General features: G+C 36.8%; 4 protein-coding genes and 2 pseudogenes across 4 annotated transcripts; all 6 read right to left on the reverse strand.

The window, feature by feature from the left end:
* Positions 1-2,440: 2,440 nt before the first annotated feature.
* On the reverse strand, positions 2,441-4,172 carry LOC128048172 (olfactory receptor 6C3-like; annotated as a pseudogene).
* Positions 4,173-18,062: 13,890 nt separating this feature from the next.
* On the reverse strand, positions 18,063-19,013 carry LOC128047750 (olfactory receptor 6C1-like). The gene has a single exon (XM_052640113.1). The coding sequence runs from the start codon at positions 19,011-19,013 to the stop codon at positions 18,063-18,065; it is 951 nt and encodes a 316-aa protein (XP_052496073.1).
* Positions 19,014-21,975: 2,962 nt separating this feature from the next.
* On the reverse strand, positions 21,976-22,914 carry LOC128048416 (olfactory receptor 6C74-like). Its single transcript, XM_052640802.1, has one exon. The coding sequence runs from the start codon at positions 22,912-22,914 to the stop codon at positions 21,976-21,978; it is 939 nt and encodes a 312-aa protein (XP_052496762.1).
* Positions 22,915-34,065: 11,151 nt separating this feature from the next.
* On the reverse strand, positions 34,066-35,004 carry LOC128047288 (olfactory receptor 6C74). The gene has a single exon (XM_052639403.1). It carries the CDS (start codon positions 35,002-35,004, stop codon positions 34,066-34,068), a length of 939 nt encoding a protein of 312 aa, XP_052495363.1.
* Positions 35,005-52,764: 17,760 nt separating this feature from the next.
* On the reverse strand, positions 52,765-53,696 carry LOC128049029 (olfactory receptor 6C74-like; annotated as a pseudogene).
* Positions 53,697-64,323: 10,627 nt separating this feature from the next.
* LOC128047413 (olfactory receptor 6C76-like) lies at positions 64,324-70,975 on the reverse strand. Its single transcript, XM_052639609.1, has 2 exons — positions 70,967-70,975; positions 64,324-65,268 (listed from the first exon to the last, which is right to left on the reverse strand). Exons 1-2 carry the CDS (start codon positions 70,973-70,975, stop codon positions 64,324-64,326), a joined length of 954 nt encoding a protein of 317 aa, XP_052495569.1.
* Between the last annotated feature and the right edge of the window lie 1,114 nt (positions 70,976-72,089).

Genomic DNA, 72,089 nt, shown 5'->3' on the forward strand with positions numbered 1-72,089 from the left:
AACCTTATGTTACCTTTGAAGAAACTGACAATAAGAGATTAATTATTATAAACAAAAGCATAGAGCTAGTTAAAGGTCAAATTGGAATTCTAAACTATTTCCTCCTGAAACTGAAGCATGTGATACATATCAGACATATATTCAATGAGCAGGACCAAACTCAGAGTAATTTTCTGAAAATTAATAAATTAGTATGACAAACAGGAAACATAAACAGACTCATTCTTCAGAATCCTTGATATATACAGGAAGGAAAGGCAACCTCAAATTATTCATCATTTATTTCACCTGATGAAATGCTAAGCTAAGAATTAATAAATCAGTGCTAAGGAAAGGAAAGTTTACATTGGCTTTTACTCTACAATCTTACCTCTATTTCTACAAATGCCTCACATTAAGTGGCAGAAACTATTAAAAAATATTGACAACTACTTCAAGTTTAGGTTAAGATATTTAGCATTTGTAAAAATACTCTATCTCAATACACTTGCAATTATCTTCTTTCTATAGTTATTTTTCTTTGATGCATTTTGCTTTGTAGCCATGGGAGCAAAAATGGTGAAGGGTAGCAAGATATCATTACTGTGGTTCTTCATGGACATGATTTTTATATGGATTTTTAACCTAGATAAGCCATAAGCAATTTTATCACAACATATGCCCATGGCTCATGGGAAGCGCTGCAGTGAATCAAATGTACCAACAGAGCCAAGAGGAAAATACTCTAAGGATTATACATATGTTATTAATATTTGTACCAATATTGAATTAGAAAACTTGGTGGGCAATGTCCAAAGAGATAGAAAAGCATGAGAAGCAGGGTAAAAACATATGGAATATGTTTTTGGAAGAGGTTTTCTGAATTCGGTACATCAGAATTTCCCTAAAGTATAGATATTTCTTGGTCTTGTTGACTGCAATATTGGGATGAATGAATCTTATGTGCAAACACTACATTTCCTTTCTTGTGTAACAAAATGTCCCCATTAAGTGGCTCACTAAGCTATTAAGTATAAAATAAATTATTCAAAAGATTAAATAGAGAACAATGAAAAGAAGAATGAGATACAATATCACGCCCAGTAAATTCCCATAGAAGGCATGAGAAGAGTTAGATTAAATAAATTTTAAAGTCTTCAATATGTTCCAAGAATTTTCACAGGTCATTTTCCCTTAATAATGGTGCTAATTCTTGAGAAGTATCTACTATCCAGAGGCCTCTTTTCATTTGATTGGTGGGCTGGGTTCCAGTAATTAATGAAAGCATGGAGTGGAGTGAAGTGAAGTGTAGTCGCTCAGTCATGTCCGACTCTTTGGGACCCGATGGACTGTAGCATAAAACCTAGGGAATCTGCAAAAATTTACAATTCAGATCCTTTAATCTAATTTTAGAAATGACAAAAAAAGATCTCACATCTGTTGACTTAATCACTGTTATTTTCAATAAACATTGAGAACCTGCTGTCTTCGATACTATAGGACACTGTAGATACAATAGAATTAAAATAGATATGAACCCACCTTTACTCAGCTTGCTGAGGACTCTCCAAACACAAATCTGAGGACAGACATACTCAGAAAAGATTGGAGAGGCCCTCAGAGTCTCTAGGTGGATTGAGTAGTGATCATTTCCCCTGAACAAATCCAGCTTTAAAAGACTGGGAGAGGTGGCTGTTTTATCAAATGTGTACATAACAACATCAATTTACAAGGGACATAAAGAAGAGAAAATGATGCAAATAAAATGAATCTCAAAAAATAGACCCTAAATAAATGTAGGTTTATGAACACTTGACAAAGAATTCAAAGTGTCGTAGACATGAGTATTAAATTCAGGAAAGTGGCAGTGTTTTAGTTATATTACATTTATTTTTAATTATTTGATCATAAATATAATTTACTATGTATTTTAATGGAATTCACATATAAGTTCTATAAAAATACATAATATCATGATCAATATTTACCTTCTATATATATATATTGAATTTCATGAAATAAAAACCTCTACTTTAAAAGTGCAATGCACGACTACATATTATCTCTTTGGACTGAATTTCATGTACTATTACACAGAATATATAGCTTCTTTACACCATAGGAAACTATCAGTGTTCACCTTGAAAATACATAGGAAATTATACACTCATTTTGAAATGCTACATTTGAAGTACAGTCTGGTACTTCATAGGATCCTTTCAGGGACTGATCAACAGAATTAAAATGATCTTTTCACAATGTGCTTTGTCTTAAAGAAATACATTTCAATCTACAAAAATTCTGTAGGAGGAATAACTTTATATATTTTGAAATGTTGATAAGCAATGCACTGGAAAAACTTAGCTTGGAAGTGAAAGTAACAGATTGGGAAATATAACTGTCATACGGCAGGTTAAGAGGCTATAAAGAGCAAAGGTGAATGAATAGATGGTTAGAAATTTCAGGATTTAACCTGATTGTTCTTTAAATGTCCTTTATTTTTGACCAAAAAAAAAAAAAATTTATTGGCAGAAAAGACTGCTTTATAGACCAAGTCTTTGAGGGCTTGTTTCACTTGCTTGTTTCTCAGGGTGTAGATGAAGGGGTACAGCAAGGAGGGCCACAGAGGTATTGAGAATAGCTACTCCTTTTGAAGAGGAGCTAAAAAGCCTCTTGATGAAAGTGAAAGAGGAGAGACAAAACGTTGGCTTAAAGCTCAACATTCAGAAAACGAAGATCATGGCATCCGGTCCCATCACTTCATGGGAAATAGATGGGGAAACAGTGGAAACAGTGTCAGAGTTTATTTTGGGGGGCTCCAAAATCACTGCAGATGTTGACTGCAGCCATGAAATTAAAAGACGCTTACTCCTTGGAAGAAAAGCTATGACCAACCTAGACAGCATATTCAAAAGCAGAGACATTAGTTTGCCGACTAAGGTCCGTCTAGTCAAGGCTATGGCTTTTCCTGTGGTCATGTATGGATGTGAGAGTTGCACTGTGAAGAAGGCTGAGCGCTGAAGAATTGATGCTTTTGAACTGTGGTTGGAGAAGACTCTTGAGAGTCCCTTGGACTGCAAGGAGATCCAACCAGTCCATTCTGAAGGAGATCAGCCCTGGGATTTCTTTGGAAGGAATGATGCTGAAGCTGAAACTCCAGTACTTTGGCCACCTCATGCGAAGAGTTGACTCATTGGAAAAGACTCTGATGCTGGGAGGGATTGGGGGCAGGAGGAGAAGGGGATGACAGAGGATGAGATGGCCAGATGGCATCACGGACTCGATGGACATGAGTCTGAGTGAACTCCGGGAGATGGTGATGAACAGGGAGGCCTGGCATGATGCGATTCATGGGGTCGCAAAGAGTCAGACACGACTGAGAGAGTGAACTGAACTGAACTCCTTTTGTCAACGATCTGTTTTCTTTGGGGAGGGATTAGCATACATGAATATGCAGCTTCCATCAGAGATGGAGATGACACTCATGTAAGAAGAACAACTAGAGAAGTCCTTTTTTCTCTGACTGGCATGGAATTCTCAAAATATCCTGCTAATGTATGTATAGGACAAAATCACTAATGCCAAGGTGAATAGCAAACTAACCAAAGCAAAGTAAAAATCCATCACATCTAGAAGCCATGTATCTGAACAAGACAATTGTAAAAGGGGGAAATAGTCACATGCAAAGTGATCAATAACATTGCAAGCACACTAATCCAGCTGGAGGAGATGCATAAGGGGCAAGAAAATGGTCAGAAACCCGCCCAGCCATGCACAGAGCACAAGCAGGCTCCAGAGTTTCCTGCTCATGATGGTTGTATAATGCAAGGGCTTGCAGATGGCAACATATGACAATGGCAGTTAGAATGTAAAATTCAGTCACCCCCCATGAAAACAGAGAAAAATAGTTGGGCTGCACAATTGTAAGAAATAATCTTGTCCCTGGTGATAATTGCTGCCAGAAATCTAGGGATACACACAGCAGTAAAAGAGATTTCTGAGAAAGAGAAATTTCAGAGGAAGAAATACATGGGCATCTGGAAACAGGAGTCCACCCAGGTTAGGGTGGTGTAGTCAGGTTTCCAGTGACACTTAATACATATGTGATAAATAAAGAGGAAAATCACAATCTGAAGGTCAGGATCATCACAAAGGCCTAGGAGGACAAACACTGTGATCACTCTATGGTTCATTTTTTTTTTTTTTCTCTCTCTCTCTCTCTCCTTTTTTTTCTTCTTTCTTCTTTTAAATATACTTAAGTGGAAAGTACATTAAAGGGAATAGATGAAAGGTATAATTTTTGTGACCAATATCATCATTATTAATGCAGCTCTAAAACTTTATAATTCATGTCAATGGTATTTTATTTTGATTATCTTATTTGCACTATTACTTAAGACATATTTGTGAATCCTGCTTTAAATACTAATTCTCTGATTCTAAATCTAGCAGATGATAGGAAATCTTCATACAATAAGTTGCATTCAGTTCAGTCAGTTCAGTCATTCAGTTGTGTCCGACTCTTTGTGACCCCATGAATTGCAGCACGCCAGGCTTCCCTGTCCATCACCAAATCCCGGAGTTCACTCAGACTCACGTCCATGGAGTCAGTGATGCCATCCAGCCATCTCATCCTCGGTCGTCCCCTTCTCCTCCTGCCTCCAATCTCTCCCAGCATCAGAGTCTTTTCCAATGAGTCAACTCTTCGCATGAGGTGGCCAAAGTACTGGAGTTTCAGCTTCAGCATCATTCCTTCCAAAGAAATCCCAGGGCTGATCTCCTTCAGAATGGACTGGTTGGATCTCCTTGCAGTCCAAGGGACTCTCAAGAGTCTTTTCCAACACCACAGTTCAAAAGCATCAATTCTTCAGCGCTCAGTCTTCTTCACAGTCCAACTCTCACATCCATACATGACCACAGGAAAAACCACAGCCTTAACTAGACGGACCTTTGTTCCAAAGTAATGTCTCTGCCTTATAGAGAGACAATAAGTGAAATGAATCAATGCTTTTTTCCTTTTCCAATTAAATCATTGTAGTTTTGTTGGAATAATCCTATAAAATATATGTTCTTCTTTTTTTCTGTCATGTATTTATTAGAAGATCAGTTCAGTTCAGTTCAGTTCAGTCGCTCAGTCGTGTCCGACTCTTTGCGACTCCATGAATTGCAGCACGCCAGGCCTCCCTGTACATCACCAACTTCTGGAGTTCACTCAGACTCCTGTCCATCCACCTAAAACAGAAGTGGATGATCTCACTTCCTTCACAAGATCAAAATGAAACATAAAAATCTAAAGTAACAACCCAATACTTTTATGATATAAGAAATTAATGATTTACTTAGCAAATAAAATAAATGTTTAATGATGAAATAATTTAATTATCAATCTTATTAGCATTTATGAATGTAAGTATCAAGATAATATGAGAACAATGTATATATTTTGCATATGTATTTAGAATAAATAACCTAATTGCTTTAATAGGGGACATATTCACTTATTCAATGATTTGTCTTATAATTCCATTGAAATCATTAATATTTGGCATCTACTATGATTTGCTAGGAATGTACATACAGAAACAGTTTTAAGTTTTAGCTTAAAATGATATGCAGTATTCATATACTTTTCATTTTGCACTGAAGCACAAATTGAAAAGTAAACCCTTGCCTCATATCTTAGCAGCTGTGTTACCCATATTGTAGCCCAGTACATTTTCTGCTTGAATATCATTGTCTCTTAACTATTAAGCTTTATGAAAAATGTTTTATTCCCTTGTAGTTCTGCTCTACATTTTTCATGTGCATGAGATGACTGATTTAAAGGGATATTCCAGATATGTATAGCAAAACCTCTCCTATGCATTCATAAACTCTTCAGCTAATTCCCAGCTCTGCTGTATATATCTTTCTGTGTATTTGGTTTGCTAAAAATTGTGAAAACTCCCTTCTCCTTATTTCATATATTCATATTTCTGCTATGAATAATAGAATGCAAAATCATTGCTTCTCTGCTAGACACTATCAAATATCACACTAATCAAATTGATTTCTCTGTTTTATGATGATTCATGAGAATAAAAATGTTCAGAAACCTTAAGAAGATGTAGAAATATACTATCCTCTTCAGTAACATCAGTCTAGAAGATTAAGGGAGAAATATTTATGGAAAGAATTGCAAGGGATATGGCAACATTTAGTTTTACAAGTATAGATTCTGGTGTCTCTGGGACTAGGATCTGGGGTCCCTCTGGTTGCACTAAAAGCCAAATACTCAAATCTAGTTGTTTTCACCTATGAAGAAAGACATGTGTTGCTCTCCTATGAACAAAGCAAAGTCCAGGCTACATCAGTGTTATGCTGTGGATGATGGGGGATTTCTGGAAGGCACCCTTGGTGTTCTCAGTAACCTCCTGACTCCTCTATAGCAATCTCCCTTGAGAATGGTTATGTTCATCCCACAGAAGTGGAGAAGGAAATGGCAACCCACTCCAGGACTCTTGCCTGGAGAATCCCAGGGAGAGCAGAGCCTGGTGAGCTGCCATCTATGGGCCACACACAGTCGGACATGACTCAAGTGACACAGCAGCAGCAGCAGCATCCCACAAAATACCTCAGCGATGACATCTACAAAACGATCAGTTTCACTAATCACAATTATTTATTTCATGAGCCACATTCAAGGTCGGGAGGGTCGGCAGTGAGGAGATACCCCTCATCCAAGGCAAGGAGCAGTGGCTGTGCTTTACTGGAGCAGCCATGAAGAGATACCCCACGTCCAAGGTAAGAGAAACCCAAGTAAGACGGTAGGTGTTGCAAGAGGGCAGACACACTGAAACCATACTCACAGAAAACTAGTCAATCTATCACACTAGGACCACAGCCTTGTCTAACTCAATGAAACTAAGCCATGCCACGTGGGGCCACCCACGATGGGTGGGCATGGTGGAGAGGTCTGACACAATGTGGTCCACTGGAGAAGGGAATGGCAAACCACTTCAGTATTCTTGCCTTGAGAACCCCGTGAAAAGTATGAAAGGGCAAAATGATAGGATACTGAAAGAGGAACTCCTCAGGTTAGCAGGTGTGGCTCAGATGGTAAAGCGTCTGTCTACAATGTGGGAGACCCGGGTTCAATCCCTGGGTTGGGAAGATCCCCTGGAGAAGGAAATGGCAATCCACTCCAGTACTATTGCCTGGAAAATCCCATGGACAGAGGAGCCTGGTAGGCTACAGTCCATGGGGTCGCAAAGAGTTGGACACGACTGAGCGACTTCACTCACTCACTCACTCAATATGCTACTGGGGATCAGTGGAGAAATAACTCCAGAAAAATGAAGGGATGGAGCCAAAGCAAAAACAATACCCAGCTGTGGATATGACTGGTGATAGAAGCAAGGTCCGATGCTGTAAAGAACAATATTGCATAGGAATCTGGAATGTCGGGTCCATGAATCAAGGCAAATTGGAAGTGGTCAAACAAGAGATGGCAAGAGTGAATGTCGACATTCTAGGAGTCAGCAAGCTAAAATGGACTGGAAAGGGTGAATTTAACTCAGATGACCATTATATCTACTACTGCAGGCGGGAATCCCTCAGAAGAAATGGAGTAGCCATCATGGTCAACAAAAGAGTCCAAAATGCAGTACTTGGATGCAATCTCAAAAACGAGAGAATGATCTTTGTTCGTTTCCAAGGCAAATCATTCAATATCACAGTAATCCAAGTCTATGCCCCAACCAATAATGCTGAAGAAGCTGAAGTTGAATGGTTCTGTGAAGATCTACAAGACCTTTTAGAACTGACACACATAAAAGATGCCCTTTTCATTATAGGGGACTGGAATGCAAAAGTAGGAAGTCAAGAAACACCTGGAGTAACAGGCAAATTTGGCCTTGGAATATGGAGTGAAGCAGGGCAAAGACTAATAAACTTTTGCCAAGAAAATGCACTGGTCATAGCAAACACCCTCTTCCAACAACACAAGAGAAGACTCTACACATGTACATCACCAGATGATCAACACCAAAATCAGATTGATTGTATTCTTTGCAGCCAAAGATGGAGAAGCTCTATACAGTCAACAAAAACAAGACCAGGAGCTGACTGTGGCTCAGATCATGAACTCCTTATTGCCAAATTCAGACTTAAAGAGAAAAAAGTAGGGAAACCACTAGACCATTCAGGTATGACCTGAATCAAATCCCTTATGATTATACAGTGGAAGTGAGAAATAGATTTACAGGACTAAATCTGTTAGATAGAGTGCCCGATGAACTATGGACAGAGGTTCGTGACATTGTAGATGAGACAGGGATCAAGACCATCCCCATGGAAAAGAAAAGCAAAAAAGCACAATGGCCAACTGAGGAGACCTTACAAATAGCTGTGAAAAGAAGAGAAGTGAAAAGTAAAGGAGAAAACAAAAGATATAAGCATCTGAAAGAAGAGTTCCAAAGAAGAGCAAGAATTCATAAGAAAATCTTCCTCAGCGATCAATGCAAAGAAATAGAGGAAAAGAACAGAATGGGAAAGACTAGAGATCTCTTCAAGAAAATTAGAGACACCAAGGGAACATTTCATGCAAAGATGGGCTCGATAAAGGACACAAATGTAATGGACCTAACAGAAACAGAAGATATTAAGAAGAGGTGGCAAGAATACACAGAAGAGCTGTACAAAAAAGATCTTCATGACCCAGATAATCACGATGGTGTGATCACTCACCTAGAGCCAGACACCCTGGTATGTGAAGTCAAGCGGGCCTTAGAAAGCATTACTATGAACAAAGCTAATGGAGGTGATGGAATTTCAGTTGAGCTATTTCAAATCCTGAAAGATGATGCTGTGAAAGTGCTGCACTCAATATGCCAGCAAATTTGGAAAACTCAGCAGTGGCCACAGCACTGGAAAAGGTCCATTTTCATTTCAATCCCAAAGAAAGGCAATGCCAAAGAATGCTCAAACTACCGCACAATTGCACTGGTCTCACATGCTAGTAAAGTAATGCTCAAAATTCTCCAAGCCAGGCTTCAGCAATACGTGAACTGTGAACTTCCTGATGTTCAAGCTGGTTTTAGAAAAGGCAGAGGAACCAGAGATCAAATTGCCAACATCCGCTGGATCATGGAAAAAGCAAGAGAGTTCCAGAAAAACATCTATTTCTGCTTTATTGACTATGCCAATGCCTTTGACTGTGTGGATCACAGTAAACTGTGGAAAATTCTGAAAGAGATGGGAATACCAGACCTCCTGACTTGCCTCTTGAGAAACCTATATGTAGGTCAGGAAGCAACAGTTAGAACTGGACGTGGAACAACAGACTGGTTCCAAATAGGAAAAGGAGTATGTAAAGGCTGTATATTGTCACCCTGCTTATTTAACTTATATGCAGAGTACATCATGAGAAACACTGGCCTGGAAAAAGCACAAGCTGGGATCAAGATTGCCAGGAGAAATATCAATAACCTCAGTTATGCAGATCACACCACCCTTATGGCAGAAAGTGAAGAGAAACTAAAAAGCCTCTTGATGAAAGTGAAACAGGAGAGAGAAAAAGTTGACTTAAAGCTCAACATTCAGAAAACGAAGATCATGGCATCCGGTCCCATCACTTCATGAGAAATAGATGGGGAAACAGTGGAAACAGTGTCAGACTATGTTTTTGGGCTACAAAATCACTGCAGATGGTGACTGCAGCCATGAAATTAAAAGGCGCTTACTCCTTGGAAGAAAACTTATGACCAACCTAGACAGCATATTCAAAAGCAGAGATATTACTTTGCCAACAAAGGTCCGTCTAGTCAAGGCTATGGTTTTTCCAGTGGTCATGTATGGATGTGAGAGTTGGACTGTGAAGAAAGCTGAACGCCAAAGAATTGATGCTTTTGAACTGTGGTGTTGGAGAAGATTCTTGAGAGTCCCTTGGACTGCAAAGAGATCCAACCGGTCCATTCTGAAGGAGATCAACCCTGGGATTTCTTTGGAATAATGATACTAAAGCTGAAACTCCAGTACTTTGGCCACCTCATGCAAAGAGTTGACTCATTGGAACAGACTCTGACGCTGGGAGGGATTGGGGGCAGGAGGGTTAGGGGACGACAGAGGATGAGATGGCTGGATGGCATCACTGACTCCATGGACGTGAGTCTGAGTGAACTCCGGGAGTTGGTGATGGACAGGGAGGCCTGGCGTGCTGCAATTCATGGGGTCGCAAAGCGTCGGACACGACTGAGCGATTGATCTGAACTGAACTGAATAAAATAGATGTAAAATCTTACAAAGTAACAGTCTTAATCTACTTCATTTTTAATCTTGATATATGAAAATTTTCTACATATACAATTTTCTTGCTTTTCCTTTGACTTTATTATTTTTGGAACTTAACAAAACAAGCTTTTTTCACATTTCTAGGTTGTATGATAACTATTATAATGCACATAATGCCCTCACAGTTTTTAAAAATTGCTGTTACGTGGGATTAACTGAGTCCTCACTATCGATAGCAATATTTAATTGCAGTGTCAATTTCGTCCATCTTATTGTTCATCCTGGCCTTTGCATGTCTTTATCATATCTTTTACATACTAGTGAGAAACATCACAAAATACAATCTTTTGTTTCTTTCAGGGTCTAGTCATTGAATTATTGTTCCTTATTTCCTTTGTTTTTGTTTTTATCTTTCCCCAAGACTTTGATAGTGAAAATTATATGTAATCAGCTAATAATCTGCCATACATTGTTATATAATTATTAATATATGAATAACACATCATATAATAGATACTTTATATTAAATACATTTATATATTTCAATGAAATAACTTTATTTAACGTAAAGAATACAATAATGAATTCATATAATAAAATAATAATAGAGTCACTAATGCAGAACTAGAGCACTGCTGGGGGAAGTCTGCATGAGAGTTATTTACTGGAAGAGAGGTATTAGGAAAGAGTACAAAGAAAAATAGAAGAAAATGGTAGCATAACTCGTATCTGTGACAGGACATGTACTGTTTTTATTTAACTCAGTAAAGGAGCATTTTGGCAGATGTCTTTCTATATCACAAGGATTGATACCTTTGTCCACTTCATATTTTTTTCAACTCTATTGAGACACATTTGACGTAAAACATTGTGTAAGTTTAAAGTGTACATGTTAATTTTATACACGTATATATTGTAAAATGATTACCACAGTGGCTTAGTAAACGTATCTATCACTCACATAGTTCCTATTTACTTTTTTTGTGCATTTAAGATTACTCTCAGCAAGTTTCAGTTACGTAACACAGTATTCTGATATCAGCTTTGTGGTGATAGCGATCTGATGAATGCGTTTACCCTAAGAGCTCAATTAACAAGCAACAGGGAACTCTATATTATTCATGAAGGACATATGCACAGTAGTGCTTCACTAGATTAAACCCTCATCCTCATGATAGAGGCTTAATCCAGGTTTAGATCTGGGGATTTTTTTTTCTTTTGCAATGATACTCCAGAAATATGCTGAATTGATTTTTTTTTCATCTTTAGTATCCATTGTTGATCAATGGCTGGAGCCACTATTTTTTGTGGTACAAAATGGCTCTATTATTTTTAATCTGCTTTCCAATAAGATTTTTGTGCCATAATATCGCTAACACTTTGTATATTTTTCCTACTTCTCGGCAGTCAGGGATGATAGTTTGAAGTTATCTGTTTTTATTGATTAATGTTAACACTATAAAATTAAGCAAGCACAAGGTTTTTGTTTGTTGTGTTTTTTTTTTTAAATCAGTTTCTTATATTGGCTATTATAGCTCACAACCTCATGCAAGTACACAACTTTTCAGAGCATCAATTTACATACTTGTAAAAATAAGAAAATAGTGTCTCATCTGCCAATTAGTTTTGAAGTTTATGTAATTATTTTTTAAATTTGTGAAAACAAATATTTAGACAGTTACCATTATTCTTATACTACCTAGAGTTTTATAGGAATACTATAAATAATATATATTTCTTGTAGAGAGCATTTATTCTTTTAGTTCATATGCTCAACTAGCTAGGTCAGTTTATCCCTGGAATGAAGAATTGTTCAATATATGAAAATCAATCAATGTGAGACACTACTTTAATAGAACAAAGGGTAAAAATCACATGAGTATCTCAATATATGTAGAAAAAGGGTTTGGCAAAATTCAAAAATCTTTCAAGATAAAAGCTCTCAACAAACTAGTAATAGAAGTTACCTTGACACAACAAAGAGCATACATGAAAAACCCACAGGGAATATTATTTGTTGTTGTTATTCAGTTGCTAATTTGTGTCCAACTCTATGTAACCCATGGAATGTAGCATTCCAGGATCCTGTCCCTCACCATCTTCCAGAGTTCACTCTAATTTATGTCCATTGAGCTGGTGATGCTATCTGACTATCTCATTCCTTTGCTGCCTCCTTCTCCTTTTGCCTTCAAGCTTTCCCAGCATCAGGGTCTTTTCCAATGAGTCGTCTCTTAGCATTAGGTGGCCAAAGTATTGGAGCTTCAGCTTCAGCGTCAGTACTTCGAGTGAATATTGAGGGCTGATTTTCTTTAGGATTGACTGATTTTATCTCCCTATAGTACAAGGGACTCTTAAGAGTCTTCTCCAGCATCACAATTCAAAGGCACCAATTTTATGGTGCTCAGTCTTTATGTTCCGACTCTCACATCCATACATGACTACTGGGAAGACCATAGCTTTGACTATACAGACCTTAGTCAGCAAAGTGATGTCTCTGCTTTTTAATACACTGAGTTTGTCATAGCTTTTCTTCCAAGGAACAAGTATCTTTTATTTTCATGGCTGCAGTCACCATCAGCTCAGTTCATTTCAGTTCAGTCGCACAGTCGTGTCCGACTCTTTGCGACCCCATGAATCACAGCACTGCCAGTCCTACCTGTCCATCACCAACTCCCAGAGTTCACTTAGACTCACGTCCATTGAGTCAGTGATGCCATCCAGCCATCTCATCCTCTGTCGTCCATACACAGCCAAAAATAATTTGGAGCCCAAGAAAATAAAATCTGTCACTGTTTCTACTTTCTTCCCCCATCTATTTGCCATGAAGTGATGGTAGTGGATGCCATGCTGTTACCTTTTGGAATGAGTTTTATTCCAGCTTTTTCACTCTCTTTTTTCACCTTCATCAAAAATACGAAACATTACACTCAAATTAAAAACTGAAAAATTTTTTTTTGTAAAATTAGAAACAAGCAAGGAGGCCCTTATATTCAATATAGCACAGAAAGTACTAGTCAGAATAATTGGACAAAATTGATCAATCAATAAACCAGTCATCTCTATTTGCAGGTGACATGATTTATAATAGAAAACTCTACACACTTTGTAAAAAACTTTTAAAGTTGCAGAACATAGAATCAACATTAAGAATGTAAGTTGCATTTTTATACTATTAATAAGCTTTCTGAAAAAGAAATTAAGTAAAAAATGAAAGTTGCAACAGTACCAAAAGGAATAAGAAACTTTCGAATAAACTTAACTAAAAAGGTAGAAGATACATGCACTGAAAAATGCAAATCTTTGAAGAAACTAAAGACATAAACACACGGGAAAACTTTCAGTACTCATGGATGAGGAAACTTATGTATATGTCCAGCTCCCCAACAAAATCAACAGATTCAGTGCAGTCCTGTCAAATACCAATGGCATTATTTTTTACTGAAACAGAACAAAAATTCTAAAATTTATAAGGAATCACAAAATACCATGAATAGCCAAATAAATCTTGAGAATAAAAACTAAAGCAGGCTTCCAGATTTCAGAATATATTGAAAGCTATGATTATTAATTGATAGAGTACTAGCATAACAATAGCCATCTTAATCAATTACACAGCATGGGGAGCCCAGAAAACACTCAGGTACATACAGTGAAATGATCTTTGAAAAGGGCACCAGAAACCCATAAAGGGGGAAAACACATCTTTTCAAAGAGTAGTTATGGAAAAACTGGGCATCTACATGCAAAAGAAGGAAATTCTACCCTTACCTTACACTGTACACAAAATCAACTCAAAACAGATTACAGCTTAAACATAAGACATAAAGTTTTAAAACTCTTTAGAAGAAATCGTAGAGGATAAGCTGAATGATATTGGACTGGGCAATGACTTAATGGATATGACCCCAAGAGCATAAGCAATAAAAGTAGATAGAACAGTGGGATTACATCAAAATAAAAAGCACTTTCATCACCAAAGAAAGAGTCGAAAAACAGCAGAGTGAAGAGACAACCTATAGAATAGAAGACAATATTACAAACACTGTATCCGATAAAGGATTAATGTCTAAAATATGTACAAAAGTCTTACAACTCAGTAGAACAAAACCAGGACAAACCTCCAAATCTAATAACTTAATTAATAAAAGGACTGAAGACTCAAGTATACATTTTCCCAAAGAAGACATACAAGTATAAGGAGATAAATGGCCAACAGATGTATGCTAGATGCTTAATGCCACTAATGTTCAGAGAAAGGAAGATCAAAAGGACAATATTAAGTCACCTCACACCTGTCAGGATGGCTGTTATCAAGATGATAAAAGACAACTGTTGATGACGATGTGGAGAATTTAGAATCCTGATACATTGTCGGTAGGAATGCACATTGTGCAGCCACTATGAGAAACAGTACAGATTTCCTTCAAAAATTAAAAATAGAACTACCCTGTTATCTAGCAACCCCATTTCCAGATATGTATCTAAAATAATTGAAATCAGGGTATGTAAGTGATACCATTGTCATGTTCACTGCAGCAGTATTCACAACTGTTAAGATATGGAAAGGAACCTAAATGTCTAGGGAAGGATGAATGGATACAGAAAATACAGTAAATGCATTTAATGGGATAGTACTGGACTATTCTTCAGCCTTTAAAAAGGAAAAATATCTCAATACATAGAACAGCATGGATGAAGCGTGAGGGCCTTATGCTAAGTATCATAAGCCAGTCATAAAATGTTAAAAACTGCGCAAATTCACTTAGGTGATAAACCGAAAATTCTCAAACTCCTAGATTCAGATAGTGGAATGGTGGTTACCGGGGGGAGAGGGAGAGGGGAAATGTGGATATTGCTAATCAATTGACATAAAGTTTGTTATAGTCAACAACACTGTAGTGTGTCTTTAAATTTTTAAGTGGATAAATCTCATATTAAGAGTTCTTATCACCTCAAAAGTATAATCTGTATATATCTGTAGTTTTTAGATGTGCAGGATAATATTAATAAACATTATTATAATTTATTGATAGCTAATTATGTTATATGCTTTACAAATTCATTTTCATTTCTATAGTAAGTTATATATACCTGGCTTACCTGAACTTACACCTGACTTACTAATGGGAAAATATTTGCTTAGAGGTTATAGAAACCTTAAGGTTTTCAGATATTCACCTTATTTAATATGCAAATTGTATTTGAGATAAGATAGAAATGGAGAACCCACACTTAACTTCCCTTTAACATTTAAATCCCCTTCTATTTTCCATCACTCCCATCCTCACCCCTCCCTTTGTTTAAAGAAAAGAAAACGTGGTATATCTCTCAAGTGTGTGTATCTCTTAATGATTATTAAGAATGTTGCACCACTAATTAGGTTTGTACTTTCTATTACTAAAATGTTTTATATTAATGAGGGTTATTTTGGTATCTGTAATCACTACACCTACACACATACACCCACCTTTCCAAATACTTTAGGCACCTATTAAGGCCATAATACAGAGAAGGCGATGGCACCCCACTCCAGTACTCTTGCCTGGAAAATCCCATGGATGGAGGAGCCTGGTGGGCTGCAGTCCATGGGGTCGCGAAGAGTCAGACAAGACTGAGCGACTTCACTTTCACTTTTCACTTTCATGCATTGGAGAAGGAAATGGCAACCCATTCCAGTGTTCTTGCCTGGAAAATCCCAGGGACAGAGGAGCCTGGTGGGCTGCAATCTATGGGGTTGCACACAGTCGGACATTACTGAAGTGACTTAGCAGCAGTGGCAGCAGCAAGGCCTTAATAAGTGGAAGAGTATTTTAGCACATGAAATCCTAATTTTCTATACAGAGGGGAGATTCTGCTTTGTTATCAAGATTTTAGCTTCTACAAAAAAAGTGATTTTGTTATAAAATAGTTTAAGGTACAAATAAATAAATATTTTAGGGATTAAATAATTTAGATATATGCCCTGTTTCAAACTAGTCCTGAACTTGGGAAGGAGCTGTGTATATATTTCAGCTAGATAAGAAAATAGAGTTTACTTTATGCGGAATAGGAGAAAGTGAACTTAATCCTACATATCTAAAATGGTTATTTCTTCACCATATTCTACTACATATATGTGTGTCTACTGACTTCTCTTAAGTTACTATGGGATTTGGAAATAAATAGTGATCCATCTAGCACTATATTTACAAAAGTACATATTGCTAAAAGGCTATGTTTTTAATTAATGAAAATATTATTCAGTTCAGTTCAGTTCAATTGCTAAGCTGCGTCCAACTCTTTGAGACCCCATGGACTGCAGCATGCCAGGCCTTGTCTATCACCAACTCCCGGAGATTACTCAAACTCATGTCCATTGAGTTGGTGATGCCATCCAACCATTTCATCCTCTGTCATCCCCTTCTCCTCTTCCTTCAATCTTTCCCAGCATCAGGGTCTTTTCAAATGAGTCAGCTCTTCGCATCAGGTGGCCAAAGTATTAGGTTTCAGCTTCAGCATCAGTCCTTCCAATGAACATTCAGGACTGATTTCCTTTAGGATGGACTGGCTGGGTCTCCTTGTAGTTCAAGGGATGCTCAAGAGTCTTCTCCAACACAACAGTTCAAAAGCATCAATTCTTCGGGGCTTAAAAAACCATAACTTTGACTAGACGGACCTTTGTTGGCAAAGTAATGTCTCTGCTTTTTAATATGCCATCTAGGTTGGTGATAACTTTTCTTCCAAGGAGCAAGTGTCTTTTAATTTCATGGCTGCAGTCACCATCTGCAGTGATTTTGGAGCCCCCAAAAATAAAGTCAGGCACTGTTTCCACTGTTTCTCCATCTATTTGCCAAGAAGTGATGGGCCTGGATGCCATGATCTTCGTTTTCTGAATGTTGAGCTTTAAGCCAAATTTTTCACTCTCCTCTTTCACTTTCATCAAGAGGCTCTTTAGTTCTTCTTCACTTTCTGCCATAAGGGTGGTGAAGAAATTATTAGGACATACCTTATAAAGTGTGCCATAAATAATCTTTCTGTTTTTAAATGAAAATACTCACATTTTTCAATAAACTATATAGCATTTAAAAACAGTTCCCCAGATAAATAGTGAAGAGACTTCCCTGAGGCTCTAGTGGCTAAGAATCCATCTGCCAATCAGGAGACACAAGTACAATCCCTGGGACAGTAAGATCCTATATACCATGGAGCAGCTAGGTCCCTCTGCCACAACTACTGAGCCAGTACTCTAGAGCCTACCAGCTACAACTACTGATGCCATGCACCACAATTATGGAAGTCTGCATGCCTAGAGCCCTTGCTCCACAACAAGAGAAGCCACTGCAATAAGAAACCCATGCACTGCAACAAAGAGTAGCTCCATCTTGCCTCAACAGAAGGCAAGCCCATGAGAGAAAGCCCACGAGAAGCAATGAAGATTCAGTAAAAAAATAAATAATAAACATAAATTTTTTAAAAACTATAAAATGGTAAAAAGAGTTTCTGTCAAATATACTGTAAATGAAATTCATAAGATTATATTTCCTGTGTTGAGTAAACTAAATATCACATCCAAACTCAAAACAGGAATTTATATTAAACAATTTTTAACTTAAGAAGTTGCAACTAACAAAATGTTCAGAAGAATGGGAGTCAGAAAGACATAAGAAAAGTTGTTCAAATTGAATGAGAAATGTATAAACAAATATGATTTTCAACTCCTAGGAATAAAAAGAATAAACAAGGTTGACAGGGAAGTCATTGTGATTTGAATAAAATTCTTGATTATATATTTTTTAAAGTTGCCCTGCAAAATGTCTCTAATTTATTATAGCACATCATTTCATTTGCTTCTGAAAAATAGTCTTTCTTGCCATGTCCATGAAGGCTTGTTTGACTTGCTCATTCTGTAGGCTGCAAATGAAGGGGTTCAGTGTGGGGGCTACTGAGGTGTTTAGCACAGCCACCCCCTTGCTCAAAGACACCCTCTCCTGTGCTGAGGGTTTAATGTACATAAAAATGCAGCTGCCATAAGAGATGGAGAGGACAATCATGTGGGAAGAACATGTGGAAAAGGTCTCTGTCCTCTGACTAGTAGAAGGAATTCTTAAAATTGTTCTGATGATGTATATATAGGACAGAATTATTAATGCCAAACTGAACATTAGAGTAAGCACAGCACAGGAAAACCCCATCATTTCGAGAAAGTTTGTGTCTGAACAAGACAGTTGAAGCAAAGGAAAATAATCACAGGTAAAATGGTCAATAATATTAGACCTACAGTAATCAAGGTTTAAGAGCAACATGAGTGCAGGGTATATGATTAAGAATGAAACTAGCCAGGAAGAGAAGACAAGCAGTGTGCAGACTCTGTGATTCATGATGGTCATGTAATGCAGGGGTTTGCAGATGGCAATGTAACAGTCATAGGACATGGCAGCCAGAAGATAAAACTCAGTGACTCCCAAGAGAATGAAAAATAAATAAATAAATAACTGAGCAATGCAATCATTAAAAGAATTGGTTTTATCTCCTGTAATAATGGTGGCCAGGAACTTGGGTATACTGACAGTTGTGAATGATATTTCTAAGATGGAGAAATTTCTGAGGAAGAAATACACGGGGGTTTGGAGGTGGGCATCCAGCAGGGTCAGGGTGATAATGGTCAGGTTCCCAGTGATGCTGAGCATGTAGGTGATGAGCAGAAAGACAAAGATCACAACCTGAAATTGTGGGTCATCTGACAGTCCCAGGAGGATAAACTCTATTGTTTCTGTATGGTTTCTCATTCTTCAGTTGCTTGTGGGTTTTTTGTTTTTTTTTTTTTCCTCCTTCCAGGAGACCTACAAGAGAAAGCACAAGAAATACACTAGAAGAGAGGATTACCAAATATGATGATCAGGGGTGTAGAGCACCTTTTCATGTGCCTGTTGGCCATCTGTATGTCTTTGGGAGAAAAATAATGTCTATTCAGCCCTTCTGCCCAATTTTCAATTGAGTTGTTTGCTAAGGAATGGCAACCCAGTCCAGTATTCTTAACTGAAGAATCTCATGGACAGAGGAGCCTGGTGGGCTACAGTCCATAGGGTCACAAAGAGTTGGACAAGACTGAAATGTCTTAGCCATCATGCACTGTTTCTGGGCTTTCTATTCTGTTCCATTGATCTCTGTGTCTTTTTTTTTTTTTTTTGCAAGACCATACTGATTTGATGACTGTAACTTTATAGTATGGTCTGAAGTAAGGGAGTGTGAGATCTCCAGCATTGTTCTTTTTTCTGAAAATTTCATTGACTATTTGAGATCTATTGTGATTCTATAAAATTTTAGGATTATTTATTCTAGTTTTGTGAAAAATGTCATAGGGATCTTAACAGGGATTTCATTAAATCTGTAGATAACTTTGGATAGTGTGGATATATTAACAACATAATTAATTCTTTTAATCCATAAACACAGGATATCTTTCCATATATCTGCATCACACTCAATGCCTTTCATCAATGTTTTATACTTTCAGAATAGAAATAGTTCACATCTCTGGTTAAATTTCTTCTTAAGCAATTTATTCTTCTTGGTGAAATTATTAATTATTATTATGAATAGGATTGTCTTCTTAATTGTTCTTTCTAGTGGCTTCACTGAGCTATCCTTTGCTCTTATGCATAATGATAATGATTTTTATATCACACTATTGTTTCCAAAATTATATGATTTACATAAAATACCTACCAGTTTCTGTCATTTACTGAGTAGTCAATAAACTGAGTTCTTATCTCTAATAATATATTTGTTGTTCAGCCTACTTCAGTAGAGCTGAAAAGGTGAAAGCATTTAAGGATAAAATATTTTAGCATTTCACATGGAAGCCTTCTTAAGAAGTAAGTTGTACTTCTATTTAAAAGTTGTGTTAGATTTCCCATCCTAACACAACTTCTAAATAGAAGTACCTCCAATTGAAATAAATAAATTTATATTAAAAAAATAAAATTGCACTTATTATTGTGGAAAAATAAATTGGATTGTGAATGGGAAAAAAGTTGTGTTAGAGATCTAATTTAATCAAAAACAAACAAAAAAGTAGTAGAAAGTTCTCTGAGGATTCAGGATTCAGAGGTGATGGTACTGGCATGAATAGAAATAATCAAATTGATATTTCATGGACAAACTGAAATAATGAAGATGACAGATGATGTAACTTTAATCTACCTTGGTACAGAAAGAAATAGGAATTGGGACATTTTAGTTTAAAACCGCTGCATCCTTATCAAGAGTTTCAGTACATGCTGTATGTTAAATACAGAGTAGATGATATATCTTTAAAATATATAAAACATTTCAGAATAGCTCAATGATAAAGTAGTGGTTTAACTTGAATTTATGTTTTTAAAGGACATTCCTCTAATTAGCACATAACAGAATCAAAATTAGTAAGGAATTTAGAGAGACTTTGGCAACCCACTCCAGTACTCTTGCCTGGAAAATCCCATGGATGGAGGAGCCTGGTGGGCCGCAGTCCATGCGGTCGCTAAGAGTTGGACAGGACTGAAGCGACTTAGCAGCAAGTCTTATTTTAATTAGATTGTCTCAAAATGTGTATATGTATGTACTTAAATTATCACCAAAAATGGAATAATTTGTTTAAATATACATTTTCCCTAAAATTATGCTTAAGATCCAAATAGCCTTTAAAATATAGTTCACTTTATGGTTTTTAAATAAGTATATAAAATTGTCTGGTCAATTACATATTATATGTAGTTTTCTTCCTGCCTATCATTTATTTTGCTGATAAGATAGCATTCAAATATACTTTCTTTTTTTGTTTTTTTTTAATATAAATTGATTTATTTTAATTGGAGGTTAAATACTTTACAATATTGTATTGGTTTTGCCATATATCAACATGAATCTGCCACAGGTATACATGTGTTCCCCATCCTGAACCCTCCTCCCTCGTCCCTCCCCGTACCATCCCTCTGAGTCGTCCCAGTGCACCAGCCCCAAGCATCCAGTATCATGCATTGAACCTAGACTGGCAATTCGTTTCATATATGATATTATACATGTTTCAATGCCATTCTCCCAAATCATCCCACCCTCGCCTTCTCCCACACAGTCCAAAAGACTGTTCTATACATCTGTGTCTCTTTTGCTGTCTCGCATACAGGGTTATTGTTACCATCTTTCTAAATTCCATATATATACTTTCTTATAAAGAACTAATTTCTAAAGAATGTATTAAAATGATAATCATATTTAATAAACACTTAAAATATGAATATGAACATTATATTAATTTGTTTTAATTTTCTATTATTTTAAATAGAATGTGCATTAATAAATTAGTAGTATGAAAAATATACATGAATATTAGATTTAAGTAGGTATTAAATGATAACAACTGAAAGATAGTAATAACATGGCATTGCAAGCTGCTTCAAATATAGTTCAAATGTAAGGTTACTTTTAGGCTTGACTAACTAGAACTGAGAGATAAAGAAACAAATTAAAAATGTGTCTCAATTTCTTTTACATGTACAAAGAAGGTGAGATTCAAAATTAATATAGAAGAATATAAATAAAATTAAAATTCTAGCACAAAATTTGTGTAAAAATAAAGCTTTAAATAAAGATTAATGTTGTAGAAATTAGAGTAAAAACACAGGAAATATGTATTAGAACTACATTGGATACGCTGTTGTTGATTGATGCCTTTTTGTTTATCTTCTTTATGTATAGTGCAAATCATATTCATTTCTTTGAGAAAGAAACAACTCTGTGTATCATATTCATGAAGGCTTTCTTCACTTGTTGGTTACTTAAGGTATAAATGAAAGGATTCAAAAGTGGAGCAACAGAGGTGTTGAGCACTGAAATTACTTTGGAAAAAGATATTCTTTGTTTGACTGAAGGTTTAACATACATAAAGATGGAGCTGCTGTAAGAAAGGGATATCACAACCATGTGAGAGGAACACGTTGAAAAAGCCTTTCTCCTATGACTAGCTGAGGGAATTCTTAGAATGGTTAAGGCAATACAGGTATATGATATTATCACCATTACCAATGTGATCACCAGTGTCACCACAGCTGAGATGAATCCCATCATCTCGATTAACTTTGTATCTAAGCAGGAGATTTGTAGGAGGGGAGTGGTGTCGCAATAGAAATGATCAACAACGTTGGAGGCACAGAAGTCAAGGTTTAGGCCATAGAGGAGTGGTGGGAAGATGACAAAGAATCGAGCAAACCAACAACTGAGGACAAGTTTCATGCAGATTTTATTGTTCATGATGGTTGTGTAAGGCAAGGGCTTACAGATGGCAACACAGTGGTCATAGGACATTGCTGCCAGTAAGTAAAATTCAGACGCTCCAAGAAGAAAGGCAAAAAACACTTGAGTCACACAACTGTTATAGGAAATGGTTTTGTCTCCTGTTGCCATCATAACCAGCAATTTAGGGATGCATGTAGTAGTATACGAAATTTCTAAAAAGGAAAAATTTCGAAGGAAAAAGTGCATGGGGGTCTTCAGGTGAGTATCTAGCAGGGTGAGTGTGATGATAATCAGATTGCCAGTGATGCTTAGCAAGTAGGTGAGTAGTAGGAAGATAAATAAAACAATTTTCATTTGTGGGTCACTTGTTAAACCTGCTAGAATAAACACTACCACCCTTGTATGATTTCCCATTCCAGTTTTCTGACAACTGCTCTGTCTGAATAAAAGAAAAAGAAAAAAAAATGAACCTAAGGTGGACATAACAGGAATAATCATTATTTAAGGTAAACTTAGGTAACAGCAACCAACTCCAGCACTCTTGGTGGAGAATCCTATGGACAGAGGAGCCTGGTAGGCTGCAGTCCATGGGGTCACTAACAGTGGGACACGACTGAGCAACTTCACTTTCACTTTTCACTTTCATTCATTGGAGAAGGAAATGGCAACCCACTCCAGTGTTCTTGCCTGGAGAATCCCAGGGATGGGGGAGCCTGGTGTGCTGCCATCTATGGGGTCACACAGAGTTGGACATCACTGAAGCAACTTAGCAGCACCAGCAGCAAAACAATTTTTCATGTACAGCAAAACAAAGTTCATTCATGTTTTAAAAGTGTTTTATTTTTTCAGAGATAGTAATAGATGCATGCACAAAATATCTGGATAGATTAATTAAAAGTTCAGCTTGCAGTTCTTTTAGAGAATTATCTATATAACAGTAGTAATTGTTGATAGTTTTTATGTAAGTTGATCAGGGATATAAAGAACTTTTAAAGTATAATAAATGCTTTTTCTCTCATTATATCATCCAAGAGTTTGGGTATATACCATTTCCTGTTCAATTAAGTTCTCAGACTAGAATCAAAATTATATATATCATTGAAGCCCAGGTTTCATACACACACACACTATTCATCCTCAATAAACAGAGCTAGGAGAAGGCAATGGCACCACACTCCAGTACTCTTGCCTGGTAAATCTCATGGACGGAGGAGCCTGGAGGGTTACAGTCCAGGGGATCTCGAAGAGTTGGACGCAACTGAGTGACTTCACTTTCACTTTTCATTTTCATGCATTGAAGAAGGAAATGGCAACCCACTCCAGTGTTGTTGCCTGGAGAATACCAGGGACGGAGGAGCCTGGTAGGTTGCTGTCTATGGGGTTGCACAGAGTCAGACACGACTGAAGCGACTTAGCAGCAGCAGCAGTACATCTTTTCCATTTTACTCAATTAACCAAACTCAAATGCCTGATTTTAGACTCATTTATCTTCATAGCTAACCTGATCCTATTTCATATAAATGGGGCATTGGAAATAGTCTTATTTTCTGTTCTTGGGTTTCCCTGGTGGCCCAGTGGTTGAGAGTTCGCCATGCAGTGAAGGGGACACCACTTTGAATTCGGGTTCAAGAGAATCTCATATGCTGCACAGTAAGTAGGCCCCTGCATGACAACTACTGAGCCTGCACTCTAGAGCCTGTGCTCTGCAACAAGAGAAGCCACTCCAATGAAAAGCCCGTACACTACAACTATACAGAGTAGACCATACTGCCAGGAACTAGAGAAAGCCCACACAGCAACGAAGACCCAGAGTAGCCAAAAATGTGTATGTGTTAGTCGCTCAGTTGTGTCCAACTCTTTGGGACGCCATGGACTGGCTGCCAGGCTCCTCTGACCACGGGATTCTCCAGGCAAGAATACTGGAGTGGGTCGCCATTCCTTTCTCCAGGGGATCTTCCCGACCCAGCGATTCAACCCAGGTCTCCTGCATTACCATATAAGCCACCGGGGAAGCCCAACCAAAAATAACTAGCTCAAAAAATAGAAATTTTCTTAAGTCTCATTTTTTGTCCTTTATAGTATTTTCATCTCCTCAGTCTCTGATGTAACCTATCATTCCCATTTTGCATGCTAAAACAAAATCTGCAAGTACAGTCTGTACAGTCAATGTGTGTATCGAGAAATTGCAGTTTTCCTCTGCTGGTTATGATTCTGAGAATGGATGTGGTAGAATAAAGTGAAAATAAGGATAAGGGATATGGAGGCAAAGAGATAGATATAAATATGGCATCATGAAATTGTATGAAGTGGAGGAAGTTAAGAGAAATATAAACATAATGGTAAAGCTCTATGTAAATCAAGAGAGGTAAGAAAAGTTTTTCAGGGATAGGGTAGTGAGTTTGAAGGAAAAATTAAAGTAAGGTTAAAATATGTAAATATTAAAGGAGGAAATTTTTATGAATGAAATTTCTCTCCATCTGCTTATATTTCTTATACTTACCTTTTTGTTCTCTATCTAAAATACAGACTGAAAACATGAACAATTTTGAGAGTAGCATAGTCTAAAAAAAGACGATTAACTGGCAAATTTCAATACATAATGAATCACATAATAGGGTGACACAAATATTGAGAGACACATATGTCCCTATTGTAAGGATATTAAGTGTCTGGGTAATGTGCAATTAAAGAAATATTGTCTATTTACGACTATTCCCTTCACTGGCATATATTGTGAGACATATTGTTCAGGTTTGTACAGCCAGTAAAAGTGGACATGAAGATTAACTGAAAATGTGTTCTCTCTAAAGCTGTCCTCTTAGTTGTAAAACATTTTTATGAATAATTAGAAGCCAGAATATAGTGTATTTGCTCAAATTCATGTATCAAAACCATACATATTAATCTATATATAAATTTATGAATGAAAAGAGATGACATTTTTCTTGGACATTATTTGAACATTCAGAAAATTATGCAGCAATCTGTTATAATTTTTTTCTCATTTACACAATTTATCATAATGGCAACGATTGTAGAATGCATATATCTAAATAATCTTATAAGAATTTTATCATGTTACATCATTCCTTTGTCCAGCTTCACCAATCATATCACAGCAACAATTCCCCAATAGAGACTATAAAAAATTTACATTACAAACCGTTAGAAAGAAGGTCTATGAACACAGTTAGGGTTAGCTGTATTAGATATTGTGAATACCAGCTAAATTACAAAAAAAAAAAAAAGAATTTCAAGACTAAATTTTTGTTATGTTGCATTACACTTCTTCTTTCACTGTTTTTTTCCTAAATCAAAATTTAAAAGGTAAAATAGAACTAATGTGTATATACCTATACACACATATGTATATAAAAGAAAATATTATCTTTACATTTTAAGACATACCAATTCTTTTCATATGTTGAGTCTTAAATCATTCTGCCAAAAACATTTAAAAATCCAACATCTTCTTTACAGAAGATATATATACATATTCATTCATGTGAAATATCTTTGCCTCAATATTTAGTTTTCATCATCATGCTGAACAGCATACTGCTATTTCATTCCCCTCTAAATGCATTTCACTCCACTTCACAATCTGTGATTATAGTTTGTTACATATATTGCAAAGTTTGAAACAAATTGATTAGAACTTTTAACACAGTTTTTAGGCTACTACTTTAAAGTCCCCATTATATACTGAATACTTTTCTATGTACTACCCAGAGTGCCATACAAATTAATAAACTCTTGACCACATGTAGTGTTTATGCCTTCTGTGCCCCGAAGGAAAATATCTAAAGATGATGGAGAATTCTCAGGAGGATGAGTTTCATGGACACTATTTCCCAACGGACAACAAATTTGTGTATTAGAAAGTGTTCTCTCTAGGCACTAAATAATTTAATATATATATAGATATAACTGTTTTTAATGTATTTCCAAAGAATTAAGTATAATTTGTTTAATATATTATTGCCCTTCCACACATTCATGTTTTGAAATCCCAGATACAAAGATAAAGATTTGAAAGGAGAAAGAAAAAAGATTATTTTATTTTAATTAGTAATAAATACTAAGAACATTAGATGGAGAACATAGCTTGTTATAGAAAACATTGTATCTTAGGCTAAATGCATAATTATTAACAATTCAGGCATGCCCAATGAAAAGTTGTTCTTTTTCGTTTTCTAAATAGTGTCTGTGGTATTGTCTAGTAGAACGCAAATTAATAGTTTACAATAACTGAGCATTCTCTATTTCTTCACTATAAATAGAATGTTCATCTATGTGTACATGTAGCTAGCCTTTCTTGCAACTTGTTGTGGTCATTTGGCTAAATTCTGTTCAAAAGATGTAAACGGAGATACTTTGTGCAACTTTCAGGCATATCCTTTGATAGAAGGGGTTTGTTTTCCTCTTTCTCTCCCCCCACCCCCACTGTTATAATGCAGTTGGGATGGAAGTATTCTGAGCCATGAGTATTCGAAATCTCAGTAGGAATGGTGAATCAACAAGACAGAACACATTCAGGTTCCTGAGCCGATCATAGGCTACGTCAGCATAGAAACACAAAGACTTAATGAAGAGTTTTCAGCATACCAGCCTGAATATTTAAATGAGATAAAAATAAACAATTTTTAAATTACTGTGATATTTATCTTTCTCATACTCTACCAAATCTAGAATATCATACAAACCTAAGAATGGTATGAAGTTTTATTCCACTTAAGAGGCAAAAAGGTTAGCCCATCACCACTTCACAAATATTGACAAAACAACACAGCCTACTGTCACAGAGACAGAAATTTTATTATTCACTACATAGGTGAAAGCATGAGCTTCCTGTTCTCACATTTCCCCTTTTCCTCTAAATTCCATGAGAACCCCTAGTGGATGTTGTTTACAATATGCTCCCTTATCAATAATAACCTTAGAGGAACCCCAAAGTTAGTTAATTCTCAACTTTTTAAAGGGAAAACTGCCTAAATTTGTCCAATTAGAAGAGAATGTCTTTAATTTTCTGAAGGAAATGAAAAACCTGCAAAAGCTGTAAAACATTCTTGAGAAGGCAGTCCAGGACAAGACTTCCCACAAGAGGTATAGACATATATACAAGTAAACCCACCTCTTATTTATAAAGCATTTTGACTTCTGTTGAAATTTCTCATAAGCACATCATTCTGTTGAGCTCTCTAATTAAACTGGAGGACTTTTCTCTCACTCCTAAGGTGCAAGTCACAAATATTTCAGAAGAGTCAGCACTGACCCAGAGGGATGGTACAGGGGAGGAGGGAGGGGGGTTCAGGATGGGGAACATGTGTATACCTATGGCGGACTCATGTTGATATATGGCAAAACCAATACAATATTGTAAAGTAATTAACATTCAATTAAAATAAATAAATTTATATTTAAAAAAAAGAAAGTTAAAAAAAAAAGAGTCAGCCCAATGCTCAGTCTTCACACAAGAGATACAAACCCAAGTGTGCATGAGGTTTCTTAGAAAATGTTTACAATTTTGCTGCAAGAGGCACCCAGATTAAAATCTTATTTTACCAGCATAGCCTTCCACCTGGCTGGTAAGGCTTCAGGGTTCCCATCCTGTTACTTGGTTTTGGATGGAATGTTTTAATTCAGTCTGTTCTATTTGATTTAATCCAATTTAATCCTAAATCAATCCAATCTGTTCATGCCACCACACATGTGATGTTTTTCACCCTTACTCACTGGCTGAGAGTAGGGGTGGGAAAAGCATCAGGGAATATTTTGCCTTACGATGGGGGGGTTGCTGCTAGTGACCTCCCCTATTGTGTCTTTTATCTTGATAACCTTTCTGAGTGAGGATTGAAGAACCAACTGTCATGTCAACTTAAGTTGCTTGCAACAGTTCAAGAGATCTGCAGTGGAGTGTTTTTCTTCTGGAGGGAGGCTCCAGGGATAGTTCTTACTGACAAAGATCATAAATGTTTGTCCCAACTCATGCTTGCTAAGGTCGAAGGTATTCAAAAGCAGAGACATTACTTTGCCAACAAAGGTCCATCTAGTCAAGGCTATGGTTTTTCCAGTAGTCATGTATGGATGTGAGAGTTGGACTGTGAAGAAAGCTGAACGCCGAAGAATTGATGCTTTTGAACTGTGGTATTGGAAAAGACTCTTGAGAATCCCTTGGATGGCAAGGAGATCCAGCAAGTCCATTCTAAAGGAGATCAACCCTGGGATTTCTTTGGAAGGACTGATGCTAAAGCTGAAACTCCAATACTTTGGCCACCTCATGCGAAGAGTTGGCTCATTGGAACTGACTCTGATGCTGGGAGGGATTGGGGGTAGGAGGAGAAGGGGACAACAGAGGATGAAATGGCTGGATGGCATCCCAATTCGATGGATGTGAGTTTGGGTGAACTCCGGGAGTTGGTGATGGACAGGGAAGCCTAGCGTGCTGCGATTCATGGGGTCGCAAAGAATCAGACACAACTGTGCAACTGAACTGAACTTAACTGAAGGTATTTTCTCACTAAATGCTAGTTTATTCTGTCCCTGCAATTCCAGAAAAATTGGTGCTCCTTTTCAGTTAGTATAATTTCATCAGTGTTTCCAACATCACCTACTCACACTCAGTCTCTTTTTAGAAGGGTCAAGTGACTGAATGACAAGTTCCTTTTAATGAAACTTAACCAGAATTGGAAAAGCTCAGTTTTCATTCCAATCCCAAAGAAAGGCAATGCCAAAGAATGCTTAAACTACCACAAAATTGCACTGATCTCACACATTAGTAAATTAATGCTCAAAATTTTCCAAGCTAGGCTTCAGCAATACATGAACTGTGAAATTCCAGATGTTTAAGCTGAATTTAGAAAAGGTAGAGGAACTAGAGATCAAATTGCACACATCCACTGGATCATCAAAAAAGAAAGAGTGTTCCAGAAAAGCATCTACTCCTGCTTTATTGACTATGCCAAAGCCTTTGATTGTATGGATCACAACAAACTGCGGAAAATTCTGAGAGAGATGGGAATACCAGACCACCTGACCTGCCTCTTGAGAAATCTGATGGAGGTCAGGAAGCACAGGCAGAACTGGACATGGAACAACAGACCGGTTCCAAATAGGGAAAGAAGTATGTCAAGGCTATATATTGTCACCCTGCTTATTCAACTTATATGCAGAGTACATCATGAGAAACACTGGGCTGGATGAAGCACAAGCTGGATTCAAGACTGTGGGAGAAATATCAGTAGCCTCAGATATGCAGATGATACCACCCTAATGGCAGAAAGTGAAGAACTAAAGAGCCTCTTGATGAAAGTGAAACAGGAGAGTGAAAAAACTGGCTTAAAACTCAACATTCAAAAAACTAAGATCATGGCATCTGGTCCCATCACTTCATGGCAAATAGATGGGGAAACAGTGAGAAACAGTGACTGACTTTATTTTGGGGGGCTCCAGAATCACTGCAGATGGTGATTGCAGCCATGAAATTAAAAGACGCTTACTCCTTGGAAGAAAAGTTATGACCAACCTAGATAGCATATTCAAGAGCAGAGACATTACTTTGCCAACTAAGCTCCGTCTAGTCAAGGCTATGGTTTTTCCAGTGGTCATGTATGGATGTGAGAGTTGGACTGTGGAGACAGCTGAGCACTGAAGAATTGATGCTTTTGAACTGTGGTGTTGGAGAAGACTCTTGAGAGTCCCTTGGACTGCAATGAGATCCAACTAGTCCATCCTAAAGGAAATCAGTCCTGAATATTCATTGGAAGGACCGATACTGAAACTGAAACTCCAATACTTTGGCCGTCTGATCTGAAGAACTGACTCATTTGAAAAGATCCTGACGCTGGGAAAGACTGAAGGCAGGAGAAGAAGGGGACAACAGAGGGTGAGATGATTGGATGGCATTACTGACCAAATGGACGTGAGTGTGGGTGAACTCCAGGAGTTGGTGATGGACAGGGAGGCCTGACGTGCTGTAGTCCATGGGGTTGCAAACAGTCAGACATGACTGAGCAACTGAATTGAACTGAACTGGACCAGAATTAAGTGCAAATCCGTAAGGTCCTCCCTTGTGAAGATGTTGCCACCTGGAAGGTGTGCCAACCAGATTCATTAGGGGATGTAGTTATGGGAAAGTAAAATGTCATTCCCAAGAATAATCTAGATGGAATCTTGGGTTCTCCAAGTAGATGTGTATATCTCTCTATCCCCAAACCCCTTATTCTGATCACTACCAGGAAGAAATGCAAGGAGATAACTCCTTTCTGGGAAGAGTTGGATTCAGTGACAACATCCTTAAACTAGGTCCCAGGGATCAGGAAGAGATGAGAGAAATGAAATCTGACTTGCTCATCAGTTTGCCCAATAAATGTGGTCAAACTGCAGTTTCTCCAAAGAGCTGAACACTTGCCAGAGATTAGTATCTAGAACCAAAATAGTGTAGATGCAACCAACTGATCCCTAACTTGAAATATTGGCAAAATATGTGGAAATGCTGAATAGATATTTTTTTAAAAAGGCATGCAGATGGACAACTGACACATGAAAAGATAACTCAAAATTGTTATCACTGGAGAATACTGCAATGAGATATCAATTCACACATTTTAGAGTGACTATTATAAAAAAGACAACAAATAACAAGTGATGTGGAGAAAGAACAATTATGACTTATTAGTGGGAATGTAAATGATGTAGCCACTATGGGAAATACTATAAAGTTCACAAAGAAATTAAAAATGGAACTACTATATGATCTAGAAATTCCGCTTCTTGGCATTTATCTGAAGAAAATTAACTCATTCAAAAAGATATAAGGGCCCCCATGTTTACTACAGCATACTTTACCACCACCAAGTTATGACCATCATGGATGAATGGATATTCAAAACTTAATGAAGAGATAGTCATTTCTCCATTGTACCTTCTTCCTTCCTTTGTGCATGCATGCCTGCAGTCTAAGTCACTTCAGTCACACCCAACTCTTTGTGACTTCACGGACTGTAGTCCACCAGGCTCCTCTGCCCATGGAATTCTCCAGGCAAGAATACTGGAGTGGGTTGTCATGCCCTCCTCCAAGGGAACTTCCCAACCCCAGGATAGAACCCGCATCTTTTATGTCTCCTGCACTGGCAAGCAAGTCTTTTACCACCAGTGTTATCTGAGAAGCCCTCTTCCTTCCTTTGTTGTAAACTAATTGCCCATAGATGAGTTAGTGTATTTCTGGGCTCTTTATTCTGTTCCATTGATCTATGTGTCTGTTTTTGTGTCCATAGCACATTGTTTTCATTACTGTGGCTTTGAAGTATAGTCTGAAATATGGGAGAGTTATACTTCCAGCTTTGATCTCTTTCTCAGGATCATTTTGCAATTATGGGTCTGTTTTGGGTCCATATAAACATTAAGAGTATTTATCCTAGTTCTGTGAAAAATATGGATATTTTGATTTTGTCATTCAATTGCTCAGTCATGTTCAACTCTTCATGACCCCATGGATTGCAACATGCCAGGTTTCCTTGTCCTTCACTATCTCCTGGAGTTTGCTCAAACTCATGTCCATCGAGTTGATGATGCCATCCAACAAACTCATCCTCTGCCACCCCTTTCTTCCCGTGCCCTCAATCTTTCCCAGCATCAGGGTCTTTTCCAATGCTTGGCATCAAGTGGCCAAAGTATTGGAACTTTAGCTTCAGCATCAGTCCTTCCAAAGAATATTCAGGGTTGACTTCCTTTAAGATTGACTGGTTTGATCTTGCTGTCAAAGGGACTCTCAAGAGTCTTCTCCACTACATAGTTTGAAAACATCAGTTCTTTAGTGCTCAGTATTCTTGATGGTTCAACTCTCACATTCATACATGCTACTGGTAAAACCATAGCTTTGACCTATATGGACTTTTGTCAGCAAAGTGATGTCTCTGCTTTTTAATACACTGTCTGGGTTTTCATAGCTTTTCTTCCAAGGAACAAGCGTCTTTTAATTTCATGGCTGCAGTCATCATTCTCAATGATTTTGGAGCCCAAGAAAATAAAGTCTCTCACTGTTTCCATTGTTTCCCCCATCTATTTGCCATGAAGTGATTGGACCCAATGACATGATATTAGTGTTTTGAATGGTGAGTTTTAAGCCAGCTTTTTCACTCTCTTCTTTCACCTTCATCAAGAGGCTCTTTAGTTCTTCTTCACTTTCTGCCATAAGAATGATGTTATCTGCATATCTGAGGTTATTGATATTTCTCCTGGCAATCTTGATTCCAGCTTGTGCTTCATTCAGCCCATCATTCGCATGATGAACTCTGCATATTAGTTAAATAAGCAGGGTGACAATATACAGCCTTGATGTACTTCTTTCTTAATTTTGAACCAGTTGTTTGCTCCATGCCCAGTTCTAACTATTGCTTCTTGACCTGCATACAGGTTTCTCAGGAGGCAGGTAAGGTGGTCTGCTATTCCCATCTCTTTTCAGAATTTTCCACAGTTTGTTGTGATCCACACAGTCAAAGGCTTTAGCATATTCAATGAAGCAGATGTCTTTCTGAAATTCCATTGCCTTTTCTATGATCCAACGGCTGTTGGCAATTTGATCCCTGGTTCCTCTGCCTTTTCTAAATCCAGCCTGTACATATGGAACTTCTCAGTTTACATACTGTTGAAACCTAGCTTGAAGGGTTTTGAGCATTACATGCTAGGATGTGAAATGAGTGCGGTTGTATAGTAGTTTAAACACTCTTTGGCATTGCCCTTGTTTGGGACTGGAATGAAAACTGATCTATTTTAATAGGGAATCATTGAATCTGGGTACTATGGTCACTTTCACAGTATTAATTATTCTAATCCAGCAAGTTATTTAAGCTTTAAATAGGCTAAAGATTGTTACTCATAAGTGAGTATGATAATACCTGTCTTATGCTGTTTTCAAGATGCAGGCTAGTACATTTCATAAACCTGACCATTGTAAGCAATTAGTTAATGTTAGCAATAATTTATCTGGTTATTGCAAGGCAGTAATGCCTTAACATCTCTAGATTTTCTTCAATCTGTTTCTAAAAATATACCAGAAGTCCAAGCCTGGTTGAAAATTTGAAACTATCAATGTGTGTAGTTCAAGAAATGCATTAAATTGGTTTGTTCCAAATTTCTATTCAGAATTCAAACTTGGAATCCACTACAGAAAAGCTGATTAGGTGATCAAATCTAGGTGGGGTACTAAACTCTGCATAGAATATACACCAAACTGAATCTCTAAATTTCTGAATGGTGGAAAGGAACAAGGAGAATTGAAGTCCCACTTTGTCTTCCTCTGAGGCAATTTTTAAAGGAAATCAACAGAGTCACCAAATCAAAAGGCAAATGAATATGATCACATATAAGAGATGTATATGTGATCTTAGCATGAGGAGAAAATAGAAGTGAAAGTTAGACTGGGATTTTTAGGCAAGTCACAATGAACATTGTAAGTCATGTAAGATAGTAGTATTATGTAGAACACAAACATAGAAGAGATGTACAACACACTTCACGCTTCTTGATTTATTTTACTTAAAAACTCAAGAATGTCACTAATGTTGTTCACTTCATTGAGAAAGCCTCAATATTTTTGATCATGAGCTTAAAAGCATATTTCACTTGTCTGTTTCTCAGTGTATAAATAAAAGGATTCAACATGGGGGCAACAGAAGTACTGAGCAGAGCTATCCCTTTATTTAAAGACACTCTTTGCTTGGCAGAGGGTTTCACATACATGAAGATGCAACTTCCATAAGAAATGGACACAACCACCATGTGAGAAGAACATGTAGAAAAGGCTTTCCTCCTCTTTTGAGAAGAAGGTATCTTCAGAATAGTCCTAATGATGTTTGTGTAGGAGAGAATCACTAACACCAGAGTAACCAGGAGAGTTAGAATGGCTGAGAGAAGCATCATTATTTCTACTTTATCTGTGTCTGTGCAAGAGAGTTGTAATATAGGAGACACATCACAGAAGAAATGATCTACAGTGTTGGCTGCACAGAAATCAAGCTGGAGACCCACGAGGAGTGGTGGAAAAATTATTATGAAACCAGCCAACCATGATGCAAAGACCAGTAAGTTGCACACTCTGTCACTCATGATGGTCATGTAATGCAGGGGTTTGCAGATGGCCACGTAGCGGTCATAGGACATGGCAGCCAGAAGAAAAAATTCGGTTGCACCCAAGAGAATAGTAAAAAAAAGCTGTGCTGCACAATTGTTGTAAGAAATGGTCTTATCCCCTGTTGCCATACTGACAAGAAATTTGGGGATGCAGACAGTTGTGAATGAGATTTCTAAAAATGAGAAATTTCGAAGAAAGAAATACATGGGTGTCTTGAGGTGTGAATATAGCAGGGTAAGGGTGATGATGATTAGATTTCCAGTGACGCTCAATAAGTAAGTGAAAAAAAGGAGAAGAAAAATAACCACCTGTAATTGTGGATCATTGCTTAGTCCAAGAAGAATAAAGGTTGTTACTGTTGTGTGGTTTCTCATCGCTGACTTCTATTTAAAAAAAGAAGAAAGAAGAATCAAAAAGGAATAACAGCCTATAAAAATGTACTCATATAATTTTTACTCAAAATTTCACTGAGTGCAATTTGTGAGGTTTTTTGGTTTGTTTTCTCAAGTGTCATAAATTCATGTGTTCCCAAAGGAAAACATAGTACATTGATAATCATATAAAAATAGAAACAAAGAGAAAAAAATAGTATCTTAACTTATATTTTCTGTATTTTCAAAGTTTCCAATCTATTTAGTATACATTAAATTATTTACATAACTTTCTTCTTTCTTTATTAAAAGAATAATTTATGGTTATACGGATGAAAATACAAAGTGATGGAACCATCTTTTTGGGTCACAGATTCTAAAGCTACACAGAGCCTCCAAAGATCTTCAGAAAGCCATTTACTTAAGAAAGGTTAAATGTCATTATCTTCATTTTACAGAAAGATGATTAATTCTACTCTGCCAAACATCTCTTTTTGTGTTTATTACAGTTTAAGGTAAACTTTATAATTCTGGAAGTCAGATTTCACCTGAAGTGAAATGTTCACCTTTAAAAATTAACATAACTTGACCTAAATATCCTAGCTTATATAAAGTGGGAATTACTCTTACCAAACCTCTATAAGCTTCAATATTTAAATTCTCACAACCACTTTTAGTTCTGCTTTTCCCACTCTACCTGAAGATTTTAATTTAGTTTTATCTTACTCACTCTGGTTGTGCTCTTTTTTCCGACATTCACTCAAGCAGATACAAAGTATATCATCCTGCATGGAGTGTGTTATATAGCACACTTTACTAAATATCTGCGATAATGAGCAAGGTTCTAGTGCCGGGGGCCAGCGTGAGGAATTCCGCCCATGGCAAAGGTCATGAGGAAGGAGGCTTGGCATACGCAAAGGCGTGATCAAGCCTCAGGAAACCCCCTGTTCCCGAGCATCTAACCCCAAACCCAGAGTCTGTTTTACGCTCTCACCTACAGCTCTGACTTTACGGGGGGCTCTCCCCCATAACTGTTTCTCTTGGAGAAGGAGTAAACGTGCAGCTCCAAGGCAATAAAAATTCTTGGGCGTGACAAGAGTGTTTCAGCTTACGGACTCCTCTGAAGGTTATCTAGCCCACCTGTATAGGTTCGTCCGGCCACATGTGATTGTTTACAGCCTCCCAACCTGAGAGGCATGAGATGTTTTAGACTTACTAAAGACAAATTCTTTGGGGGAGTTAGAAATTATTAGTATAGTGTGTTGGTTAGGAATTATATTGGTGAAGGGTTTTTTCATTTGTTGTGTCAATAATTGCTGCTAATTCCCTGCTCTGGGTGGGACAAGGATGTCTCAGGTCAAACCTCTCTGCTGACAGACTAGCTTGTGTGACAGGATTATCCATACTCCTGCCACATGATTGTTTACTACCTCTCAACCATAAACAGCACAGAGAGTTTTGGAGTATTTTGAGAGTCTTAATTAGCATAGGGCTTTTTCTTCTTGTTGAGTCAATGACTGCCGCCAGGCCTCCATATCCTTAGGCACTTGGGAATATATTAATCAATATATTTGGACTATAGAAAAGGAAATATGGTAGTTTTTGATGTTAGCAATACTAGACTTTTTGAGTTAATGGATTTTCTCTTTTGTAATAGATCACTGTACTTTATTATAAATCACTGTGTCCTTGCTATGCAAAAATGTAACTTTATCATATCTTAAGACTAAATAGATCTTTAGGGGAGCATTGGTGAAAAGATTTTCATTTGTTGGGCTGATGTTTGCTGCTAAATCTCCATGTTCCCTACCCTTATAATGAATATAACTAGCATATAGGAAGAAATAAGTATTAACCTTTAAGCATATAGGAGAAATAAGTATTAACCTTTAAGACTAATCATGTTAACCTTGGGTTAAATAAATTCCTTTCTTGATTGTAACTCACTACACCCTCACCCTATAGGAGTGTAACTTTATTTGGAGGGTGGTGCCTGGTTTAAGAAAAAACACCCTTGGAGGAAATAAGTTATTTGGTTATCAGAAAGAAAGGATCATAAAATGTCAGCAGGTCTCACTCATGGCCAGAAGATGATGTAATATTCCTAAGACTTTTTTTTATACATTTATGTGAAGCACCTGATTTTGACAAAGGTCAGGACTGCTGACTCCCACATGACTCTGTATTCATCCCTATGTGTAACGAAAGGTATATAAGCAAACCCAAAAATAAAGAAATCGGATCAGTTTCCGGAAAGACTGATTCCCCCATGTCACTTCTTTCTTGCTCCTGTTTTTCTGGCTGAATTCCCATCTGGAGCATGGATGCTATTCCACGTAATCCTAGTTATTCAGCCTCCTTTTCTCCACTAATCTTCCTACTACACTATCCATTTCTAATCTCTCTATATCTGTGATTAAATATGTATTTTTCCAAAGACGCCGACTCCGTCCCCACCTTCGAATCACCCTGGATCCACCGGGGCTGGACCCCGGCATTCTAGAATAAGGAAAATAAATAAAGTTAAATTAAAAAAAACAATAAAAGATTATCTAGACATGCCTGGTGCATCACTGCTCCATGTGTCTCCCCCTGTCACCCTGGGAGCCACTTCTTATTTATTCACCTCTAACCTCATTTCTTTCTGGTGCAATACATGACAATTTGAAATTCTGTTAACCATTTTGTTTTTTTATTTTTTCATCTTCTTCAAAATCATCCTTACATCTTACATTCATCACCACAAAATTGTATCATCAATTGTTTCTAGAGAATGAAAGTATTTTCCTTAAGAATAATATGATATCATATCTGAAACTATTTTATCCCTATTATATTTCTATATTCCAATTCTGGACTTAATATGCAAACATCTCAAATAATTATAAATGAATACAATGCAACTAAAATTTTTGTCTTCCTTCTTTTACCTACTTTGTTTTGTATCCTCTTCAATGGATCCTTTTTTCTAAATGTGTTTATATTCTGAGTAAAATTTATACTCAGTGAGATTTTAGAAATATAAAGTTAGTCTATTTTAAAGGTGAAATGTATAGGCAAATATCAATAAATTGTGATGAGCTATATAAACTGCCAGAGTATTTTGTCAGAGGTAGATTCACAAATGTTTAGTCTATTTTATAGGGGCTTCCCTGGTGGCTCAAATGGTATAGAATCTTGCTGCAATGCAGGAGACCCAGCTTCCAAGTCTGGGTCAGGAAGATCTTCTGGAGAAGGAAGTGGCAACCCACTCCAGTATCCTTCCTGGGGAATCTCATATACAGAATCTCCTCCATATACAGAGAAGCCTGGCAGGCTACAGTCCATGGGGTTACAGAGTCGACACAGCTAAGCAACTAAGCACACACACTAACCTAACCTTAAATTACAACATTCTAAACAAGTATTCTAAACTGCTTGACAACTTTATTTTCCTCCTAATTCCTCAAATAAATTCTTGCTGGGTAAAAGTAAAATAGTCATTGTTTTTAACTACTATTACAGTCCCAGGGAGACTTCCCTGGTAGCTCAGCTGGTAAAGAATCTGCCTGCAATGCAGGAGACCTGGGTTCAATCCCTGGGTTGGGAAGATCCCCTGGAGGAGGGCATGGCAACCCACTCCAGTATTCTTGCCTGGAGAATCCCCACAGACAGAGAAGCCTGGTGGGCTACCGACCAAGGGGTTGCAAAGAGTTGGACACTACTGAGCGACTAAGCACAGCACACAGTCCCAAGGGCTTCTGTAACTGCTTTGACAATTTACAGGTACAAGATAAGAGATCCTCTTATAATATTAAAATTAGACAGTTCTTGAAAGGCTTAAATTCTATTAAATTCAAAATGACTGCTTGATAAATACAAAAATAATTTCCCAAGTTCAGTCCAGTGTCATAATCCACATTATTTACACTGACTCTGTGTACTAAAGGAATACACATTTACAGTTATCTGAGGTAAACAACATTCATTTAATAAAGAGCATTTCTGAGATTCTGTTTAATGCTGAGAATATCTATTGAAAGCCAGATTCTAGGAAATGAAAGGTTCAAAGATTTCTTATTACAATAGAACAATTGATTCCTTCAGTGTAGCTTTTAAAACAGTCAATTTAATGTTTCCTTTGTGAAAGAAAAATATTTCTAACTGCATGCCATCCTATTTCAACTGATAAACAGGGATTGAATATTTCTTCCAGTTTCAGGCAATAAAGTTATTATAATTAAAATAAAAACAGACTTTTTCCCCAAACCTTACTGTCTTTAGTAGCAATTTCATTCTTGACTTTCTTCTTTTGACATGAGTTCCAGGATAGAGGCAATTTCTAATGCTGCCTATCCATGTTTTCATATTTTGCTTTAACTTGCACTTTTATTTTGCATTCTTATCCAAACAACGTTAGCTTCAGTAATACACACTCAGATGTGTAAATTCAAGGATGCTGTCACAGTAAGAAATTGTTTCATTTCTTCTCATTTTTTAAAGATAGGAAATATTCTCCAATTTATGTTTTCTTTAACTTGGAGCATATTTTTCAAGATTAGAGCAAAACAAATAGCTTTTTCTTGTTTTAAGCAGTTAAGAAAAAATGAATAAAAGGAGAAGATTTCAGGCTCCTTTTTATTTTGAAATGGTTCTGTCTTACATGGAAAGCCCAGTTGTTTATTTTGTAGGTTTAAGATTATAGGTATCATCTTTTTTTAAGCAGTATGTCATGTGTCTCAAGAGGGTTAACTGATTTAAAATATTTTTTTAAAGGAAAGTTTTCCCTGGAGAACACTGCACAAGATGTTAAGACTATATGAAAAATGACTGAATGGAGAAATTATAATCCATAAGCTCCATATAGAACAAGAGAAAAACACTTTTTTTTTTTTTTTCTTTGTAAGGCAGCTCTAAGCTGTAAGAGGGCTTCCCTGGTGGCTCAGATGGTAAAGAATCTACTTGCAATGTGGAAGACAAGCGTTCAGTCCCTGGATTGGGAAGATCTCCTGGAGAAGGGAATGGCAATCCACTCCAGTATTGTTGCCTGGAGAATCCCATGGACAGAAGAGCCTGGTGGGCTACAGCCCATGGGATTACAGAGTTTGACACGACTGAGGGACTACACTTTCACTTTTCATTTTCATAAGATGCAAACCATAGGAATTTTTTTTAAAATACTGTTACCCTACATGTCCATGACAAATATACATTTAAAAAAAAGAAGAAGAAGAAAAGAAAAATGAAAGGCACCTATCTATTTTCAGTCCAGCAGGAAACATTTTGTAATTAGAAGACTGTCTGCTACAGCTGCCAACATTCTAATCCAATAAACCATTACCTTCCACCTAGTCTTAATAATAGCCTGTAGGAGATGTCTAAATAATCTTTGCTTCCTTCCCTCATTCAATCCATTTTCTACAGAAAAGATAAAAATATGTTCTCTAAAATTTAATTCATATTATCCCACATCTTTGCTAAAATTATGTCCTGAAACCTAATTGAATGGCAAGGTACCAGGGACCAGCAAAGAATCCTTGGTATAACTCCTCACTTCCTTCCTGTCCTACCTTCGTGTTCTTCCACTCTTTTCTTTTTATATTTCATTCTCGAGCTCTTTGTCACCTCTCTCCCTATCTCTGCTCTCACTCCATCACCAAACTCCAGACTTCAGATTATTTTGGGTTGGCCAAAAGTTCATTCAAATTTTTCCTTAACATTTTCATGGAAAAGCCTGAATTAACGTTCTGGCCAACCCAATATATCTCCATAAAAAAGTCAATTTGCGAGGTGACCGTTTGTGAGGAGACATTTCTTTTCTCATGGATTTTATGTATAGACTTCTATTGTTTATAATTCTATCAATATTTATTTCTACATGTTATTTCTTCACTTTTTAAATCTGGTTCTCCTACAAAATTCCAGTTGCATCATAGTAGAACCTTGTCTATTATATTTGTCATCCATATAATTTTAGGATCTGGAATAACCTTGGTACTAAGTAGTAACTGAATAAATATATGTGATGAATTAAAAATGGAATTACCTTGATAGAAGAGCTGATGAAGTTTATTCTAAAATTTTGATGAAGATAGAACAGAACGGGAAATAAGGCAAATTCACTAAATATGACCAAGCATAGCAACAGGAAGTCTGGGCAGTAAGAATGGGGAGAATTTAGAGAAAATGGACAAGGAATTCTACTCAATACGCTGTAATGACCTATGCATCAAAAAAAAAAAAAAAAAGTTCAAATGCTACAACCAAGTGTTTGCACGCTGCAACAAAAATCAAAGATCCCACGTGCCATAACTAAGATTTGGTACAGCCAAATAAATAAATACAAATTTTAAAATATTTAAAAAGTGATTTAATTATTGTTATTTTTTCTTTTTTAATATAAATTTATTTCTTTTAATTGGAGGTTAATTGCTTTACAATATTGTATTGATTTTGCCATTTTTTCAACCTGAAGTACTACTTTAATAAAATTGCTTTTTAAAAAAATTAAAGATATACATTTGCAAAGTTCAAAAAGTGAAAAATTCTGGAACTCTGCCAATGAAAATTAGTAGCCTCCTGCTTCATCCCTCACCTATCATTTAGTCTTATTCTCTGGAGACTTCCAGTGTTAGTTTTTATCCCCTTTGATATTTATTACTATTTCTTAAATGACATTTTTCAGTTTAGGCTATTGGATTTCTAGTACGAAAAATTAGTTATTTATTTTCTTGTATTCTTTACTCCTCCCCTGGGTTGGGAACATGCCCTGGAGAAGGAAATGGAAACTCACTCCAGTATTCTTGTTGGCTTCCCCAGTGGCTCAGTAGTATATAATCTAGTTGCAATGCAGCAGACAGAGGAGACTTCCAAGTATTCTTGCCTGGGTAATCCCATGGACAGAGGAGCCTGGCGGGCTACAGCCCATGGGATTGCAAAGAGTCTGAGAAAACTTAGAGACCAAATCACCACCACAAAAATAATTTCTATTAATATTTCTCATTTTTATTATATTTTTCATATTTTTATAATGATCATCAGTTTTATCTTAATTTACACTATTTTGACAATGAAATTATTTTTCAAGCTGAGCAACATCTTTGTCTACATGGTTTTTGTCTATTTAACAATATTTTGTATCCACAGGGATCAATTTCCATTAAAATAATTGCATAAGTATTTACATATTTTTCAGTATTCCCAACTCAGGCTAGAATCCAGAAGTGCAGCTATATCCTCAAAAATAACAAACACATTAGGCAAGCTTGCATCTTCATTTTCTCTTTCCTCAGCATCATCTGTTCTGGAACACTTTTTGCTCCCAGCCATGTCAGTATGGATTTTTTCTAGGTTCGAAGTACAACTCTTGTATTGAAATGCCTGTTTCCCATATACATGAAGAGTACTTTTACCTTTCTCCTCCTTTCAAGTGTAGTTACATGTTTGGGGGATGTTTGAACTTCCTAATATTGGAGTGCCATTCTTTAAGGCAGCAATAGCAAAATTATGAGAGCAAAATTTATAAATATGGAATTAGAAACATACATGAATATTATTTAGAATAAGGAAAATCACAGCAAGCCACACATTAATTAAGCTATTAAAATCATAAAATGCAGAAGTGAGAATAAGGTCTGTTCTACTTTAGTTGAACTTAGTAAACAAGGTCCCACACAGTGAACACAGGGTTGCCACCATCAGAACCAATACAAACCCATCGAGGGGGCTGGACAAGGGAAAATAAAAATGCTGCAAACCTCTCCTTTGGTTTTCAGTTTATTTTTCTTTATTCAGCACTTGCTTGGTTGTTGTAAACATTTGCTTGTGTCTAGAGTTCCAGAATAATCGATTCTGAAATTTTGGCTCGATATGTCTGTATTTCTGTGATGTTACATCCAGTAGAAAAATCTGAATGAAATGTTTGGCCAAGCTAATACTACAGTAAAAACTGGATACACAAATACCATCAAAGTATTTATGATCTGTGCTCAAACTATCAAAAGATTAATTTAGTAATCCAGTTCCCAGGAGCCAAGTACAAGCTGATAGCACATTTTGCTGTGCATAATGATCAGGCAATGAAATAGTCTGAACCACAACAGAGTAGTCATAGGACATAGGAATATAAAATTTGGAAGATCCCCAAAAGTGGGAAAAATTTAGGGGAAATTGTTTAGTCTTTCATCATAGTAGTTATAAAAATTTTAGGAATATATATTTCAAAAAGAGAAATTTTGGATGAAAAATTACATTAAAAATTTTGGGATGACCCAGAGGGATGGTACGGGGAGAGAGGTGGGAGGGGGGTTCAAGATGGGGAACATGTGCACACCCATGGCGGATTCATGTTGATGTATGGCAAAACCAATACAATATTGTAAAGTAATTAGCCTACAATTAAAATAAATAAATTTAAATTTAAAAATAAATAAATAAAATAAAATAGGTTATTTTTGAAAAAAAAAATTTAGGTAGGGGTTCAACATTGTAAAGAGGATAAATTCTTGATTTATCTCAAGAATTTACTCTCAACCACCTATTTGTGAAACAGAAACAGGAAAATAACAATTTTCAGTAAAGTTTAAGCTATCAGTCCAAGTCAAATGAACTCTATTTCCATGACTGATTCTTATTTCCCTTTTGTGAATCTTAACAAAACTACACAATAAAGATGATTAAAGTGGCAATAAAAGTGTTTTTGTTTTTTTTTTTAGTTTCACAACCAAAGAAAGGCCTATTTGCAGAATCTTAACCATGAGGAAGTATTTTTCCCTGCGTAAAATGTCACATAATAGCTGAAGTCATATAACAGACAGACCTAGAGATCGCTATATTCTAACAGATATTCCCCTCTTTAAGAACTTGTATAGCTCTAGTTACCAATACATAAATTACCTTATTGTTTACAATTTGATTCCTTACTTTATAAATATTCTAAAGAGTTATTTTAAAGAACATGTTAGTCACTTGTAGTGATATCTAAGAAAAAATTACTGAAGTTCATTTGAAATATTAAAGTCAACTATAATCTATGGTCCAAAGGGCTCCTCTCAATAATAGACTTTAAGTCCATGTTATTTCTACACATGGACTACATGTTATTTCTACAGATATTTCTACACAATTTTACTTATACTTTTCATGGGCTTCCCTGGTGTCTCAGTTGGTAAAGAATTCGCCTGCAATGCGGGAAACTTGGGTTCAATCCCTGAGTTGGGAAGATCTGGAGAAGGGAACGGCTACTCATTCCAGTATTCCGGCCTGGAGAATTCCATGGACTGCATAGTCCATGGGGTAGCAAAGAGCTGGACACGACTAAGCAACTTTCATTTCACTTCATACTTTCCACATTTCATTTTTCCATCCAGTATCTGAATTTAACTTACAACTTATAACCACCAAACAGTGTTCATGTATTTAACACAGAAAATCTCATTTATTATTTTTAAATAAGTATCTTATTTTTCGCTAATTGTATTAACCTGCAATATATTTATTATACTGTTTTATCTTTAGTCCAAGTAATGAGTTTATGCTTTCAAAATCTGTATCATATAAAAGGACAGAACTTTAAGAAAGCTGAGTGAAACAGAAACCAAAAATGCTTTCCTTTATCATCTTCCTTATGATACATGGGAAAATATGTGTACTATTTATAATTTGTAATTCCTTCAACTCATTGATTGTTGTACAAACCATAGGAAGTAGGCTTGTATATCCAAGTGACTTTCAAAAGCTGAGTTAGGTATTTTTTGTCATTAATATGTTGGTCATTTTCCCAAAAGACAGCAGTCTTCTGTAACTTCTTATGACCCTTATTGTATTATTTTTGGAAATACCTACATTTCCTTTAACTCTTTAGTTCTACTGTTTTTGTACACTTGAGCATTTTGCCATTTATAAACTGGTTAGATTTATTCACACAGACATTTCTAAAATGTTTTAACTGAGAAATGCTGAAAGTTAAAATGGTTGAAAATTGTTGAGTTATCAATTTTACTAGACATAATGAAAAGTGAAAGTGAAGTCATTCAGTCGTGTCCGACTCTTTGCGACACCATGGACTGTAGCCTACTAGGCTTTGAGGAGCCTCTCAGTCCATGGAATTTTCCAGGCAAGAGTACTGGAGTGGGTTGCCATTTCCTTCTCCAGGGGATCTTCCTAACCCAGGGATTGAACCCAGGTCTCCCACACTGCAGGCAGATGCTTTACTGTCTGAGCCACCAGAGAAGCCCAAACAATCAGTGGCACAGGGCCCCACCACAGGGCTGGCGCACCGACCCTCTCACCTCCCACAGAGGGGGGGTTCTGCCCATGTGCTCTGGCAGTCGCGGCGACGGCTACTGCTCACTCAAGAGAGGCAGCAACTAGACATAATGCTTTCATATTATTTTTAACAGTTTGATTTTCTATTACAGATGCTCTTATACAGTATTTCTATGATGCACTTGTTTAGTCTCTAAGTCGTGTCCAACTCTGTGTGATCCCATGTAGTGGTAGCCCGTCAAGCTCCTCCATCCATGGGATTTACCAGGCAAGAATGCTGGAGTGGATTGCCATTTCCTTCTCCAGGGAATCTTCCCAACACAGGGTTCAAACCCACATCTGCTTAGCAAGTGGATTCTTTTACCACTGGGCCAGCTGGGAAGCTGGTACATTTAACTGTTTTCTCTAAGGTCTGAATTTAAGCATCTGTGGAAAATAATTTTAGTAATATTTTCCCACTTTTCTTGGTCCACCTCCATGTATTATATTTCTCCCCTTACTAATCACTGGGCTTGCGGTGGCTCAGTCAGTCCAGTATTCTGGCCTGGAGAATTCCATGGAGTATGGTCCACAGGGTCGCAAAGAGTCAGATATTACTGAGCAACTTTCACTAATCACTACTTCTAATCATTACTACTAGTAATCACTTACTAATCACTACATAATTCAGTACTCTGCAAAAGGAGTACCGAAAACTAAAATCTTTCTAAATTTGTTTCCATGATTCTATTTTTTCCATCATCAACACCTTTTATTTTATTTATTTTTTAAACTAATGTATTTATTGAAATTGGAGGCTAATTACTTTATAATATTTTGGTGGTTTTTGACATACATTGACATGTATGATTCTATTTTTTAGATCTGTCCTCTTCAAAATGATCTTATCTTATACTTACCAAACTATCTTTTTGCTCTTATGTGAAATTCTATTATACTATATTTTTGTTTCTAGAATTATATATAAAACCACTACCAGTGCCTTTAATGAGTTCTCAACAAAACAGAGATCTTATTTTAATATCATGTTTGCTGTCCAGCAGTAAAGCTGATGCATTTCAAGGTAAAGCATTTCAGTACTTCAGGCAGAAGCTCAGCTGACTCTTTATTAAAGAAACTGTGTTACTTGCTCAAGAACAGATTTTTTTTTTTTTAAGCACTATTAAACTATCTGGAGATTCAAATTCAGACGCCAATGGTTGTGGGTCTATTAGCTATAAGGAAATGCAATATGATACAGACTAAACAAAATGGCAGAGAAGACAAATAACATAACTTTAACGTTCCTGGGAGTGGGCAGAATAGGAATGGGGAAGTTGTATTTTAGAAGTGCTAGACCCTGAATTGTAGAGCATCTGTGCAATATGACAGACATTTAAAAATATATAAGTGAAACATTTCAAAATAGCTCCATGATAAGTTACTGGTTTAACTTGGATAGTGTTTTTTAAGCAAATTCTTCCTGACTCACACATAACAGAATCAAAACTAAAAAGAACACTGAGAGAGCTATAGGTTTTACTTGTATAAGAGTGTCCCAATATGTTACATGTTTTTTTCACATTCTGTGCTCTTAAAATTTCTAAAAGTTAAATAGTGTTCCAAGATCATTAGATATATATTCTCAAAATGAAATATTGATGAAGTAAAGTGATAACCAATTTTTAAAATGTTATTCCTGAAATCATATTCCTGACACATATCTTTTAAGACATAGTTCATTAACTAGTTGTACCAAAACCTGTAAAATTGTCCTGTCACTTATATACTATATGTATTTTTCTCCTTGGCTATATACTTTTCTGGTCTGTAATAAGACAGCATTTTTTCAAACATATTTTATTCAAATCAAAAATTTTTATTCAAATTCAAAATCAAAATACTAAAAGGAAATGAAAAAAATATTATAGTCAAATGCACAAACATTTCTAGAAAAAAATCAGGAAAATGATGTTTACCTGGGAAAACCTTTTTTACTCTATTTAATATTTTCAAATTTTGGTCATGACACACAAATTGATTTGAGTTCCCCAAATTCCAATCACTTTATGACTAAGAATTCAAAAATCCTTAAAAAAAACCAATAGTTTATTCTGTCATCTTGGCTTCCCTGATAGAAGATATAGCTATGTATACATTGACACTTATGATAATCTGAAAATATTACTGACTAGCATTGTTTTCTTTATTTAACAGTTATTTACAAGCAGCTTTCAATAATTTTCAGAAGTATCCCAAGTTACTGAAAGGTGTCTTTTTATATATGGAAACACCAAATATGTTTTATTGTTATGTTTTATTAATATTTTATTATTTAATATTTATATTTATTTATTATTATACTAAGTGCAGGCGGCTGTGACCAGCGCACTAAGTGTGGGCGGCTGTGACCAGCACACTAAGCGCGCCGAGAGGAGCTACCCCACGTCCGAGGTCAGGGGCAGAAGCCAGGAGGACCCCATGCACGAAGGACAGCGGCCAAGAGTACCCCGCATCCGAGGTTAGGGGCAGTGGCCGAGAGTGCCAGGCTGCAAAGGTGCAGGAATGGACGAGAGGAGCCACCCCGCATTCAAGGTCAGCGGCGGCGGCTGGTAGGAGCCACCCCACATCCAAGGAGCCATGGCTGCACAGGCTCAGGAGGGCCTAGAGGAGCTATCCCACATTGAAGGTCAGAAAGGGTGGTGGTGAGGAGATACTCTTCATCCAAAGTAAGGAGCAGAGGCTCTGCTTTGCTGGAGCAGCCATGAGGAGATACCCCACACCCAAGGTAGGGAAACCCAAGTAAATGGTAGGGGTTGCAAGAGCATCAGAGGGCAGACACACTGAAACGATACTCACAGAAAACTAGTCAATCTAATCATACTAGGACCACAGCTTTGTCTAACTCAATGAATCAAAGCCATGCCTGTGGGCCAACCCAAGATGGGTGGGTCACGGTGGAAAGGTCTGACAGAGTGTGGTCCACTGGAGAAGGGAATGGCAAACCACTTCAGTATTCTTGCCTTGAGAATCCCGTGAACAGTATGAAAAGGCAAAATGATGGGCTACTGAAAGAGGAACTCCCCAGGTCAGTAGGTGCCCAACACGCTACTGGAGATCAGTGGAGAAATAACTCCAGAAAAAATGAAGGGATGGAGCCAAAGCAAAAACAATACCCAGCTGTGGATATGAATGGTGGTAGAAGCAAGGTCCGATGCTGCAAGAGCAATATTGCATAGGAACCTGGAATGTCAGGTCCATGAATCAAGGCAAATTGGAAGTGGTCAAACAAGATATAGCAAGAGTGAACATCGACATTCTAGGAATCAGAGAACTAAAATGGACTGGAATGGGTGAATGGAACTCAGATGACCATTATATCTACTACTGCAGGCAGGAATCCCTCAGAAGAAATGGAGTAGCCATCATGGTCAACAAAAGAGTCCGAAATGCAGTACTTGGATGCAATCTCAAAAACGAGAGAATGATCTCTGTTCATTTCCAAGGCAAACCATTCAATATCACGGTAATCCAAGTCTATGCTCCAACCAGTAACACTGAAGAAGCTGAAGTTGAACAGTTCTATGAAGACCTAAAGACCTTTTAGAACTAACACCCAAAAAAGATGTCCTTTTCATTATAGGGGATTGGAATGCAAAAGTAGGAAGTCAAGAAACACCTGGAGTAACAGGCAAATTTGGCCTTGGAATGCAGGATGAAGCAGGGCAAAGACTAATAGACTTTTGCCAAGAAAATGCACTGGTCATAGCAAACACCCTCTTCCAACAACACAAGAGAAGACTCTGCACATGGACATCACCAGATGGTCAACACCGAAATCAGACTGATTATATTCTTTGCAGTCAAAGATGAAGAAGCTCTATACAGTCAACAAAAACAAGACCAGGAGCTGACTGTGGCTCAGATCCTGAACTCCTTATTACCAAATTCAGACTGAAATTGAAGAAAGTAGGGAAAACCACTAGACCATTCAGGTATGACCTAAATCAAATCCCTTATGAGTATACAGTGGAAATGAGAAATAGATTTAAGGGCCTAGTTCTGATAGATAGAGTGCCTGATGAACTAGGGAATGAGGTTTGTGACATTGTACAGGAGACAGGGATCAAGAACATCCCATGAAAAAGAAATGCAAAAAAGCAAATTGGCTGTCTGGGGAGGCCTTACAAATAGCTGTTAAAAGAAGAGAGGCAAAAAACAAAGGAGAAAAGGGAAGATATAAGCACCTGAATGCAGAGTTCCAAAGAATAGCAAGAAGAGATAAGAAAGCCTTCTTCAGCGATCAATGCAAAAAAATAGAGGAAAACAACAGAATGGGAAAGAAGAGATCTCTTCAAGGAAATTAGAGATATCAAGGGAATATTTCACGCAAAGATGGGCTCAATAAACAACAGAAATGGTATGGACCTAACAGAAGCAGAAGATATTAAGAAGAGGTGGCAAGAATACATAGAAGAACTGTACAAAAAACATCTTCACGACCCAGATAATCACGATGGTATGATCATTCATCTAGTGCCAGACATCCTGGAATGTGAAGTCAAGTGGGCCTTAGAAAGCATCACTACAACAAAGCTAGTGGTGGTGATGGAATTCTAGTTGAGTGATTTCAAATCCTGAAAGATGATGCTGTGAAAGTGCTGCACTCAATATCCCAGCAAATTTGGAAAACTCAGCAGTGGCCACAGCACTGGAAAAGTCAGTCTTCATTCCAATCCCAATGAAAGGCAATGCCAAACAATGCTCAAACTACCGCACAATTGCACTCATCTCACATACTAGTAAAGTAATGCTCAAAATTCTCTAAGCCAGGCTTCAGCAATATGTGAACTGTGAACTTCCAGATGTTCAAGCTGGTTTTAGAAAAGGCAGAAACCAGAGATCAAATTGCCAACATCCGCTGGATCATGGAAAAAGCAAGAGAGTTCCAGAAAAACATCCATTTCTGCTTTATTGACTATGCCAAAGCCCTTTGACTGTGTGGATCACAATAAACTGTGGAAAATTCTGAAAGAGATGGGAATACCAGACCACCTGACCTGCCTCTTGAGAAATCTGTATGCAGGTCAGGAAGCAACAGTTAGAACTGGACGTGGAACAACAGACTGGTTCCAAATAGGAAAAGGAGTAAAACAAGACTGTACATTGTCACCCTGCTTATTTAAGTTGAATGCAGAGTACATCATGAGAAACGCTCGACTGGAAGAAACACAAGCTGGAATCAAGATTGCCGGGAGAAATATCTATAACCTCAGATATGCAGATGACACCACCCTTATGGCAGAAAGTGAAGAGGAACTAAAAAGCCTCTTGATGAAAGTGAAAGAGGAGAGTGAAAAAGTTGGCTTAAAGCTCAACATTCAGAAAACTAAGATCATGGCATCTGGTCCCATCACTTCATGGGAAATAGATGGAAAAACAGTGGAAACAGTGTCAGACTGTATTTTGGGGTGATCCAAAATCACTGCAGATGGTCATTGCAGCCATGAAATTAAAAGACGCTTACTCCTTGGAAGAAAAGTTATGACCAACCTAGATAGCGTATTCAAAAGCAGAGACAATTCTTTGCTGACTAAGGTCCATCTAGTCAAGGCTATGGTTTTTCCTGTGGTCATGTATGGATGTGAGAGTTGGACTGTGAAGAAGGCTGAGAGCCGAAGAATTCATGCTTTTAAACTGTGATGTTGGAGAAGACTCTTGAGAGTCCCTTGGACTGCAAGGAGATCCAACCAGTCCATTCTGAAGGAGATCAACCCTGGGATTTCTTTGAAAGGAATGATGCTAAAGCTGAAACTCCAGTACTTTGGCCACCTCATAGGAAGAGTTGACTCATTGGAAAAGACTCTGATGTTGGAGGGATTGGGGGCAGGAGGAGAAGGGGACGACAGAGGATGAGATGGCTGTATGGCATCATTGACTCGATGGATGTGAGTCTGAGTGAACTCTGGGAGTTGGTGATGGACAGGGAAGCCTGGCGTGCTGCGATTCATGGGGTCACAAAGAGTCGGACACGACTGAGTGACTAAACTGAACTGAACTGAAACCATAATATTAATATGGAGAAATATCAGTAACCTCAGATATGCAGATGACACCACACTTATGGCAGAAAATGAAGAGGAACTAAAAAGCCTCTTGATGAAAGCGAAAGAAGAGAGTGAAGAAGTTGGCTAATGCTCAACACTCAGAAAACGAAGATCATGGCAACTGGTTCTATCATTTCATGGGAAATAGATGGACAAACAGTGGAAACAGTGTCAGACTTTATTTGGGGGGGGCTCCAAAATCACTGCAGATGGTGATTGCAGCCATGAAATTAAAAGATGCTTACTCCTTGGCAGGAAAGTTATGTCCAACATAGAAAGCATATTGAAAAGCAGAGACATTACCTTGCCAACAAAGGTCCGTCTAGTCAAGGCTATGGTTTTCCAGTGGTCGTGTAGGGATGTGAGAGTTACACTGTGAAGAAAGCTGAGAACTGAAGAATTGATGCTTTTGAACTATGGTGTTGGAGAAGACTCTTGAGAGTCCCTTGGACTGCAAGGAAATCCAACCAGTCCATTCTAAAGAGATCAGCCTTGGGATTTCTTTGGAAGGAATGATGCTAAAGCTGAAACTCCAGTACTTTGGCCACCTCATGAGAAGTGTTGACTCATTGGAAAAGACCCTGATGCTGGGAGGGGTTGGAGGCAGGAGGAGAAGGGGACGACAGAGGATGAGATGGATGGATGGCATCACCGACTCAGTGGAGGTAAGTTTGAGTGAACTCTGGGAGTTGGTGATGGACAGGGAGGCCTGGCATTCTGTGATTCATGGAGCTGCAAAGAGTCGAACACAACAGAGAGACTGAGCTGAACTGAACTGAATATGTTTTATTTATTATGTTTTATTATTAACTTTTAAAATATGCTAGTAAAATAATACATTTTCATCTCCAATTTAAATACTTGTAAATGCTACCAATTCTCAAATACAGTCTAAGCAACTAGGTTTTATGAAAATTATTTTAAAATAACAATCACTAAAAAAAAATCTCTAGTTTGACCATCAACACTAAGGGTTAATCTCTGCAGCAATTTTCCCTCATTAAATTAAATGGACTATGTACAAATATATTGGTAGTATTACAAATGGACATAAATAAATATTAGCTTAATTAAATTATAACTAAGTACAAGTAAAGGATTGCAATAACATTTACATTGCATGCTACATTAAATATAATTTAAATAAAAAGTGTTGTATTCTTGACTAAATAGACAAATAGATGGTTTGAAAACTTAGGTATACTTCTTTCAGTTTATAAAAGAGTAGAAAGTGATTTTTTTTAAAATATCTATTGAAGAACATAAGGAAAAAGATGTGTTGTAACAAAGATTTTTGCAAAAATAAAGCTTCAAAGATACAAAGATGAATGGAAATAAAAGAAAAAATATGTATCAGAAGCTATAATTGGATACAGTGTTACTACTATAGGTCACACTGTTTATTTCATTTATTTAAAATTAAATATAATATTCATTTGTACGAGAAAGAAACAACCCTGTGTATCATAGTCATGAAGGCCGTTTTCACTTGGTTCTGTAAGCTGTAGATGAAAGGGTTCAAAAGTGGGGCAATGGGTATTGAGCACTGCAATTCCCTTGGAAAAAGATATTCTTTCTTGGACTGAAGGTTTTACATATATGAAGATGCAGCTGCCGTAGGAAAGAGATATCACAATCATGTGAGAAGAACATGTTGTAAAAGCTTTTTCCCTCTGGTTCGATGAAGGAATTTTTAGAATTGCTATTACAATATAGGTATATGATATTATCACCATTACTAATGTGACCACAAGAGGCATTGCAGCAGAAATGAATCCCACTGTCTCAATTATATGTGTATAAGAGCAGGAGATCTGCATGAGGGCAGTTGTGTCACAGTAGAAATGATCAACAACATTGGAGGCACAAAAATAGTTTTAGATCTAAGAGGAAAGGTACAAAGGTGGTAAAGCAGTCAGCAATCCAAAAACAAAAGGCAAGCTGAATGCAGATTTTACTGTTTATGATGGTTGTATGATGCAGGGGCTTACAGATGGCAACATAGTGGTCATAGCACATAGCTGCTAGCAAGTAAAACTCAGAAACTCCAAGAAGGAAGACAAAAAAATACTTGAGAAACACATCTACTATAGGACATGTTTTTGTCCCCAGTTGCCATCATAACTAGCAAATTAGGGATGCATGCAATAGTATTGAAAATTTCTAAGAAGGAAAAATTCTAAAGGAAAAAAATACATGGGTATCTTGAGGTGAGGATCCACTAGAATGAGCATGATGATGATCACGTCGCCAGTGATGCTCAGCAAGTAGGTGATAAGTAGAAAGGTAAATAATATGACTTTCAATCATGGGTCATCAGTCAAACCTGCTAGAATAAACAGTCACTCTTGTATAATTTTCCATTAATATCCTCTACTTTTCCAGTTCTATGTAGGAAAAAAAGAAAATGGTTTTAGTGAAAAAATAATATTGGTAACTAATGTTCAAAGAAAATTTAGCAAAATTATGTTTCAGATAGATTAACACAATTCACATTTGTGTTTTAAAAATGGTTATGCCAGGAGGAACAGTAGTTTGCATTTCCAGCATATATAACAGATGATTCAATCTTAATTCACAATTCTAAAATAGCCTAGATGATGGAAATAAATGTTGATTGATAATATGTGAATAAGTTGAAGGGAATTTAAAGCATACAAAAATGCTTTTTCCTCTGTTGATTTTATTGTAAGGGTTGGGATGAATGCCAGTACCTGTTTAATTGAATGCTTTGCATTATTAAAGCAAAATGATACCTGTCATTACATGTATATCAGCCCTTCTTATGCATTTAACAGACACACACACATGCACGCATTCACACACACATGGTCCTGGCCACCATCAATGAACAGGGCTAACATATCTATACCAGTTTAATTAATTAATCAAGTCAAATGCCTGATACTCATTTCCTTTACTTGCATGGCTAATGGAATCCAATTTCTGATAAGTCAATATGATAAATTGGGAATGTACTTATTTGCTGTGCTTACTGTCATGTACTTTCTCTCAATTTCTGTTACCATTCTCAAAATTCCCCTTTTGGAATCCTGAAACAAAATTAGCAGAAATAGTATGAAATTTTCAGTATATGTTATAAGAAACTAATGTTTTCTTCTATATTACAAATCTGAGAGTAGACATGTAAGAAAAAGTAAAAATAAGAATGCAGGATATAGGATCAGATAGAAATATGCAAATATGTGTTCAGGAAACTGTAAAAGGCTTAAGAAGTAGAAAAAAAGAGAAAGAAAAAGCAAAGCATTATGCAAATATAGAACATTAAGAAGGGTTTTTAGAGATAGGAGAGTTAATCTAAGGAAAAATTTGAAAGAAGACTGAAAATATGCAAGTTATTTTCAAATTAAAATACATAAATTAGTAAGTGAAGATTAGTAACTTAGTAAAAATTAGGAAATAAAAATTATAAGGAGAAAATTTTGACCATTTGAAATTTTTCTCCATCTGCTCTTATTATCTACAATTATCACTTTATTCTTTTGTTATAGAGTAAAAATATGAACAAATTTGAGTTCAGCATAGCCTGAGAGATGAGTCACCAGTTGGTACATTTCAAACACATACTGAATCTTAGACTTACTGACAAAGTTTAGGAGGCATATGTTTCCTTATCATAAGGATATTCAAACATAAGAGTAACATGTAATTCCAGAAATATTAACTATAGAGATCTATTCTCATCACTGGACATACATGAAGTGGGACAGTCCTACTGTTCAGGTTTGCACAGATAAAAATTTGAAGGTCAGGATCAAGTTGAAAGAGTTATATTTTTCAAAACTGTCCTCTTAAAAGTACATTTTGTACAAATAATGTTATAGCAGATATACTGCATTTCTTTTTTTTTAATTTTTATTTTTACTTTATTTTGCTTTACAATACTGTATTGGTTTTGCCATATATTGACAATAAAAAAGATTAGTGACATCTCTAAGGAACTGTTACTTCCTTGGTATCTTCAACAGGAAGCATATAAAATGATTAAGGTTTTGTGAGAGATACTAGATAAAACAATGCTTACTGCACTGAAAATATCAAGATTATTATTTCCAACTGCTAAAATATACATTATTATTATTAAAGAAGTGTACATATATTTATATATATTATATACATGTATACATATATACAAAAAAGGATAAGTAAAGTCATTCCATAACATCTGGAGAAATTTAAGCAGAATTCTAAGGAAAAAAAAGGGGGATCTGCTGTCATAATCATCTTAAAATGTAGACATATTCAAAAAGAAGTGACTATTAATCTTCCTGGACAATGTTTCAGTTCAGTCTCTCAGTCATGTCTGACTCTTTGCTACCCCATGAATTGCAGCACGCCAGGCCTCCCCATCCATCACCAACTCCCTGAGTTCACCCAAACTCATGTCCATCCGAGTTGGTGATGCCATCCAGCCATCTCATCCTCTGTCGTCCCCTTCTCCTCCTGCCCCCAATCCCTCCCAGCATCAGAGTTTTTTCCAATGAGTCAACTCTTCACATGAGGTGGCCAAAGTGCTGGAGTTTCAGCTTTAGTATCATTCCTTTCAAAGAAATCCCAGGGTTGATCTCCTTTAGAATGGACTGGTTGGATCTCCATGCAGTCCAAGGGACTCTCAAGTCTTCTCCAACACCATATTTCAAAAGCATCCATTCTTCGGCGCTTAGCTTTCTTCACAGTCCAACTCTCACATCCATACATGACCACTGGAGAAACCATAGCCTTGACTAGATGGACCATTGTTGGCAAAGTAATGTCTCTGCTTTTGAATATGCTATCTAGGTTGGTCATAACTTTTCTTCCAAGAAGTAAGCGTAATACAATATTGTTAAGTGAATAATAACAATAATAATAATAAATTTAAAAATTTTCCTGGCTGCAATCACCATCTGTAGTGATTTTGGAGTGCCAAAACATAAAGTCTGACACTGTTTCCACTGTTCCCCATCTATTTCCCATGAAGTGATGGGACCAGATGCCATGATCTTCGTTTTCTGAATGTTGAGCTTTAAGCCAACTTTTTGACTCTCCTTTCTCACTTTCATCAAGAGGCTTTTTAGCTCCTCTTCACTTTCTGTCATAAGAGTGGTGTCATCTGCATATCTGAAGTTATTGATATTTCTCCTGGCAATCTTGATTCCAGCTTGTGCTTCTTCCAGTCCAGCGTTTCTCATGATGTACTCTGCATATAAGTTAAATAAGCAGGGTGACAATATACAGCCTTGACGTACTCCTTTTCCTATTTGAAACCAGTCTGTTGTTCCACGTCCAGTTCTAACTGTTGCTTCCTGACCTGCATATAGGTTTCTCAAGAGACAGGTCAGGTGGTCTGGTATTCCCATCTCTGTAAGAATTGTCCACAGTTTGTGGAAAATAAAGTACCAGTGTTAATTTTCCAGACATATCTGCCATTTCATGTCATATATGACCTCAGTTTCTTTTCTCCAAATAGTTTTGTGATATTTTTTTATTGATCTCAGATTGATCTTTAATAACAAAGCAGTCTCTACCTTTCTTATGTGGAATGAATATTTATCTATGTATATAGTTGGCCTCCTTGCAACTTATTGTGGCCATGTAACTAAATTCTGTCCAAAGGATATATTAAAAGAAGATACCTTATTCAATTCCATGGATTATCTTCTGATATAAGTGGTTATTCCTCCTCTTCCTCTTTACCTCCTCTCACTACTGAAATACTGATGTGATGGTGAGTCATTTGCAGTCGTTATCATTAGAAACTACACAAGGAATGGTGAATACACAAGATAGAACACATGCAGGATGCTGATACAATTGTAGGTCATACCAGCATTAAAACATGATTTTATGGAACAGTTTCACATACCAAGCCAGATTAAAATAATTCTTTGTTCAAAGAGCTCTGATATTTGCTGACTGCTGTCCAACACCAAATAAGTTACAAATTTCTTAGTTATTTAAAGAAATATTAACTATTTACAGATTGTGTGCTAAATATCGTTAGATCATCTTGGGTCTCTCTATTGGTGTCATTTCCATTGTTTTCGGTCATTTGACCTCCCTCTGGTACACCTGTAAATTTTTAAATCTATACTCAAAACTATTTGCAAATGTTAAAGGCTCTGGATGACAAGTTATGTCTACAAATAGAATTTAATATATCACAGCACACAGGTAAAGTCTGATGACCTTGATCAAAACAAATCAGTTCAGTTCGGTTCAGTCGCTCAGTCGTGTCTGACTCTTTGCGACCCCATGAATCGCAGAACGCCAGGCCTCCCTGTCCATCACCAACTCCCGGAGCTCACTCAGACTCACGTCCATCGAGTCCATGATGCCATCCAGCCATCTCATTCTCTGTCGTTCCCTTCTCCTCCTGCTCCCAATCACTCTCAGCATCAGAGTCTTTTCCAATGAGTCAACTCTTCAAATGAGGTGGCCACAATACTGGAGCTTCAGCTTTAGCATCTTTCCTTCCAAAGAAATCCCAGGGCTGATCTTCAGAATGGACTGGTTGGATCTCCTTGCAGTCTAAGGGACTCTCAAGAGTCTTCTCCAACACCACAGTTCAAAAGCATCAATTCTTCGGCGCTCAGCCTTCTTCACAGTCCAACTCTCACATCCCTACATGACCACAGGAAAAACCATAGCCTTGACTAGACGGACCTTAGTCGGGAAAGTAATGTCTCTGCTTTTGAACATACAATCTAGGCTGGTCATAACTTTTCTTCCAAGGAATAAGCGACTTTTAATTTCATGGCTGCAATCACCATCTGCAGTGATTTTGGAGCCCCCGAAAGTCTGACACTGTTTCCAGTGCTTCTCCACCTATTTCCCATGAAGTGATGGGACCGGATGCCATGATCTTTGTTATCTGAATGTTGAGCTTTAGGCCAACTTTTTCAATCTCCACTTTTTTTTCAATCTCCATTTTCACTTTCATCAAGAGGCTTTTGAGTTCCTCTCCACTTTCTGCCATAAGGGTGGTGTCATCTGCATAGCTGAGGTTATTGACATATCTCCTGGCAATCTTGATTCCAGCTGTGTTTCTTCCAGTCCAGCGTTTCTCATGATGTACTCTGCATAGAAGTTAAATAAGCAGGGTGACAATATACAGCCTTGACGTACTCCTTTTCCTATTTGGAACCAGTCTGTTGTTCCATGTCCAGTTCTCACTGTTGCTTCCTGACCTGCATACAGATTTCTCAAGAAGCAGGTCAGTGGTCTGGTATTCCCATCTCTTTCAGAATTTTCTACAGTTTATTGTGATCCACACAGTCAAAGGCTTTGGCATAGTCAATAAAGCAGAAATAGATGTTTTTCTGGAACTCTCTTCCTTTTTCAATGATCCAGCGGATGTTGGCAATTTGATCTCTGGTTCCTCTGCCTTTTCTAAAACCAGCTTGAACATCTGGAAGTTCACAATTCACGTATTGCTGAAGCCTGGCTTGGAGAATTTTGAGCATTACTTTACTAGCATGTGAGATGAGTGCAATTGTGCGGTAGTTTGAGCATTCTTTGGCATTGACTTTCTTTGGGATTGAAATGAAAATGGACCTTTTCCAGTGCTGTGGCCACTGCTGAGTTTTCCAAATTTGCTGGGATATTGAGTGCAGCACTTTCACAGCATCATCTTTCAGGATTTGAAACAGCTCAACTGGAATTCCATCACCTTCACTAGCTTTGTTCATAACAATGCTTTCCAAGGCCCACTTGACTTCACTTTTCAGGATGTCTGGCTCTAGGTGAGTGATCACACCATCATGATTATCTGTGTCATGAACATCTTTTTTGTACAGTTCTTCTGTGTATTCTTGCCACCTCTCCTTAATATCTTCTGCTTCTGATAGGTCCATACCATTTCTGTCCTTTATCGAGCCCATCTTTGCATGAAATGTTCCCTTGGTATCTCTCATTTTCTTGAAGAGATCTCTGATCTTTCCCATTCTGTTGTTTTCCTCTATTTCTTTGCATTGATCGCTGAAGAAGGCTTTCTTATCTCTTCTTGCTAGTCTCTCGAACTCTGCATTCAGATGCTTATATCTTTCCTTTTCTCCTTTGCTTTTCACCTCTTTTCCTTTCACAGCTATTTGTAAGGCTTCCCCAGACAGCCATTTTGCTTTTCTGCATTTCTTTTCCAATTGGGGTAAGATTATCCAAATCTGTTTTTCATCATTTTTGAGAAATAATGAATTCATTATATTTATTCTTAGGGTATAAAATTTCAGCACTCTGAACTAAAAGCCTACATTTTTACCCATGCTCTTGAATCTTCATAAACTATAACTGTCAACATTTTGCCTTCAGTGACTAGTAGACGGAAAGAATTTCTTTTCAGAGGTTTAATCTGTTAGCTGTTGTTTTATGCAGGCAGGCTCAGGTTTCCATTGTGTTGGTCGCTCAGTCATGTCTGACTTGTGACCCCATGGACTGTACAGCCCACCAGGCTCTTCTGTCCTTAGGATTTTCCAGCCAAGGATTCTGGAGTGGGTTGCCATTTCCTTCTCCAGGGGACCCAGGGGTCGAACTCGGGTCTCATGCATTGCAGGCGGATGCTTTACCATCTGAGCTACTAGGGAAGCCCCCAGGTTTCCATCACTTAAGGATTAAGACTGATCAAATATGTTCAGGGAAAAACACTGAAAAAGTTCAGGCTCGTTAGTCATCAGTTGCTTTTTCACAAATTCCTGATACTACTGTAAAAATTAAAACATATATCAAAGAAATAAGCATTGGCACACTGTTATTAGTTAAAATCCTGAATGCATTTGTATTTCATTATTTTTCCTATGACAAGAGAAGTTTGAAAAGCTGCCATGGGTTGAGAAGTACATAGTGATACAGAGATAACATTTATTAGACAGAACAACTATATACATCCCTTTTGATCATGAGTGTAGAAAATCCAGCCTGAAATTTCAAGGGAATCTAGCTTTTGCTAAGGGTGGTTACAGGAAATCAAGACAAGTGATTGGTATTTCTCTTCCCCAATTCTTTTCTGATTTTCTTTATACTATTTTCATAGTCATGTAAACATACTATATTTAGTAGCTTCCAAAGACCCAGGTTTATTTTTTCATAGCTCTAACTATAACAGAAAAGAATATTTTCTCAAACATTTAAAAAACTTTATTAAATTGAGTTTTACTGAACTGATTTTGGCCTCATGCCAAACTATGCTTTATGGATGATTTTCTACCTGAATAAAGAAATAAATAAAATGATTGGGGTAGAGCTAAAGATGTATGTGTGTATGTGTGTGTGTGAGAGAGAGAGGGATTGTGAAACTAGCCTGACACACAGATTATCTGACAAATTATCTATATAATTCAAGACAATTCATGTTGATAATATGCCATATGGTAAATGTATAAGGAGCATCCTCCAAGTATTAATATATACCTGCCCTGCGATGGTACAGAGCTTTCCAGCTTTTTAAATGGCTTGGCACACATATTAATGACAAGTTACTGCTTGCAAATTATAATACCAGCCTGATGTAACTTGGTACTGCATCAGGTTACTAAAAGTGTCTTTTTGTTTGTGAGCGTCTGAGAGCCTGAAAGGCTCCTATCTTGGCATGTCTGTAAACCACTCTTGGACACAAGCTTACTGGGAAATGTTGAAACTGAATAGAACAAGCCTATAGAATTTTAAAAAAATGAATTTGAGTTCTGTCTCTCTTAATAACAAATGGGACTCTGGAAAATTTACTGTAGCTCATTGAAGTTCACCTTTTTCACAAGATAAAATAAGACTAAGTCATGATACAGGATAGTTTCTTCTGTTTTCTTTTTATTTTGAACATTCAGATAGTATATGTAGACCCCTAGGATGATGCCTGGAACGGCAATGGTAGTTCTCATTAGTTATCTAAACGATATTAAATGATTTTTTTTTTTTTTTTTGGCCTACCTTACTATAGCAGGCTGCTTTAGGTATCTGGAAGGAAAGTCTTACTCACAAATACAGAGTGTCTGTGATAACTATCCCTGTATAACTGTCCTTAATATCACTTGCAATAGTTGTAGAAATTGGGGTGTTTTGGTTTTAGAATTTTATGGACTTTAAGGTACTGGTTACAGTAAACATTATGTAAAAGAATAAGAATTTTCATAGAATTAATGCATGTTTAGTTTTCCCTTTTTCATTTATCCACTAAAATATGTCTTCTTTATTGTTTTTATATTTGAAAATGTAAGAAAAGGGCATGTATAAGTTAATCAAACATGTCAAATAAATTGGGAGATAGTTGAAGAAAATTATATAAATTGGAACTTTAACCATGTCATACACCATCTTTTTCTAAGCTAATTTTTATTATAAAATATGTATAATGAAAAATTATAAATATACACTACAGAGAGCATAGTATAAATAATACCAATGAACCCATCGTTCAGCTTCAACTATTATAAACATTATAGTATTTTTGTTTAGTTGATATCACTGTAATATTTTTTAGTGCACGATTTTGAAACAAACAACAGATATCATATCATGTCAACTCTATATACTCCATTGTTTAACAGAGAAGGAATTTAAAGACATAATTCTAATGACATTATCACATTTTGCATATTTTAAAATTAACCAGGCACTTAAAAAATGCCACTTTGCAGTTTTCTTGGTTGGGTTACTATGACTCTGAGATCTACATGTTCAGTTGATGGATATGTATCTTACATTATTTTAATCTAGAATAATATTCCCAAGCATTCCTTTTTTCTATGCTTTTGGCATGCTGAAATAATTAGATTATTTTCATACACAATATGTCATTTTCTAAATAGAACAGCTGGATCCTTATGATGTTATTTAACATGATCCTCTGAGTCCTATATTTCCTATAAAATGGTAGTTTATGTATACACATCTGATTTTTAATTAGTTTTAAAACATACAATTTGAATTTTACCAGAAGTCTTTTTAAATTACACTTTACGTGCTTATAATCACACTCTATTCCTCAGTTCAGTTCAGTTGCTCAGTCATGTCCAACTCTTTGAGACCCCATGGACTGCAGCACACCAGGTTTTCCTGTCCACCATCAACTCCTGGACCTAACTCAAACTCATGTCCATTGAGTTGGTGATGCCATCAAACCATCTCATCCTCTGTCGTTCCCGTCTCCTGCCTTCAATCTTTCCCAGGATCAGGGTCTTTTCAAATGAGTCAGTTCTTCACATCAGGTGGTCAAAGTATTGGAGTTCAGCTTCAGCATCAGTCCTTCCAATGAATATTCAGGACTGATTTCCTTTAGGATGGACTCGTTGGATCTCCTTGCAGTCCAAGGCACTCTCAAGAGTCTTCTTTAACACCACAGTTCAAAAGCATCAATTCTTCAGAGCACAGCTTTCTTTATAGTCCAACTCTCACATCCATATATGACTACTGGAAAAACCATAGCTTTGACTAGACAGACCTTTGGCAAAATAATATCTCTTCTTTTTAATATGCTATCTAGGTTGGTAACAACTTTTCTTCCAAGGAGTAAGCATCTTTTAATTTCACGGCTGCCGTCACCATCTGCGGTGATTTGGGAGCCACCAAAAAATAGTCTGTCACTGTTTCCATTGTTTCCCCATCTATTTTCCATTAAGTAATGGGGCCAGATGCCATGATCTTAGTTTTCTGAATGTTGAGTTTTAAACCAACTTTGCCACTCTCCTCTTTCACTTTCATCAAGAGGTGCTTTAGTTCTTCTTCACTTTCTGCCATATGTATAGTGTCATCTGAATATCTGAGATTATTGATATTCCTCTTGGCAATCTTGATTTCAGCTTGTGCTTCATCCAGCCTGGCATTTCTCACATGCACTCTTCATATAAGTTAAACAAGCACGGTGAAAATATACAGCCTTGACGTACTCCTTTCCCAGTTTGGAGCCAGTCTGTTTTTCCATGTACAGTTCTAACTGTTGCTTATTCCTTAGTACAATTAAATAAATTGATTTGATTTTCTTGTTTCTGTTACAATTATTCTTATTTACAACTGGATTAAGTGATTCTTAAAAAAAAAAAAGAAAAAAAGAAAAACTCCTGTGCTCTACTTTGTTTTTGTTTTCCTAATAGTGTATGTGAACATATGCAATAATATAAATGAGTTAGTAATTAACATTACTCTTTGCACTCAATAGTTATACTTTCAATTAGACGTTATAATATCTCAAAATAAGCTTATTATCACATTATTATTTTTAGTTATATACTTATGCTATTATGTAGAATCTAAGGAACATAGTTCCAAAATGAATAAGGAATAGCTGATAAAGTACTAAATGTGATCTCACTAGGCTGCATTTTATTCTTAATCAAAGTTACCTAGGTAGAGTACACATATATGACTCAATATTTATTAACTACATAGAATAAAATGTAACAAATATGACATACAATTTTTTTTATTACACTAGCATAGTGTGAGTGATTTTTTAAATTCTAAAGACAAAAATTAACATTTTCTTTTGTCTAAAGACAAGAAAAAAAAGTTTAATCTCAACGTCACCCTTTTAATATATTTCTTTAAAAACAATAGAAAATGTGCAAAGGACATAAAGCCAGGACATAAATAAACAGTCTCAAGAAGCCATATCATATCATTGTTTTGAATGTATTAAGCTTTTACAGAAATTCAAATAGGAGAACAAAATTTTCTGAACATATATAGAACTACTTTACAGTCTCCATGAGAAATACATATATTTTATTGAAATAACCTTTCAAATATTTGTTACATTTAAGTGAAAGAAGAAGAGTGGAAGGTTTCAAATTTGAGAATGCTTATAATGGAACAGAAAAAGAAAGTTTTGATATTTTTAAATGGAAAACACGATTGACATAAAACAGCTAAAGGTAAACACCATGACACTTCAGAAAGAAGTGAAAGGACAAATAATAAATAATACAATAGGGAAGCTTGGAACAAACCCAAGTTCCTCCTTTACTATTTTCCCTAATTATTAATTTCCCTCATATAACTCATTATGATCTTACTTGAATAAAGACAGAAGTCTTTTTAGCAAGTTTTTAAAGGCTTGCTTCACCTGCTGGTTCCTTAGAGTATAAATAAAGGGGTTCAAAAGTGGGGCAACAGAGGTATTGAGAACCGCGACTCCCTTCACTAAGGAGATCCTCTGTTTGGCTGAGGGTGACACGTACATAAAGATGCAGCTGCCATATGAGAGGGAGATAACAATCATGTGAGAAGAACAAGTGGAAAAAGCCTTTTTTCTCTGGTTGGCAGAAGGAATTTTTATTATTGTCAGGGCAATATATGTGTATGATAGAATCACTAACACCAAAGTGATGAGTAGAGTCATCAGGGCTAGGATGAAACTCAGCATTTCAATCAAATGCGTATCTGTGCAGGAGATTTGCAGGAGAGGAACAGTGTCACAGTAGAAATGATCAATGACATTGGAGTTACAGAAATCCAAGGTTAAGCCTAAAATGAGTCCTGGAAAAATGATGAGGAAACCAGCCATCCAAGAGCTAAGGACCAGCTGGATACAGATTTTGTTGCTCATGATGGTTGTATAATGCAAGGGTTTACAGATGGCAACATAACGATCATAGGACATGGCAGCCAGGAGATAAAATTCAGATGCGCCAAGAAGGAAAGCAAAAAATAACTGAGCTGCACAACAGTTATAGGTAATGGTTTTGTCACCAATTGCCATACTAGCAAGCAATTTGGGAATACAGACTGTTGTATAGGAAATTTCTAAGAAGGAAAAATTTCGAAGAAAGAAGTACATAGGAGTCTTGAGATGAGAATCAAGCAAAGTGAGGGTAATGATAGTCAAGTTGCCTGAGATGCTTAACAAATAGGTGAGAAGCAGGAAGATAAATAGCACAATCTTCAATTTGGGGTCCTCTGTCAATCCTACTAAGATAAACACAGTCACTGATGTACGGTTTTCCATTATTGCCTCCTGATCTGCTTCTGGTCCGGTGAAAATATTGAGAAAAAATTATGCAAAGGGACCAGAAAACATGAAGATAACTATGTCAAAACATTAGTAATTGCTAAAGGAGTACTTTTTGGATATGATTAATGTAAGATAAACTAGTGAAAGCTGTTACTTTTGAGTAAAAGCAAATATGTTGTAAAAATCTGATGAAATAAAAGAGTACCTTATGTCATTTTATTTTCTGGTTTAGTTATATTTAAGGTAATGAAGTGAAAAGATGAATATGTATGTGAAAAAAATTGGATTTATTTTTTCTTAATATGTAAGTATGAAAACATCATATTACTTATACTCAGTCTTGCTGATGATTACATAAATAGCATTGCCTCACGAAGCTGACAGTGGGGGCAACAGGGGAGCAAGGAGCAAATGGTATATAAATGTGTGTGGTGGTTGAAAACAGAAACCCAGGTTTAGGCTTAAGATACATAGTGGAAATAATTCAGTATAATAATGTCAATACCTCTTCAGTTTGGTCTTTTACCAATCTACTCAACTAACTAAAACTATTTCCTACCGTTCTTTCTGATTTTTTCTTTTTTTGTAAATTAGTGAAATGTATTTTGTCCCTATTTCCATCACCTCTCTTTTTCTGTCACTCTTCTCCTTTGCCATGTCCTATTCCAATATTAAACTTATCTGATTACATTGAGAACCTGACTTGGACAAAATTAATCAGATTTAATGTTTCTTCAGATTATGGTTCTGAAAATGGGAAGAGAATAATAAAGCAATATGCAAAATTAGTAAGGGTTCGAGAAAAGGGAGAATGGAAGCAAAGCAGAAAGAGAAGATAATAAAGATGAAGACCTACCATTAAGATTGAATTTCTCATCAGGTAAGAATTCTATTTACCTCTTGGCTTTTAAACTGATCTATGGATCAAGGCAGCAAATATGTAATTTATCTTTACTGAGGTGAATAAAAAAGAGAAGCTCTAGTAAATTTTACTCTAATGATCTGTGTCTGAGCAAGGTTTCAGACACTTACAGGTATTACTGACTGCCCTGAAAATATGGTAAATCAAAAGTCAAGCCACATCAAATGAAGTTGATTATGTGGCTGAGAATTTTATAAGCTCTTACTAAGTTAAATGTCATGAATCCTCCTAGGTATAAACATGTCATCCCTTGAGAGCAAGCCTCTGCTTTGATGACTTCATTATCAGTTATGCTTCTTTGGTGACCTCACCATCAATAACAGACATTAACCAATTTTTATAGGTCTATGGAGAATGCACTGTTGTACACTGTAAAGGTGTAAGACATTTTCCAAGAGAATTGCAGTTTACCAATGTTTTGAGGGATGCTGGGAGGGACTGGGGGCAGGAGGAGAAGGGGACGACAGAGGAGGAGATGGCTGGATGGCATCACCCACTCGATGGACATGAGTTTGAGTGAACTCTGGGAGTTGGTGATGGACAGGGAGGCCTGGTGTGGTGTGATTCATGGGGTCACAGAGTCGGACACGACTGAGCGACTGAACTGAACTGAACTGAATGTTTTGAGGTAACAGGATGCATGTGTGCATGTAGCAGTGTACAGTGCTCCATGAACTTAAGGGTAAATAAGACTCATGTTTACTATATGGCATTGGAGACTAGCAGAGAAGATTTTTCTGGGGCTTGGGACTGTTGGGGAGATGAACAAGAGAGAATGTTAAAAGACAGGATGGATCCTCAGCTGGGCATTGGAGACAGAGTAGGAAGTGGAATAAAGCTTTTTATGTAGGATAAATAGTGTCAACAAAGCTACAGAAGAATGAAAACTCATGAATTAATAAAAATTTACCAGAGACATTATGAAATATAAAGTTTTCTCCAGGGAATAGTTAAGGCTCTGGAAATTCTGGCTTTTCATATAAAAATATAATAACATCTTCCTAGTATTTACACACATTTTACCAAATCTAATGGATAATTTCTGAGAAAATTAACTGTATTGTAATGGCAATAGCCACTTGAGTCAAAAATATATCTATCATCCCAAGTCAGAATTAAATTGGACCTAGCTTTCCTTTAGCTCCATAACATTCTATATACACTGGAACTGTGTTTATATATATTATACATATAACATATATAGAGAAAGTTATTTAACCTTATTTGTATTTACATTTAAAACTGAAAGGAATTTCCCTTTCAAAATCATGATAAAACTTATTTTAAAATGGTGACATTTAATAAATCAATTTCAGACCACCTACAATTAAAAACATAAGAATAATTAAATTTAAATCTATTAACATTAAGCACTTTTAGAATATTTCATGTATTTTCAATAATATGTGGATTTACATATCAGTTTCCAAAACACGCTGAAACTTACAAACTGTTACCCTCCAGTTCAGTTCAGTTCAGTCACTTAGTCGTGTGTGACTCTTCGCGACCCCATGAATTGCAGCACGCCAGGCCTCCCTGTCCATCACCAACTCCCAGAGTCCACCCAAACTCATGTGCATCGAGTCAGTGATGCCATTCAGCCATCTCATGCTCTGTCGTCCCCTTCTCCTCTTGCCCCCAATCCCTCCCAGCATCAGAGTCTTTTCCAATGAGTCAACTCTTCGCATGAGGTGGCAAAAGTATTGGAGTTTCAGCCTCAGCATCAGTCTTTCCAATGAACACCCAGGACTGGTCTCCTTTAGGATGAGCTGGTTGGATCTCCTTGCAGTCTAAGGGACTCTCAAGAGTCTTCTCCAACACCACAGTTCAAAAGCATCAATTCTTTGGCACTCAACCTTCTTCACAGTCCAACTCTCACATCCATACATGACCACTGGAAATACCATAGCCTTGACTAGATGGACCTTTGTTGGCAAAGTAATATCTCTGCTTTTGAATATGCTACCTAGGTTGGTCATAACTTTTCTTCCAAGGAGTAAGCGTCTTTTAATTTCATGGCTGCAGTCACCATCTGCAGAGATTTTGGAGCCCCCAAAAATAAAGTCTGACACTGTTTCCATTGTTTCCCCATCTATTTTCCATGAAGTGATGGGACCGGATGCCATGATCTTAGTTTTCTGAATGTTGAGCTTTAAGTCAACTTTTTCACTCTCCTGTTTCACTTTCATCAAGAGGCTTTTTAGTTTCTCTTCACTTTCTGCCATAAGGGTGGTTTCATCTGCATATCTGAGGTTATTGATATTTCTCTCGGCAATCTTGATTCCAGCTTGTGCTTCTTCTAGCCCAGTGTTTCTCATAAAGGTAAATAAACAGAATTACTTAGGCAAAAAAAAAAAAAAAGTGCTGTTAATGTTCACATTCCTTATATTTCTGTTGAAGAATGAAGCACTCAGATTTTTTTTTCCTTCCATGGAGTCACAGTGAGATAGGTAATTTTTAAAATAAATTTAACACATGTGGACATTTTGTGATTAGCCATTTGTAGCTCAGATCAGCAATTTATAGACTATGCAAATATCTCCTTTATTCTTTATATTCACTATATTTTAAGTTAACAATAATAGAGCATAGTAGTAAAATTAAACAACTATTTATCCTAGCAAGTGATTATGGCTGTTTTTTTCCAGGAAATATCCTAAAGAGTAAGCAAATCTCTCCAAGACATTCAGATTCAAAGGCATAGTTTTTCTGAGGATCTTTTGTTTGTTAGTAAACAATAAACCAAAGAGATGTCAATATGGATACAGACTTTTTTCCTATCTCCTTTAACTACATTCTCAGGAGTTTCTCAACAAAATACACTATATTGAAGTCATCATGCACTCCTTTTACCTTCATTTATTTATAAATTTATTCATTCCTTCCTTGAATACATATTTGTCATGTGTTTGAAATGTGTCAAGCATGCTTCTATATAATGGGCATAAAACCGTAATCAAGATACATTAATATAAATGTGAGTATATGAAGGGTTAAGAATTAGGTTCAGAGCACACTTGGAAGATTTTCAGTTTCAATTCAACATGTAAAGATCTGAGAAGTCATCACTCACATCTGTATTACCAGAAAAAGCAGAAAAAATTAAGATCAATTGCTTTCTCGTACCTATTAGAGAACTGAGGTAGCAAGGCAAACCACCACAGCAAAAACAGGAGAAACAGGCCCACCCAGAGAGAGGGAGCCAAGACCTGCTTATTTGGAGCCAAAGCCATAAGCTGACAGGAATGCTTCAATGCTTCAAATTGATAAATTGTTACACGCTGAATGTCTACAGGGGAATGCCTGCGGGGTAGTCTGAAAAGTGAAAAACTCCTAGAAGCTGTATTCTTAGGCAGCAGGGAAGGATTGCCGTGGGTTTTACTCCTAGGACTCCACCAAATTTTGAGAGTGAAAAGCCAGGAAAGATTCCCTTTTGACTCTAGAATGGAACAGAAATGAGTTATATGAAATGTTACCAGAGCATTTCCCATATATAAAGGCCTACTCTTCACAGCACAATACTTTACCAGAAGACTATCGCACCTGATGAAAAGGCATTTCTCACACTCTCGCCCGCACCACCCTTGTCCTGCCTAAAAGTGGAAAAAAGTTGTATCACCAGAGACACTGTGATGATAATAGCCCTATAAAATAGGCTTAATAAAATCAGATTTCATTATAAAATTGTAGAATGCTTACCCTCTCCCACAGCTTGACACATCAACAGAGCTCTGGTACAACTGAATTGCAGCTGAAAGAGTGCAAGATGCAGACACTTTCTGAAGAGGAGTGCTTAAGAAAACCCCAAATCAACAAAAGATTCACAATAAAGAATGCTAGAGGAATTCGACCCTGCTAGCAACAATTGCTATAGCAACCACTAAATAAAACTTGCTTCTAGCAAGATCAATAGAATACCTCACATTAAAGGCCTATTTACCTTAGTTCCTGTTACTAGACAGATCACTTCCTGCCTTCAACACAAAATTACAAATCAAGCCAAAAGGAGGAAAAAACTACAGATGGAAGTGGGAACGTAAACACCAAAAACAGAATCACAGAACCGATGTTAAAATTAATATGTTAAAGGCTATAATGGAAAATCTAGATAAACAGGAAGAACTCCATGAAAATATAACCAGAGAGAAGAAAACTCTAAAAAAGAATCAAAAGAAAATGTCAGTATTGAAAAAAGTATAGTGAAAATAGGGCTTCCCAGGTGGCACTAGTGGTAAAGACCCCGCCTGCCAATGCAGGAGACATGAGATGTGGGTTCAATCCCTGCGTCGAGATCGCCTGCTGCAGGGCATAGCAACCCATGCCAGTACTCTTGCCTGGATTAGAAAAACCTGGCAGGCTATGGCCCAAAGAGTTGCAGACAGAAGCGACTTAACAAACACATACACACATAGTGAAAATAAAGAATGCCTTTTATGAACTCATTAGTAGACTGAACATAGCTGTCGAGACTAGCTCGACGAGCAGGGTTTCCGAAAGTGCGATACCGCGAGAGAATGAGAAACGAGACACAAGAATTCAGAGAAAAGCGAGGATTAGGGGACCAACACCACTCCAAGGTGAAGGTGCTGAAACTGAATCCAAGCCAGCTTGATTATACTTTCAGCCGTGAATGAAAGAATATGCGGGGAGTTAAACTATAACTCATGTGGCCTTCAAGGCCAAAGAACAAAATGATCATTAACCGTTGAGTAATTAGGAAACAGTAATTAATAACAAATCAGTAACTAAGACTAATATTCTTATCTATAGATTTTCCACCAGATACATAAAACCATGTGACTCCTAGGCCAAGTTGAGAAACAGTCTGGAGTCAGATTTCCGACCCCAGGATCATATCTTGTTTTCAAGATTATAAACTTCCCTCTGGACTTGTTCCAAGAGTCTCATGCGTCATAGCAGCCAGTTTATCAATAATTATAAATTTCTTTTACAGCCCTTGCCAGGGCCTGATTTTCTTTTATTCTTCCTGTCTCCTACACATAGCCAAGGAAAAATTTAGCAAGCTTGAAGATAGGTCAATAGAAAATCCCCAAACTGAAACAAAGAGAAAAAGGATAAAAACAAGCAAGCAAAAAGAAAAAAAAAAAAAAGCCCAGCATCTAAGAACTAATGGGCAATTTCAAAACATGCAACACATGTTTGATTGGAAAACTAGGAGAACAAAGGAAAAACAGAGCCAGAAAAATATTTGAAGTGACAATGACTGAGAACTTTTCAACATTAATGTCAAACACAAAATCTCAGATCTAGGAATTTAAGCCAAGACCAAACAGGATAAACACTTCTCACTTCCTCTACGACCCCCTCCACCAAAACTAACTAAATAAATAAAACTACAACTTAGTCGTAACATATTCAAACTGCAAAAAACTGGAGGCAAAGAAAAATCTTGAAAAAAAGCCAGAAAAAAAAAATCTCTAAAGAGAAATTGGATAGGAATTAAAGTTTCTCATCAGAAACTGAAAGCAACAAGAGGGGAGTGAATTACTTAAATTTTTGAAAGAAATAAATACTCAGGTAAAACATCCTTCAAAAGTGAAGAATAAATAAAAGCTTGCTGAGAGGAACTGCCACAGACTGGAATGTTTGTGTCACCTGGTCACAGGGTCAGACAGAACCTAGTGACTGAACAACAACAACAAAATTCATATGTTGAAACCGAATACCAAGTGGAATGACCTTTGAAGTGGGGCTTAAATGTGATACTTATGTTATAAGGAGAGACCCTGATAAATGGGACTAGTGCCCTTTTAAAGAGGTCCCGGAGAGCATCCTTGATCCATTCTGCCATGTGAGGACATGGTGGAAAGACTATTAAATCTATTAATATGTAGCAGGGACTCCTTGTCCTGTGCTGTGCTCAGTCACATCCAGGTATTTG

Source organism: Budorcas taxicolor, chromosome 5 (assembly GCF_023091745.1).
Source record: "Budorcas taxicolor isolate Tak-1 chromosome 5, Takin1.1, whole genome shotgun sequence".
Lineage (NCBI taxonomy): Eukaryota > Metazoa > Chordata > Mammalia > Artiodactyla > Bovidae > Budorcas > Budorcas taxicolor.

Coding starts and splice junctions, on each gene's coding strand:
- LOC128047750 (XM_052640113.1), bottom strand. CDS start 19,013: ATGAGAAACCATACAGAAACAATAGAGTTTATCCTCCTGGGACTGTCA.
- LOC128048416 (XM_052640802.1), bottom strand. CDS start 22,914: ATGGGAAATCATACAAGGGTGGTAGTGTTTATTCTAGCAGGTTTAACA.
- LOC128047288 (XM_052639403.1), bottom strand. CDS start 35,004: ATGAGAAACCACACAACAGTAACAACCTTTATTCTTCTTGGACTAAGC.